Source organism: Amia ocellicauda, chromosome 13, assembly GCF_036373705.1.
Source record: "Amia ocellicauda isolate fAmiCal2 chromosome 13, fAmiCal2.hap1, whole genome shotgun sequence".
Classification (NCBI taxonomy): Eukaryota; Metazoa; Chordata; class Actinopteri; order Amiiformes; family Amiidae; genus Amia; species Amia ocellicauda.
In genome coordinates this window covers 36,995,542-37,065,215 of record NC_089862.1, presented here as the reverse complement: position 1 = coordinate 37,065,215, position 69,674 = coordinate 36,995,542, and the positions used below count along the sequence as shown (strand labels likewise).

The 69,674-nt window shown below is 48.5% G+C and overlaps 5 protein-coding genes across 7 annotated transcripts in view; 2 read left to right on the top strand and 3 right to left on the bottom strand.

The window, feature by feature from the left end:
• Positions 1–7,052, top strand: part of LOC136766919 (excitatory amino acid transporter 3) — a 12,878-nt gene extending 5,826 nt beyond the window's left edge. Inside the window, exons 6-12 of the mRNA XM_066720805.1 lie at positions 161–262; positions 627–811; positions 1,571–1,678; positions 2,347–2,469; positions 2,880–3,074; positions 3,672–3,806; positions 4,069–7,052. Of these exons, the coding sequence (XP_066576902.1) occupies positions 161–262; positions 627–811; positions 1,571–1,678; positions 2,347–2,469; positions 2,880–3,074; positions 3,672–3,806; positions 4,069–4,309 (1,089 nt within the window). The 3' untranslated portion in view covers positions 4,310–7,052. The remainder of the gene's footprint in view (positions 1–160; positions 263–626; positions 812–1,570; positions 1,679–2,346; positions 2,470–2,879; positions 3,075–3,671; positions 3,807–4,068) is intronic.
• A 4,552-nt stretch (positions 7,053–11,604) lies between these two features.
• On the bottom strand, positions 11,605–20,895 carry spata6l (spermatogenesis associated 6-like). Its single transcript, XM_066719664.1, has 13 exons — positions 20,773–20,895; positions 20,087–20,224; positions 19,396–19,444; positions 19,214–19,255; positions 18,829–18,953; positions 18,317–18,412; positions 17,899–18,150; positions 16,926–17,037; positions 16,725–16,768; positions 16,173–16,342; positions 13,880–13,970; positions 12,200–12,304; positions 11,605–11,721 (listed from the first exon to the last, which is right to left on the bottom strand). Exons 1-12 carry the CDS (start codon positions 20,818–20,820, stop codon positions 12,209–12,211), a joined length of 1,263 nt encoding a protein of 420 aa, XP_066575761.1. The 5' UTR covers positions 20,821–20,895; the 3' UTR covers positions 11,605–11,721; positions 12,200–12,208.
• A 1,585-nt stretch (positions 20,896–22,480) lies between these two features.
• trmt10a (tRNA methyltransferase 10A) lies at positions 22,481–27,688 on the bottom strand. Of its 3 annotated transcripts, none has more exons than XM_066720803.1 (9): positions 26,015–26,127; positions 25,787–25,919; positions 24,851–25,021; positions 24,430–24,589; positions 24,112–24,183; positions 23,890–23,964; positions 23,599–23,748; positions 23,278–23,383; positions 22,481–23,190 (listed from the first exon to the last, which is right to left on the bottom strand). In XM_066720803.1, exons 3-9 carry the CDS (start codon positions 24,991–24,993, stop codon positions 22,910–22,912), a joined length of 987 nt encoding a protein of 328 aa, XP_066576900.1. In that variant the 5' UTR covers positions 24,994–25,021; positions 25,787–25,919; positions 26,015–26,127; the 3' UTR covers positions 22,481–22,909. The 3 variants fall into 3 exon arrangements, with proteins under 3 accessions (XP_066576900.1, XP_066576899.1, XP_066576901.1); XM_066720802.1 differs by having other exon boundaries at positions 25,624–25,919; positions 26,015–26,126; XM_066720804.1 differs by lacking the exons at positions 25,787–25,919; positions 26,015–26,127 and adding an exon at positions 27,586–27,688.
• On the top strand, positions 26,544–40,070 carry mttp (microsomal triglyceride transfer protein). The gene is made up of 18 exons (XM_066720801.1): positions 26,544–27,181; positions 29,448–29,656; positions 30,249–30,392; positions 31,458–31,565; positions 31,835–31,951; positions 32,562–32,701; positions 33,029–33,179; positions 33,287–33,444; positions 33,902–34,070; positions 34,341–34,448; positions 34,736–34,948; positions 35,033–35,244; positions 35,360–35,457; positions 35,575–35,696; positions 35,860–36,087; positions 36,659–36,783; positions 37,667–37,837; positions 38,052–40,070. The coding sequence occupies exons 1-18, from the start codon at positions 27,118–27,120 to the stop codon at positions 38,203–38,205; spliced, it is 2,691 nt and encodes an 896-aa protein (XP_066576898.1). The 5' UTR covers positions 26,544–27,117; the 3' UTR covers positions 38,206–40,070.
• Positions 40,071–41,376: 1,306 nt separating this feature from the next.
• Positions 41,377–56,464, bottom strand: c13h4orf54 (chromosome 13 C4orf54 homolog). Its single transcript, XM_066720800.1, has 2 exons — positions 51,330–56,464; positions 41,377–45,802 (listed from the first exon to the last, which is right to left on the bottom strand). The coding sequence occupies exon 1, from the start codon at positions 56,205–56,207 to the stop codon at positions 51,348–51,350; it is 4,860 nt and encodes a 1,619-aa protein (XP_066576897.1). The 5' UTR covers positions 56,208–56,464; the 3' UTR covers positions 41,377–45,802; positions 51,330–51,347.
• Positions 56,465–69,674: the final 13,210 nt, after the last annotated feature.

Below are 69,674 nucleotides of genomic sequence, written 5' to 3'. Positions count from 1 at the left end.
CGTGTGAATAATGTGAAGAGATCATATGTGTGTGTGTGTGTGAGGGAGTGTGTCTGTGTGTGAGTGTTTGTGTGCGGAGGAAGGTGGTCAAATTCAAGTGCTGCACACCCCTGAGCAGCAAGGGAAACATCCTGTGAGTCTGGTTCCTCTTGCGTTTCAGTACAAGACCAGGCGCTCGGAGATAAAGCCGCCCAGCAGACCTGAGGGGAACAGCACCACCGCTGCCACTGTGACCGCCATCATGACAACCGCAGCGCCGGAGGTGAGCAGCTCTCTGGGGCTCTTCAGGGGGCAGTTACTGACAGATCAGTAGACCAGTGCTGTTCAACCTCCGCACCCCTGGGGCCGAGACATTTCTGGTTTTCATTCTGCCAGAGCTCTAAATTGGTTAATTGAATGTAACTGACCTGGTCCGAGCTGTTTCACAGGGTCTAATACAGGGGACAGTGTGAAGGGAGCTGTATTGAATATATTGAATATTGAAATTCTGCATCTCAGTGCACACAGCGCAGCTGGCACAAGTGCAATGCAATGCAATCACGAAGGTTCCTACCTAGAGGCTACTAAAAGTTCTCCAAACCTGTAACTCCTGTCTCTCGAATCTTATTTCTCTCCTCTCTTGTCAGAACGTGACCAAGGACTACAAGATTGTGGGCCTGTACTCGGATGGCATCAACGTGCTGGGCCTCATCGTGTTCTGCCTGGTCTTCGGGCTGGTCATCGGCCAGATGGGCGAGAGGGGACGCATCCTGGTGGAGTTCTTCGACGCGCTGAACGAAGCCACAATGAAGATCGTGCAGGTCATCATGTGGTAAGGGCCACCCAGTGTCAGACAGAACTGCAGTGAGTGTCTCTGGAAAGATGGCACTTTTGTGATCGAGGCCTCGAGGCTCCTAAACCTTCCACGCTCCAGGGCCCCACAATAGAGGATTATTCATATGTTTGGCAAAGGAAATAAGAGTCCTTTCGCACAGCAGTATGAGACATTCCTGCCATGCTTGGTAAAAGTAACATTCAATTATTATTCCTCTCCACCCCCACCTCTGCTGGGAAAACCTGAAACTGCTATACAATAGAAGTGTTATTTATATGACTTAATAATTATATATGTATGTATGTATGTATGTATGTACGTGTCTGTCTGAGGCAGAAGGCTTGTGAGTTGCTCGAGTGGGAATGGAGCCCCGGTCAGAGCTGTTTCAATCTGAAACACTCGAGTGATATCTCGGAACCATCCCAACCCAAGGAATGCCAAGTCTTTATCTCAGGGGGGGAGGATACAAACGCCATTCAAAGACAACCAAAACTGGCATAAAACGTTATCTAGTTGATAACAAGCATTACAGTCTGTACTTCACTTAACCTGGGTTTCCTGTAGATGTGATGAAAGGATGATGAATGTGTGGGATGCGTGGAAAACAGCCATTTTCAATTATACACGCAGAAACCAAAATCCACCCCCCCACACAAACCTACGCACGCTCTAGTATCTCGTTCATTTTGAAGTTCACTTGTGTGCAGTGTTTCCCCCATCGCTGTCGTGGCTGATGGCTCTGTCTGTGTGTTGCAGTTACATGCCCATCGGGATCATGTTCCTCATCGCTGGCAAGATCATCGAAGTGGACGACTGGGACATCTTCCGCAAGCTGGGGCTCTACATGGTGACCGTGCTGAGCGGGTGAGTGGCTGTTCCTGGTCAATGGGCTTGGACAGTGGACGTGTGCCAGTGGTGTCAGAGCAGAAACGCTTCTATCTATGAGTACGATGCTGGCAGTTGTAGTGTTAACCCACAAATTCCTACCTCAGGTACCCCTGCTTGCAGTACCTTGTATTGCCCTGTGTTGTTTCCTTACATTGCAGTGCAGCCCCCCCTCTCTGACCTGTCTGTCTGTAGTTTCCTGTCTGTCATGACATTATAGGAACAGAGAAACTCTGACAGGAAGTCACGAGAGCGCGGTCAGAGGACAGGTAAGCTGTCAATCTCAAAGCACTGACTGGCCCTGTGTGTCCCCACGCACTCCCTGCTCTCCATGGTTCTGGACCATGAGAAGGTTCCAGAAGCAGCTGCACGTATTCTGACCCCTGGAGTCGAAGTGAAGTCACTAGATGTTCACAGATGTTCACAGCAACGCCTTTTTTAATATGCTTGTTACTTGGAATATGTTTTACCAAATACAATGTTCTAATTTTTTTAGTTGTGTGTGTATATATATATATATATATATATATATATATATATATATATATATATATATTACAATAATAGATGTATTCTATTTATTATAAGCAATTACCTGTTGGAAGAATGCCACCAGGTTTACTGCGTGTTCTCCACTGCCTCCCCAGACTGGCCATTCACGCGATCGTCTGCCTGCCGTTGCTGTACTTCATCTTTGTGAGGAAGAACCCGTTCACGTTCGCGCTGGGGATGGCCCAGGCGCTGGTCACCGCTCTGATGATCTCCTCCAGGTACTGGGGCCCCCGGGTGACGCTCCTCTGTGTGGATTTATGTGTTACTGAATGCTGTTGTGTGGAAATGCAGGGCTGCTATGTGTGCTGTTTGCCGTGAACAAACTCACGCTGCTGCAGTGAGTGGACGGTAACAAGCTTCTGTCACTTGTTGCAGTGGGTCCTGCTTCTAATCAAGCTGAGGGACACCAGTCTTTCTTGCCAGTGCTGGGAGTGCTCTGAACTTGGCATGGACTCATGTGGGTCGGTCGCTATGACTTTGGTGTTATTCTGCACTCCACAGTAATTACCTGAAGAAACTTTGAGCTATTTAGAGGTGTTTGGGGGGTGAGCTCCTCTGATATACTTTTTCTTACTGAAATAAGCAGGAACCTGGCCAACCCTCACAGTCCGCCATGTTTCCCCTCCAGCTCAGCCACCCTGCCTGTGACCTTCCGCTGTGCAGAGGAGAACAACCAGATTGACAAGAGGATCACGCGCTTCGTGCTGCCTGTTGGCGCCACCATCAACATGGACGGCACCGCCCTCTACGAGGCGGTGGCGGCCATCTTTATTGCACAGCTGAACAACTATGCCCTGGACATTGGCCAGATCGTGACCATCAGGTGAGTCTGCGTTGAATCCCTCAGTATCCCTTGTAAAGTTTGGCTGCATTGACCGGGGCAAAGCACTGCAATGTACCGGGGCAAAACCACAGTACAGTGCAGCACAGCGAAGGTAAAGTACAGAGGGGTAATACAGCTTGATACCAAACCATGTAGCAATGCACAGAACATGCAGGTTGAGACCAGATCTCCTGAGGTCCTCTCATCACTGCAGACAGTCAACAGGCACCGGTCTGTGGGGGGGAATTCCGGGAACAGCCATAAAGCACACAAACACGCCTTAATCTTGAAATTCGAAAGAAGGAAAACACAAAGTTCCTGTGTTCTGCTGATAGCGATGTCCTCAGGAAGGGCTGGTTGGCTACCTTCTTGTGCAGCACTGGGGGGGCAAGGGAGGGATGGATTACAGGCACAGGTTGAATGCAGGCTCTGGGGGAGGGGGGGTGGTACGGCATGGTGCAGTGAAGCAACTTTGGAAATTCCTCACATTCCTTATTGGCAGCTCTCACCGCCTGCCGTGCCAACAGCTGCGGGGGCAGGCGGGGGGATGTGTGTGGCTGCTGCTCTGACTGACGGCACTGTTTGTGTTGGCTACAGCATTACCGCCACGGCGGCCAGCATCGGAGCGGCGGGGGTCCCGCAGGCCGGCCTGGTCACCATGGTCATCGTCCTAACGGCGGTGGGCCTGCCAGCGAATGATGTCACTCTTATCATCGCCGTGGATTGGCTGCTGTGAGTTCTCAGTGTGTCGCTCTGTTGGTGTTGGTGCATTTGATATATACGCTGATGCCATCGTTACAAGAATGTCGATGTTGGGTGGGGTGGGTGCAGGGTGTCATTGTGTTACCAACCCAGATCAGTTGTCTGTTCTGTAAGTGGCCCCTGGTGCAGCACTTGGGACGTCCCACATCATATTATTGGTGCTTTCATGTGAGAGAAGAACAATCTGACCTGGTCCTTCTTCTCGTTCTGTCTGTGTGTGTGTGTCAATCAGAGATCGCTTCCGCACCATGATCAACGTGCTGGGAGACGCCTTCGGGGCCGGCATCGTGCAGAAGCTCTCCAAGAAGGAGCTGGAGCGCATGGACCTGACGTCTGACGTGGACGTGGTCAACCCCTTCGCCCTGGAGACCACGATGGACGAGGACGAGTGCGAGAAAAAGTCCTACGTCAACGGGGGCTTCACTGTGGATAAGAGCGACTCCATCTCCTACACGCAGACCTCCCAGTTTTAGCCGAGGGGCGGGCAGGCGGCAGGTACTGTATGGAGTCGGACATGACTGTGGCTGTGGTACTGTGATGCGGAGGACTATTAGAAGAATGAATGTAAAAAAAAATATCTAAACAAGCAAACAAATAATCCCAGAGTTCAGCAATAGCTGTGATATTTTCTATTTTAAAAGACTCACATCCCTGATGTTTGAGGCACTGTGCGTTTGTGCCAAAAAGGAAAGGGGAATTCAGGTTATATGAACGCTTGCTCATACAGGCCCCTCTTTTATAAATGTGGCCACATTGCTGTTTAAAGATGCGGCATTTCACGGAGACGCAGGCCTTTCACAGAGGTTAGGAATAGACCCGCTTTGTGATGCTTCGTTTCTGTGTACAAGCAGCTGTGGAAAGTGTAGTGGCCATTCTTTGCTGAAACACAAAAGATTTCACACATTGATGTGCCATGCCATTGTCACACGCTACCATATCTGCCTCCATCCTGGGCTCCTGTCCTGTGCCTGTGGGCATTGAGCATCCTGGTGTCTTTCTGTGTGCCGTGTGCCAAAACCGTGGACTTGCATCAGTCTGACCGCCCAACTGTGTTCTGTGCACCTCCCGTGACTCACCGCATGGATACCACTACCGATCGACCTAAACCGTTCAAGGTCACCGAGCCGAGACCCACTGGAAGAGACTGTGAGGATCTGAGCATGTGAAATGGGTCAGGCACCTTTTAACTGACGCTAAGCTTTCGTGCCAAATGAGATGACGCAGCTACAAAAAGGGATCTTTGTCCATCTGTCATTTTTATATGTAGCATGAACCCATCGGCGAAAGGGAAATTATTACTTAGTGTGAAAGAAAATAGCCTTAAATTAATGTTTTTTGGCACTGATTTAATGATTTTTTCCTGCTTCAGAATGATGCTCCTTAACCAACGCTGTAATCCAGTGTAGTTGCGCTATAAAGCTCGCTTCGCGGTCCGCAGGTGCAGTTCGTTGTGATGTGTTGACCTCGCACTGTGCTTAATAGGGACTGAAACGCCACACCGCAGGCCCGGCCGGGATGTGTGGCAGACATATCTCTGTACTATAACCACATGAGATACTTAAACAGTCTCTTCTCAATTATGGATTCTAATTAAAACTATAAAAAACCTGCCTCAATCAGCACTTAGGGTTTTACAATGCATGTAGATACCCACTGCCCCCCGCCCCCTTTCATTCTAGAGTATAAAATATAAATATATATGCGTAGACGCTCAGGCAGTGGGGACTTGGCGGCACAGGGCTGGTTTCTTAGGCCATTCATTGCACTTAAATGGAATAAATAAGAAACTAAATACATAGATATCAGGAAATAGAAAAGGAGGATTCTGCTGGGGGTACTGACAGAAGCTCTACCCAAACATCACAGCTGCAGATCTCTGGCCGGACCGTTCGATCGAAGGCTGCTGTTGCACGGTTCACTGTATCGCCCTGATGCGACTCCAGCGCACGGACCTGCCGCTCGGCTCGGCTCCAGCGCCGGGCCTGGCGGCTCCGTGGGGGGTGTCTGTTTTAATTGAACTCCATGTTCCGAAACCAGAAATCGCTTGAAGCTATTTTTTCATATATATTTTTGCTCAAAGGGATTTTCATAATAATATCCAAAAAATTAATAAATATCAATCTGATCATTTAAATCTTCATAATGTTTGATACGTAGATGCTAGATCATTCTTTTATAACATTGTTTCATTGTTTGTTATATTTTAACCTTGGGGAACACAAGGCCAGCAGCATTTATTGCCAATTACTGTTTAAAGAGATGGTACTGTTTAGTGTGTTTCACTAGCGCTGGCCTCTCACTGCAGACCAGAGAGAGAGAGAGAGAGAGAGAGAGAGAGAGGCCACTTCAAACCTGCACACGGACACACCGTGATCACTCAGACCAATTAATTCCTTGTGGGAACAAGAAGACCCAGACCTACATGCACAAACACACACCCCCACACACACTCACTCAGAGGTTAAGGATAGTAGGTGCTTTTTGACCTCGGAATGGCAATACTGTAGATATAAGTGATCAGGGGCGATATCCTCCTCGCCTCTGTCCCTCCCTCTTTTAAACTCTGCCGTGCCATTCAGAGTCATTGCACTTTCCTCTGGCAGCACCAGTCCAGTCCTGCTGCCTGCGCTTGGGCTGCCGTGTGACACATGTGCTGAAGCTGCTCACTGGCAAGAACAAAACAAGCAGAGAAACAGCAGAATCTCAGTTGGCTGATTGAACAATTGTGAAAAAAACTAAAACAAAGACTCTGTGGCCCTGCAGGAACTGGCGATTAAATCAAAATGTTAACCATTGACCTCTGACCCACGTGCTAATCGTAAGCTACAAACCTGCATGCACTTCAAAGCGCTTACATTGACGAGTAAAAAACTGAAGCATCTTAACAAAACGACTTGATTGAGTACCGAGTTCTGTTCTGTCGTTCCCTGTTAGCGGAGGGTGAATGTGGGGTTCATTTAAGCCCAGTCTGGGACTGAAACTCTGCTGCGGACGGACGGACGGACCATTGTCAAACTTACTGTGCCAAACGTATGTCACTTTTTTTTTTTTATATATCTTGATATGCTCTGTATACTTCTGATGAAGCACATACTGTACAATATTAATGGGCAGTAATGAATATTATACATGTATACATTGATATGTAATTATGTATGTGTTCAAAAACAATACTGGATGTATTAGACTGATAATAAATGAAACCTAAATCCTGAACCTGGAGCCAATTTAATCTTTTCACGTGTGTCTGTTTTGTGTTTGAGCTCATGCTGTTTGGCTGCACGTGTTGTCTGATCTGTATCGAGTGTGTGCTGCTGATGCTGCTCATGGCTCAGCAGGTCTGGGGTTTCTCAACGAGATTGTGAGTCAGGATTGAGAAACAGTTTGTGATTTTTTCCCACTGATCCGCTCGACATCAGCACACATTCAGCTGACCGTTAACAACGTGAATATTTGGCACAAGTACCAATCTGTGCTGATTGCACTCCCTTTAGGTGTGGCTCCAGACCCTGTCCGAGTCAGAGCATGCATCTCACACAACACAGCTCCTTCAAAACATATTTTGCACCCGTGGCACTTAATGGTTGCTAAGCTGGAGTTTGTCATCTGTCATTACGGTCTGTTAGGGCGTTTGTGGTTCTGGTTTCTTGGGCTCTGAGATGATGTCAGAGGGTCAGTGCAAGATCTCTACTACTGTGCTGCTCCAACCCTGTTAAGGTCACTCGAGGGAGGGGGCAGTGGTCCTCCCTCGAGCAGAACGGCGTGGCGGCGAGGTGTGCAGTCCCGTCCGAGCCCGTGTGAGCGATGCCGAGGGGTGGCCTGGGCTGAAGGCAACAGCACCGGCTCCACTGAAAACAAACACCACACCGAAACAATACCATGATGTGTGTTAAATGAATACATACATTACATTTTTCTTACTATTAATATAATCATCAGAGTAGTTTAACCTGCCTGGAGCAGAAGTCACTGGAAGGTTTAGCGAGTGAAACGTACACATTAACTTCATTTTCCCTTTTGATTTTCAGAGAGAATACTGGGCTGGAAAATGCGTTGACCTTGGAAATAAAAGCCTTTCTTGTGAGTTTAATAATATATAATATTAATCATAATATGATTCTTGTAATTATTCCTATATTCTAGAAGTCAGTTTTCTGAGGTCACGTGACTTGCCGTCTCTCTCGCAGTGGGGGTCTTTAACGCTGTGCACGAAGCGGACGGACTGGAGAGAGAGATGCTGCTGAATCAACGGCCCTGGCCAGCGCTGACAGGCCATCAATTCAGTGTGCGCTCGCTGTCCGAGCCACTTCACAAATCACAGCCCCGAATCGGCGCGCTGCCAGCGAGTACGACACAATGCACACCCTGACACCCCCCCGCAGGCTGCGAGTCGCTCCTTATAGGGGTCAAGGAAACTAAAATCTGTCCCGTTATGTGTCTTCAAAATCCTTCTGCTGATACGTCGGGTTCCTTCAGACTTATTGAAACGTTTGTTACAATTCCCAGATGGGTGATCCGTGAGGCTAAATCAAGCAGTGACGACCCAGCAGATTGCAGTGAACGTTCAATTCAAAGGCACACAAATAAAAATGCTGTAGTCCAGGTCACACACCGTCCACAGAACATGAGCCCCCTCTGTTCGGTGAAGAACTCTCTCCCTCTGAACAGTGTGACCAAACCACTGGGTTCTTGTGCCACAAGATTAGTTCAAGCCTGCAGGTATGAAATGCTGTGAAAGGAACTTCAAAGGGGAGACGCTTATGAGAGATATTACACCCAGACGGTTGTCACAGCTGCTGCGATTTTATATAAACACAGTGAAATGGGCTGTAAGATCTGAGCCTGAGAAGCACGACTCTCAGAAGTCCAGAGCCCTGACCACCTGTTTCTCCTACTTGGAGAGACTGAGGGACCTGAACCTTTTCACCCTGGGACAGAGGAGACTACGTGGGGACTTGATCCAAGTCTTCAAAATCATGAAGGGCATCGACCACATCAAACCAGAGGAGCTTTTCCAGATCAGCAGGGACACACGCACCCGGGGACACAAATGGAAATTGGGCTTCAAGGCATTCAAGACAGAAAACAGGAGACACTTCTTCACACAGAGAGGCGTCACAATCTGAACAAACTCCCCAGCGATGTGGCTGAAGAGACAATGTGGGAACATTCAAAAACAGACTGGATAGGATCCTTGATCACTTAGTTATTAATGGACACCAAACGAGCACGATGGGGCGAATGGGCTCCTCTCGACTGGACACTTTCTTATGTTCTAATGTTCATATCTCTTTAATAATACACATGCCACTGCATGTGATTGACCTCAGGGGATCGGACTAGTTTTACTCATTTGCTTTCACTGGCATGAAGGTGGGGTTGTTTCCTTTGCAATGTGTGATGTTAAGATTCAATAATTCAATAATAATCAGAAGAATAAATAGAGCACAAGATCAATATCATGGCACACTCCATAGCCTAGAGCCCAAATCTTAATTCCAGTCTTGTACTGTATGTATTAGATTTCTAACTGATCTGATCAAGTTACTGATGTTTGAAGGAAAGTCATCTGTGGGTCTGGACTGCTGGACACACAAGATCTTACAGCCCATAGTCAGAAGACTTGAAGGTCACATTTCTTTTACTACACCCTTTTAAACAAAATTAAAAACCGTCTAGAGATGTATTAGAAATGAGTAACGTGCCTTATGAAACCCAGCCGAACGTTATTACTAATTTGATGTGCAGACAAGAGAATGATAGAGAAATGGGAAGAAAATCTGATCAGCTCTTAGATTCACAACGTCCCGGAGGACACAGTCAGCACTTCAAACAGTAACAGGAATGACAACAGCAGTCTTCGTGGTCGACTGCCGCCAGTAATGTTTTATTAAGCTCTCATTTCCCCCCCTCTTTATCTGCCTCTTTTAAGTATAAATCACAACTTCTATAGGACTGGAGAATCGTCAAAGAGGCAATTTTCCAGAAAGATGACTTTGGTCTAATCCAGGCCGCCGCCACATCAGTCTGCTTTAATAGCTCACGAGAGACGCACCACAGAGGCTCTCAAGGTCACGGCGGCCAGATCTCGGCCAGGACGCCGCAACGGCTCAATAGCTCTGATTAGGATTAATCATTTTTAAACAATAGTTTCTCCAGGATCTGCTGGAGATGCAGGGCTGGGATTTACAGCTGGGGAAGTGAGAGGCGTCCCAGAAGGCCTGAGGGCAGCTGTTTCTTTGGTTTTATTCTTAGTTTATTAATGGATTATTCTTTATCTGTGGACACAGTGTCTGCTCAATCACTCCAGATCCCTTCTCTGTCTATAATGTGTAAAGTCTTGAATCAATTAACACTGCTTATATATTCTCAGAGCAGTCAGAAGAGCGAGGAATTTGTGTGCACGACAAACAAAAGACTTATTGACAGACTAAAAACATAAAATGATTTCAAACATCCCACTTTCTTTTCTTGTTGTCCTGAGATACGTGTGATGTGTCTGATACACTGTAAACATCAAAACAGGCTGAAGTAAACTGAGCATTTTCTTTCTGACACACACACAGAGTCTGAGAACAACACATGACTGAATCAAGGTTAACAATAACTGTAATGTACGGAGTTTCATGTGAAAATAAGTTACTTGTTAAGGTTGTTAAAGCAGATTAAGTTCAGTTTTTTGTTCTTCAGTGTTCAGTGAAAGGAATGGAAAATATCTCCAGTAACAAAACACTTTATACTTCATCTTCCCGGACTCAAACTAACCTGAAAAGGGCCGTCAAACTCTTCAGTAATAGCTCTGTGTGAGACAGTGTTTAAGGAGCAATACAACTTAAAAACATATCTAATGATAAACAGATGAACAAATGGACACACAGGCTGTGTCCCAGACCTCTCCCTGGCCCCGGCCTTGCTCTCCCTGTGGGGTGGGAATAGTCTGCCATCTTAAGGGCTGTCCCAAATCCACTGAAAAGTCAGAGAGCAGTGGGGAACGTGGCAAACTATTATAGCCAAGTAAAACGGAGCGTGAAATGTATATTGTACGGAGTTGCCTATCTGATTAAATGAATTGTTTGTTTAATCGATGGTCATGATTTCAATATAGGGGTATAAAGTCCAGTGACAGTGCTTTGCTTTCCGCTCCTCTCTTCACCCAGCTCATGAGACGCCAGTAAAATGTCACACAAAGTGGACACGACCCGCAGGGCGGAGGAATAAGCAGCGCTGGACGCGCGCGGCACCACAGAGGAAGAAGAGGATTCTGTCTGACACAGCGATCTTTGTACTTACTCGGTTCATGGCACAAATCAGCATACCTGAACAGAAGGTACAGAACAGAAAACAGACCTTGACACTTAATTTACCTGGAGTATAAATTAAATATATAATAATTAAATATATGTATATGTATATATTAAAAGACCTGGAAGACGACCACAAGAGATGGGAAGATGAAATCCAGCAGGGATCGATATGGGCTGATGGCAACGATATATTTATCCACACACATATATATAATCTAAGAATGTATAAGGGGTATAGAGTAATCCGCTCCTAAGTTAGCTCTAAACATGCCCAAACACACGGCTCCAGAAACACACAGCTGTGCAGTGGGAGGTCTTGCTAATTAAAGCGTTTATAGAAAAACACCGGTGATGGTCTCTTGAGATTTTGCACCTCTTCTTACCCCTGAAATTGCCCCCCATGCCTGAATCCCAGTGTATACCCATCAAAGCAAACACCCAGAATGCACTAGAACATGATTCCCTTTTATAAAATCAATGTAGATGTTTTTTATTATTATATATATATATATCAGAGTAACAGTACTTTGGTCTGCAGACGTTGCTTGATAGTTGAAGGTTGCTTCAAGGATGTTGCACTCCTGGCAATTAAAATACAAACACACAGACATGTACACAATGCAGTGCAAGGCAGGAATAGTGACGGCACTCGGGCAGCTGGCATTGAAGTGGCCTGCCGGTCTCTTGCTTGATGGCACGTTAATTAATGGCCTATTGAGCCTAGAGGGGCTTTAAATAACAGCCTGTGCTCCTCTGGCTTTATGCGTGTTCCTGTGCTATGCTATTAGCCTTTCCTAAGGCCGTGTGAATCGCATGGGCAAATTCAAGGGCGCTGACTGCCAGGATCTGAGTCCTCAGCCTCGTCCTGTCGGCCCGCACCCCACTGAACAAGACACGAGATAATCAGGTGGTCAAAATGTCTTCTGGTTACAGAACCTGCACTACAAGAGGCCACTGTTCCCATCGCTTGCAGAGCGTCTGAGCGCCCCCTCTGCCGTGATCCCTTCGCTAACACCCTCCATGTTAAACAGCTGGGCCCTGGCGTCTGGGGTGACCTACCTTCCCGCCTCAGTCCCTGAGTCCCGGGGAGCCGCGGAGAACTGGCGACACAGGGGAGACAGACCGGCGCTCCAGCACAGCCTCCATCTCGGACTCGGTCGCTCCCTGTGGGGACATTTCACACGAGCTGAAGACTCCTGGCTTTGAGACGCATTGTAGCATGGCTTTCATGATAATAACGCTTTGTGAAAATGTGCCCTGAGACTACAAACCTAAATAATGAAGGTGTAGTAACAAGCCCAGAGAATCAAGGACTTCACATGGCTGGAGAAAACTAAATGTATTACTTTATTACTTTAGTCTTGTTGGATACCCTTCTTATGTTATTGTATATAAAACCAAAACAGAACCTTTATAGGAGCATTAAGGGCAATCAGGAATGCTTCCAGCCACTAATGAGTTTTATAAGCTGGTTTTATAAGGCCGGCGTGGTTTTATCAGTCCCTCCAGTGCTCTCAGCCATGAAGAGACGCAGTTTACGTGAATCATGACCAGACACTTATCTGTGGAGCATCACCTGACAGATAAGCATCTCTGTTGCCCCTGTGCACCTGCTGTGACAAAGCCAGGGGAGCTGCACTTTGCCCCAAACATTTGACTCTGCGGAGGATGGATTACATAATTAAAAGAATGGGTTTAGCGAACGCAGACCTTCATGTGAACGCTGTGGAAAACAAGGGTCCCGGGAAGAGAGGACGCTCTGTTTCTGCAGCCCAGTGAGTGACATCACACTTGTGCTTCTGACTCGATATAAACAAGTTTAATAAGAGCATGGCTCCCCAATGGGTGTTCCCACTCTGCCCCCCCCTCCATCACACACTTATCAATCACACACGCAGTCTGTGTTATGACTGTATACACGAGGAGCACACCCTCTTAGCCGTTCCTAGGGTTATTGGACTCTGTGTGATCCCCTTTGTGACAGGGATATTTGCCTACACTTTTGCTGATTCGTAACAAAAGGAAATTATAACAGTAAATAGCTTTTACCGACTTAAACAGATATGCGTTAGGTGGCAATCACCCAGGGACCGCAATTAGGACGGTTTAAAGGCCGGCTAATGAAAAAGTACACAGAATTAAAACCCTCCCATAAGAAGGTGATTATAAATATAACCTTTTTGAAAAGATTGGTGTATTACAACACGGTTCCCTTTAAAACATGCGACGTCATAGCTGACCTGACCAGAACACATCCGCAGGGAGACGTGGTAGTGGCTACAGTATCCATTAGCTGGACTTGTCTGTAGCCAGGGAGTTAACAATACCACAAACTGCCTCCCTTGAATTGAATGCGCTCAACTGAAGGATTTCCAACCAGAATAAAGTCTAACGTTGAGCCACAGTCTGCAGTCTTCGAGGGTGTGGGAGAGGGCACAATCAAAACTGAGCAAACACCCCCTGAGTCAGATCAAACCCTATAATCCCCATGCCTCTGCACTTTTAACAACATATGAGACGTGTGTCATGTCTCGGGCTGCTCCGTGGCACCATCACTGCCTTGGCAGGACCTGGGTTACCCTGTCATCAATGGAGTGGGAGTGGGATTCCAAGCAGCACATTATTGTTGTGACTCTCATTAAGCGATGCATTTCCTTGCCCTTACACACAGCCTACACATACAGCACACAGTATGACAAGGGTAACAACATCTCTCTGTGTGAACAACTCTGTACTCACGAAGGAGAGGCGCTGGAGGGCGCTGGCGGTGGTGAGGAGGCTGCGCACTCGCTCGTGGATGGATTCCCAGCTGTCCGGCTCGGACGGCAACCTGCACAAGCGACACAAACACAGTCAGAGCAGATCTGAGGAACGAGGCGGGTCTGGGGCTCCATCTGCGATAGCAAGGCCAAGGAGGCAAGAAGGCAAGAGCAATCACACACAGAAAAGAGGGAGTGACCACCATTATGCCTTGGCCTTCAGCCCTCTACTTCTCAGAATCTGTCATTCGAGAGAGGTTTTGATTTCCTCTCCTCCTCTGTTGCGTGTTTGTGTGATAATTCTCAGTGTGGGGTTCTCGTTAGCCGCACTGCTAGTGTCTGTATCTGTGTTCATCTGTGTTTGTTTCTGTGACGCTGTGAGGCGCTCTGTGGCCCTTATAGTGAGGAGGAGTGGAGTCAGACACACCGGACAGATGAAGGCATTAAGAGGCGATTTATTGCGGGTCTGCTTTGAGTACTTTTCTAATACAAGTGCAAATGTGGGGAATCCAGTTGCGCAGACTGGGGCAGCATGCAGGCTCCGACTTTTTTGCAGACACAGGTGCCGACAATTTAAAGCACATAGGTTACAAAGCCTGGGAGAAGCAGGAGAGGGGGATCGAGACTGGGGCAGATCAGAGACCGAGAGAGTGGGCAAGCATGCCAAGAAGAGTGGTGTGTAGAATTAGCCCTGAAAGTGAATCGAAACTGATGTTTAGAGCAGGAGTCAGTCACACACGCACACACACTGTATATTACAACACTGCTGTAGGTGTAGGCTAATATGCTGCAGAATTGATTGTACTGCATTCTCGTGTTTATCTAATTAATTCTTGTGTTATATTTATACTACTGTATAACTAAAGGGGTTATTTATTACTTGTTTTTAATTAGTTCTGATTATTAGTATTTTTAAGAGTAATAAAAGGGTGCTGTGGGGTTGGAGGTGTAGTTCAGGGGGTCTCTTTATATTTTATGCTATACTTATTGGGTGGGTCTTGTATTGCTTTATGTATTTTTGTTGACTTGGAGTGATTTATTTGAATTGTTGTGGAGTTACAGCGGTAGGGGGCTTTCCTTTGATGGTTTGCTGTGCACTTTGAAACTTTATTTGTTAGTGAGGGTCAAAGACTGCATCTTCCCCATGACCCTGTTTTAACTTGAAGCATCCTTTCTATTTTATATATTGATAAATAAATGATGCCATTTGTTATGAACGGCTCTCTGCTGTTCTTTAATACATTTGTGTGCTAACATTGGTCTCCCTGTTGTGTTTTAATTGTGCAATACCAGACCTTACCATGGTTAAACAAAGGTGGTGGCAGCGAACCCAATTGGTTAGCACACTCTACTAGGGGGTGGGCGTTACAGTTCCATAACAACACAGTTTAGTGCGTTGTAACTTTGCCTAACCACGGTAAGGTCCGGTATTGCACAATTAAAACACAACAGGGAGACCAATGTTAGCACACAAATGTATTAAAGGACACCAGAGAGCTGTTCATAACTAATGGCATCCTAACCCAGTGGCGTTAGAAGAGCAAAGGTCAATTCCATTCAACTCATCTCACTCAGTGTTGATTGAGTATAGTGCCTTTGCAACAAGTTGGCACAGAGCTCAGGTGGAACAAACACTGGGAGACCAGCGGCCCTCAGGTTCCCCAGTCTGTGGATTCTCTGTATTTTCATTGCCAGGATGAACATAGTGCTGAGGGCCCGTGAATAAAAGCTGAGATAATTAGGGTGCACAAATGTACAGATGGTATTATGCTTATTATTATTATTATTATTATTATTATTATTATTATTATTATTATTATTATCACAGCGATGCAGCTCCTGATTTTAAGCACTAGATCCCAGGTCTGGATTCAGCCTGGCATGACTTCAGTTCCTGCACACTGTCTCCGCTCAGACTCGGCGCTGTAACGCAAATGCCGAGGTGTGCGATTGCACGTCTCAGACAGCAGACACGACTTCACCCCACTGCTGCCTCAAGTATCCAGACCGGGGAGGCACGAAAACAGTGGACTGGAAATCCCCCTAAACCAAACTGAACTGACGCTGGGAAAATGATGACGAGACACTTTCCTCTGCTGAATTTCAACTCAAAATCACTGCCACAGTTGTGTTACTCAAGTACTGCGCTCCCTCTTAATCCCCAGACTGGCTATAATGAGGCTCGGTTGTGATGCAGTCCAGCAGGAAGGACTGTATCCTTTCTACAAAAGCAGCGCTGGTTCGCTCGGAGATGCCCCAGTGTGCCGACCAACCTTCTTCTCAGAGGCCAGCCAATCACAGCGCGGCGGTGTGGGCTCCGCAGGGCCGAGGTGGAGGGAGACGTCCGGGGGTGCCTTGGGGGGCCGAGAGGAGAGGAATCCAGGGCATAATCTGGATCATCAGAGTCCACTGAGGAAAACTCCTCCTCCAGGGCATCGGCTGCCTGTGAATTAAAAGTGCTTAATTAACCGAGAACATTGCGATTCTCAGTATCAGGGGCCCGATCCCGGAGGGCCGCAGAGTCTGCAGGGAAACACCATTCGAGGCCATCAATGAGTCGAGTGCATGGCCACACGCACACACACACACACACACACACACACACTATATCTTAATGACTAAATCAGAAGTACCCATTCCAAATACTACGAGCTGTAGTGCGGTCTCTTCCACGCTCTGTGGCACCTTTGTGAAGGACTCTATACTAAATACAAACTGATTGATTGAAAAGTTTAATTGTTTTTTAATTGATAATGTATCAGATGTATCACTTGCTGCCAAAAACGTATATATATCCCCATCACCTCCAAAGGAAGTTCACGTACCCGTCGCCTAGCCGGCCTTCCTGTCAGAGATGCGTAACAGTCCACTGCAAATAAAAGATCAATCAACTAAATCAGGAACTATCGCAGTATAATAACAGCAACTAAACATTATTATTCTTTAATATTGATGACGGCCGTGCATCAAACAGATTTCACAAACCAACAAACAACACAACCCAACATCGTCTCCCCGACACCTACCGCCACAGGGTGCAGAGTGCGGAGACAGGCTTCTCGACCTGGTCTTCTTAGGAGAGGCTGGGGAGAGCGATCCTGGAGAGCCCGGCTTACTTCCAGGGCCCGGGCTGTTCACCTGAGAGACGAGCAAACCGTGCAGTCAAACCCCGGACAAGGGTGTCCGCACAGAAATAATAAATAATAATTCAACTGTGCATTAAAATCAGCACACTGGCATCTCCGGTGACTCAGCCAGCACAGAGTGTGAATTAAAGCACTACAGTTAACACTTTGACTTGTTAAATATAAGGTCTAATTATTACAGTATTTAAATAATACAACAGTTTTTCAAACAGGCAGATTTTGCTCTTCTCAGGCTGAATTGATGATGATTGCTCCATCTGCTGGCCATACCGAGGTAGGGCTCCAGCTCTGACAGGTTTATATTGATATCTGATAGATTGGTATTATAAAATGATGGCGATATTGCAGTGAAACAACACTGAGAGCAGCGCTGTGTCAGGGCCAGGCTCCTGCAGCAACACTTCCGCAGGCTGCCATTGGTCAAAGCTGCTGTGATTTCAGTTCGCATTGTTTATTATTGCATACAGTGCTTCAGCACCAGATAAAGACGCTTCACTGCACCCGACAACAATATCAGGGCTCGGGTTCTAGATCAGCTCCAGTCCTTTCGATTCTCCTAGCCAGTCACAATGCAGGATGATCAGATATGTATTAAACTAAGGCTGACTGATTAAAATCTCACTCACAAAATTATAAAAATAATCTGCATCTTTAAAAAGAAACAACGACAAAAAACAGAGTGTGGTTTGAGACCCACTGGTAGTCTCTCTTAAACACACAATTATCTACAAGCCATCGCACACTAGAAAGAGTGAATGAAGGTGTGTATGTATACACACACACACACACACACACAATTAACTTGGCAATACTCAATCAACAAGAGGCACTGGACTCGAGAGACGGTACTCACATGTCGAACCACAAACTGTGGCCGGCCGTTCAGGCTGCTGCCGCGCTGGAGCTGCTGTGTGAGTCGGGCCGAGGGTCTCTGTGCGGCGGGGGAGACAGACCGTGGCCTAGACAGCGCGCTGCCCATGCGTCCCCCCGTCTCCCTCTCCCTGCGGGCCGGTGGGCTCCTCCCTGCCGAGGCCCGGGCTCGCGGGCCCAGTTTACAGCCTGCCTTTCTGGGCTTCCTGCTGCTCCGTCTTCTCACAGATTCCTTCTAGGATTCAGAACGACAGGAATAGAATGGAAACCAGTTGACATGATAATAATGATAATAATAATAATAATAATAATAATAATAATAATAATAATAATAATAATAATAATATAGTAATAATAATTGGCAGAATACAGAATAATAATACAGGAGCAGAATATCTCACCAAGCAGACATTGTCATGAACCCGACTCAGATCCCATTTAGAGGAGCACTCCTTAATGGTGGTTCTGGTTGAGAATTCCAGTCTCGGCGCGATTCCCTGCAAAGACAGGAAGACCAGGGTCAGATCAGAAGGTGTGTCCCGTTTCCAGATGATGTGATCCTGCCGGGAAGATCAGATCAACGCCACTGCGTTTGTTGAGGAGGATCTGAGGGCCCGACGGTCCAAAGCTGGCAATGGGTTGTTCACGAGGGTGACCAGCAGCCGCAGTTCGGTTTATGAGATAACAAACTTCGCTCATTTTCGGGTGCGTTTGGCTGCCATTGTGTATTGAGTATATAAGCCATAGGTTTGTAACAGTGGCTTTGATACACATGTACCAATGTACCACTCCCACCCACTGCTCAATCCTGTACCAGCCGTGGGGGTCGGGCCCTTCAGCGTGACCCTAGTGGCACCGCGGAGGGCCGCACACGGCCGGAAACAGGAGAGGAGAGGCGACGCGGGGATCTTACAGGGAACATTTGCGCCCGTGTCATCAGGACCTCCCTCTCCACGCCCGGGTATGAGGGCGCCAGCCGGGGCTCCGGGAACAGGAAGGCTCTGGCGTCCTGCTCGTACGATGCCAGTGTCTCTGCCTCTGTGGACATGCAAGGGAGACACGGTGTGGACGAGACTCAGAGAGAATCCACAGGGCTTCAGACAGCCTGGTACTAGTATATTAGCAGTAGTAGTAGTAGTAGTAGTAGTAGTAGTATCAAAAGCAGCAGCAGCAGTAACAGTTGTAGTAGTGGCAGTAGCAGTAGGAGTAGCAGCAGTAGTAGTGGCAGTGGATTCCAGACCACAGACCATGTCCACCTAAGCAGCCCGTCACAATGCCAGACGCACACAGTACCGTACCTGGGGGAATTAACTGGATCAGCTGTATCTTGGCCGTCTCATCTGTGTAAACGGAGAAGACAAGCTCTTGTTATGCGGGAGGAAGATGCCATTAAAAGGACAATGGACAGAACATGTCCACCTTTTACTGTCAAAGTCCAGATTATATTTGGCAAATGTGTCAGAGTTCAGTCCACACTTACTCTCCAACAGCTGGGCAATGTCAGCCGGGTCCAGTGCGTGTTTAAACACCTGTGAGGACAACAGGAAAGCACCATGGACAAACACTTGAGATCAACATGACTTTGTACATTGTAGCACACACACACACACACACACACACACAAGTATAACAATACTATACACACAATAACATACACACTCCTATGAATGTTGTGCGAGGCACAGAGTAAAATATGGAGCCAATGAAAGAGAATAATTGAACCTCTTCCATTGTGTCTTACATCAATAGACCTGTGGAGAAAGTGTGTAGCCTTTTCTTACAGATATAGATCTACTAATGCAAATCAGAGACTACATTAAACCAGGATTGTGTAACTATTATCAGGATTTACTGCTAGGAAGACTTCCCCTCACAACCCAAAATGACGATCACATCTACAACAATTAGCTCGACAGGAACTACCTTTAAGTACCAGCAGAAATGGAAGCTAATGGTACAATACTACGTTTGTGAGTCCAACCCCCTGATTAACTGCCTCTGGACGGACAATAAGTGGACAATTGTGAAACACTGAGATGCTGTTTTGCCCTATTTCTCCATCCTCATGCAGTAGTGCACTGCTTCGGTTACCAGACCACGTCCTCCTGTGTCTGACTGTGCAGTGATTTCTCTCCTATAGACCAGAAAAATGCAGAAGAGTAACCCCCCACCTTCTCGAAGCGCATTTTCTCATGAAACAGAAGAGGAAAGACCGGCGGGAGGCACTGGGATTTCTTGTACTGGCTCAGGATGCACACACTGAGGTAGACATCGTCCTTGTCCGCCAGGAACACGCCGGGACAAGTCACCTGTTGGGTCACGGAGGGTTCCAGATTTGACAAGTACAAAATATAAAAATATATATAAAATGAGATTTTCAATTTTAGTCACAGACAACTACATACATTTCTGCAGTCAGCAGCCAATTACACACTGCCTCAAAATCTGAGACATCTGTGGCATTGTGTTGTTGGACAAAACTTCACATTTTATGGCCTATTTTATTGTCCGGTGCACCTGTGTAATGAACATGCTGTTTAATCAGCTTCTTAATGCCTCACCTGTCAGGTGGATTATCTTGGCAAAGGACATGTAAAGTGAGTGCACATTGGAGACAAAAACGTTTTTGTGTGAATGGAACATGTCTGGGTTTTTAATTTCAGCTCATGAAACATGTAAACAGCGCTTCACACGTTGCGTTTATGCCGGTATTGGTGTTCAGTATAATATTTTTTTTACATTTTAAAAAGTTACCAGTGTTACTGTTTCACAATTCCCCAACCGCAACAATGTGTCGCTGTACACCGGCTCTGTCCGAGGCGAAAAGCGCAAAGATCAGACATGCTCCTCCACTCACCGCTTGGACGTGCAGCTCCACCACCACCTTCAGCGCTTTGGGGGGCATGTCGAGCCGGGGTGAGAGCCGGGGTGACAGCCGCGGTGAGAGCCGCGGTGAGAGCCGGGGTGACAGCCGCGGTGAGAGCCGGGGTGAGAGCAGTGAGAGCCGGGGTGAGAGCCGGGGTGAGAGCGGTGAGATCCGGGGTGAGAGCCGCGGTGAGAGCCGGGGTGACAGCCGGGGTGAGAGCCGGGGTGAGAGCAGTGAGAGCCGGGGTGACAGCCGGGGTGAGAGCGGTGAGATCCGGGGTGAGAGCCGGGGTGACAGCCGCGGTGAGAGCCGGGGTGAGAGCCGGGGTGACAGCCGCGGTGAGAGCCGGGGTGAGAGCAGTGAGAGCCGGGGTGACAGCCGGGGTGAGAGCCGGGGTGACAGCCTGGGTGAGAGCCGCGGTGAGAGCCGGGGTGAGAGCAGTGAGAGCCGGGGTGACAGCCGGGGTGAGAGCCGGGGTGACAGCCTGGGTGAGAGCCGCGGTGAGAGCCGGGCTGAGAGCCGGGGTGACAGCCGGGCTGAGAGCCGCTGTGCTGTGCGTCGGTGCCAGCGCGTCCGGTGCCATGGCCACGGTCTCCACGCGTCCGGGGGTCCACAGGGGGCGCCAGAGCCCCTACACAGCACAGCGGCTGCGGTTAAACAGCCTCCTATCCTGTCGTGGTGTAAGTGGCTTTTGTATTTTATATTAGCATGCCTCATCCATTATGAATAAGTTAATGATTACATTTCCCGAGTGTGATGTGCCGTTTCATTTTAGAGATCTGTCATCACCTTACATGAATATCCCAGCTGCTCAAAGGACGGAAGGGCTTGTCCTTGGCTGACAGATGTGGTGGGGACGTCTTATCAGTGTTGCACTGTGTTCTGAGTCTCACGGTGCGACGCACTGAAACGCTCCCCGATACCTCTTCCTGGTCCGCTCTGACATTTAATGTTACTGGGGTTTTACTCTGCTTTACACAGAGGGCAACAGTAATGAGCCAATCCCGCTGTATGAAGAGTGGACAGCAACCCAGGCAGGGGGCTGAATTCGTCATGACAGCGTTAGGGACACACCGCTGTTTATTCAGCCTGAGGGGACCGGGGCGCGGGTCTCCAGTCTTTTCTTTGGTTCTCCTTGTTGTCGTATTTGCCAAGCATGTTTGTTTTGTTTGTGTGTGTTTTCCCTGCAGTTTGTGCTATGTCCTCTGGGTTTTCAAATGCTGGATTTAATTAATGCATTTCTATTCATGCCCATGCCAATAAAATCATGTATTTTTTGTTAAACAATACCCTTGACTAGAAATAGATCATATCTATATTTTTCCACTTGTTTAATCTCACCTTATCAAGCATGTTTTGTGTTTGTCCCCCCCTGGCTACCCTACAAGAGTATGTGAACGGGGACTCTGCTGGACCAGGGCTGGACAGCGCAGGTCTAAACAGTGGCCGTATATAATTGCCGTCAGCGTCTCCTTGTCTGGACTGAATGAGCGGACAATGGCACACCTGGGCACAGAGCTCGGTTTGTAACATCAACATTGCCCTTCCTAAGCAACACGGTTAAAGTATTACAGAGACACGGCTTCCACACAAGGCTTTATTACATCTAGTCAGCGTTAGTGTGGGTAGGACAGTCCAGGCTATCGGAGGACATTATTGAGGACCCGAGTTTGTAATTGAAGGCTTCACACAGCGAGGGTGGCATCAATTCCACTTTTAATACTGATATGAACACTTTGCAAATTTACAACCAACAGAAATGATGCTCGACTGCAAAGGCAATAACTGAAGACGCACCTCCAAGATAAAAACAATGAGAGGAGTGGAGCCACAGCGCTCCATACAGCGTCCCCAAGAAGAGTGGCTGGCGGCCTTCTCCCAGCATGCACCTGGTCAGCCAGCAGACGGAGAGCAGGACACAGATTTATAGCACGCTGCAGGAGCTGTGGGGGTTTGATTCCATTCTTTAACTCTCTAGCCCTCCTGACTGACACAACAGCCCGATCGAGCCCTGGTCTCTAAACATCAGAGAAAAAAATATAAATAAAACAAAAAAACTCAATTTGAGCTCTTCCTTGTCAAATTAAAAAAGTATCCTCAATTTAAACAGACGTCCATCGCCTGGTGCCTATGCTGCGGTGCCCTCGGTGTGGGACCCCCCAGCGGGGTCGTGTCCCGCTGCCTCGCCCGCCTCTCCGCCCGCTTCTCCGCCCGGTGTCCCCCGCTGGCCTGTGCTGGGCGTGCCCGTCTCCGCCGTTTCCGTCTCGCTGTCAGAGTCCCGCTCCCTCTCCTGCTCCGGGGGGGAGCCCTCCTGCCCCACTGGCACGGCCCCTTTCCTCTGGGGCAGGATGGTGAAGAAAGCCTCTCGCCAGTCCTTCTTCTCCAGGTAGGCCAGCATGATCTCGAACACTGCCGGGGGAAACACGCCTGGTTAGTCCCTCCGCCCGCGGAACACAGCTGGCCACCGCGCGCGTCGGGATCCAGCCCCGCACTCACCGTGATTGACCGCCAGCACCTTGCGGCTGTTCATCCTCACGAAGCTGCTGAGCGGGAGCTGGGCGTGCTGGAGCCCCTGGTCCTGCGCCCGCTGGTAGGTGAGTCCCTGTGACACAGACAGAGCGAGGGTCACATCAGGGTGAGGTCAGTCTCATACGGTCTGTCTGGCTGTGTGTGTGTGTGTCCGTGTACATGTGTGTGTCTGTCTGTCCATGTGTGCTGTGTATGTGTGTGTCTGTCTGTCTGTCTGTCTGTGTGTGTGCAGTGACGCAGAGGGGTGGCAGTGCATCCTGTGGGATGGGTGAGGTGGGGGGGCAGTACCTTGTGGTGGTTGTGGTCCACGAGGCCCCCGATGATGTAGGCCTTGGTCTCGTCCAGCTCCTGCAGCACGTTGGGCGAGTCAGAGGTCAGGTACACCAGCTCCTCCTCCTTCAGGATCTCAGTGAAGTGCTCCGACCGGATGCTGATGTCCTGAGGGGGGGGGGGGGGGAAGAGAGAGAGAGAGAGAGAGGGGGGAGAGATTTGCTCTTTAAAACAGTAATAAACAGTTCTGCAGGCTTCGACACCTCACAGCCCAGGTCACTATTGCGACGTGACAGGTGACACTCTTACCTTCCAGTTCACCCATCCTTTGTCGTTCTCGTCCATGTTCTGCTTCAGCTGCCCCCCGTGACTGGTCAAGTAAAACTGAAGGATGAGCAGAAGGAAAATCCATTTCTGTTACAGATCATTGTCCAAACTAAGCTTTGTGTGCCTGTTTGTACCCAGGAGAGAGTCTGTGTGGGTACACACAGTACACACAGTACACACGTGGACACAGACACACACCCTCACCTGGACAGGGTGCACAGCTCTCCGGTTCTCAGCGTAGCACCTCTGAATCTGCTTGTGGAGCTTCTTCACATCCTGTGCAAAACGGAAAGAGGGGTTACTAAAAGTAGGGACCGCAAACACAGACGTGCTGACTCTACTAAAATAGGAACAGCACGGGCTTCTCCGAGTCTGCTTCTGCACCGCAACCTCAGAGCACATTGACCCAGTGTGCGTTTAAGTCTGTGTTCACTGCGTGTGACGTCTGTGTGTCCGTCGTGCTCGTTCAGTGCGTGCTCAGGGCAGGCTCACAGTTTGCCCTGTGGGTGCTCAGCGTCTCACCCTCAGTGCCATGAGGCTGTCGAAGCTGCAGTCCACCACCAGGCGCAGAGAGCTGGGCTCGGCCTCCCTGCGCAGACGCTTCCTGCCGGCCGCCTCCTCCCCCTCCACACCCTCCTGCCGCTCCTGCCTGCGTTTCTGCTTCCTCTCCTTCCGCCTCTGCCTGTGCCACGGACACGAGAGCGCGGTGCTGTTATTACACTAGTATAGCACACTGAAGGCGTAAATTACTTTATCCTTCTACAGGGCAATGTAGATCTCCTACTGATCTGCAAAGCCCCCACCATGCACTACCAGCATGCCTAATGGTCCTGGGAGACATGGGGACAGAGGCGGGGCCACATGCTCCCCAAAGCCTCCAGTACCCTGAACGTCACAATATTTCCCAACTCCAACATCTACAGAGAAGGCGTTCAATACTCACTTACGCAGATCCCTCTGTTCCTCCCACTGCTTGTGTCTCAGCAGCTTCTTCTGCTGCCGCTTGGACAGGGACTCTGTCTGTCCCTCCTGGACAGCGCTGTGGTGTCCCTGCCCGGGCCCCTGCCCAGCATCCTCAGAAGACATGGCTCTGCTCCCCCCGAGTGCGTATCACCTGCATGATATTAAACAGAGCAGGCTGTTCACTGAGACAAGATTCCCCATCGGGATGTCACCCCTCTGTTACACCGTTCTCCAAAAGTAGTACTTGGTGACCTCAGGTACACAGATGTGCCATACAGGACACGCCAAAGGTCTTCCTTCTCTTTGCTACAAACCGAATTCCCAGCCTTCTTCACTTCTTCACAGGAGACAAGAAAGCAGTTTTCACACAAACAGGATGTAAGGAGTGTTGTCCTGGTATTATACAGGGGTGACTAGAATGAACCTTTTGACAGCTACATGCAGTAGACGGTTAATTAAACACAATGTAAAGTGTATATGGGTTTAATATGTACAAGAACAGTTTGGGTCTGAGTGCAGATGAGCCCATAGCGGGTCTGTGATCTTTTAATGAAGTGGTGACGGTGGTGCCTCCTGCAGGCAGAGATTAGAATCACAAAATGCTAAATAAACAACGAATATATATATAAAAATTGTGTGTGAGAGAGAAAGAGTGTGTGATGTACGGGACAGCCACATAACTGGTATTTATTGTACTATCTCGAAACGATGTTAAACAAGTGCGTTTTATTCCGGATTGTGTTTCACACTCACAGATCTCAATGCAATCAGAGTCGATCATATATCCCTCCAGCCCGGAGCACTGCGGCTCCGTCTGACAGCAGCTCGCTTATCTCCTTTCTGAATGAAGCGATGAACAGAATAAAACTACCAGCAAACTCTACGGTGGTTTTATAAACGAAAAAGCAACACATACCGTCCGCTTCCTAACGTTTTCGCACATGTGTCGCCGGTGCAACGTCATCAGTCGGCGCCACTTACTCAGCGTGTGAGGAACGGCAGCGACGCGCAGCCGCAGACACTGATTGCGTCATGTGTTGCACCTGTATCTGTATATATCGGGGAAATTAAGAATACAATTGAAATTAGCAGAAGTGTTTCCTTCAGCATCTCTCCCAAACGTGTGCAAATGACCTTCACATACCAGAGGACCCCGGAGTCAGGGCAGGGCATGCAGTGCGGGGGTCACTGTTGCTTTACTGGGCAATTACAACAGCACTGCATCTTCCCACCACAGTCCTCGGTGCCTCCACAGCGAGCGCCTGCACTAGTGCTGCTCTGGAACCAAGGTTCTGCCTTACAACGGGAAGCTGCAGTAGTTTATTATGGGTAAACTACACTACTTTACCCATTATTATCACAGCATTAGGACACACGACAGCACAGTTTAAAAAGTGTCGATGGCACAGTTCTGAATTGCAGAACACTAAATACATGTATGCTATATGTAGCCACACAAGTCAATTGCCAGTCGATTCCACCCGCAGCTCTGCGCTGCTCCGCCAATGGCAGCGGAGGGATACTGCAGATCTGCGCATAACTGCGCAACGACAGCGGCTGCGCAGCTGGTCCTGAAGCTCCGCGACACTGTGGCGCGTCCGGACACGTGACGTCACGAATGCCGACACACTGTGGCGGCGCCGCAGAACTGGGTGAAAGTGCGTGAACCCAACCCGGCACATGCGTGTGGCGCTGCTCACAGGATGCTTTGTATGTTGCACTGCTGTTCTTCCAGTGGAAGGAGGAGTGAAAGAAACCAGGCAGGGTTCGCCCCTGACGCCCCAGCAAGGGAGGCTCCTATCGTCCGCACTCGGGACAGCTGGCCGGAGCCGGAGCCCTGTGCTGCACACAACACAGTCCCCGGCCGACTGATCGATATACCTTTACAGCATGACCAAGTACTGCAGCTCATCCTAATAAAGAACGGGCAGGCGTGTGTATGAATGTATGATTGGTTGCTCCGGTACTGGGCACAGCAGTGGGGTAGAGCTGCAGGGCAGCGGGCACTGAGCGCCTGTATGGCGGCATGACGCCCCTCTCAGCCCGGCCCATCAATCATTAACCCGGGGGCATCGCCCGACCTTAGGACCGTGCGTGGAGTTTGGAGTCTGATCTGGAGTTTATCTGCGTCCAGATAAACGTGTCCGGCCTCTCTCTGCCCCGGCGCCCCTGGGAGCTCCTGCCTGAAAACTGCCTGCAGTCACAAAGACAGCTGAACCCGAGACCACCGAGACCACCGACACCACCATGCTCACACTGAGTCTGATTGTCTTCTGCTTGATCTCACCGGCCCTCGGCGCGACCCCCATAGGTGAGCGGCTTTAACGCTGTAACTCGGACTCGGCTCAGTTGTGTTGGTCCATTTCGGATCCTATTGCTCAGGTGGATGTAATGCTGTCCTTATACAATCCTTACAATGTTTTATTTAAGACAATGTTTTGATTAGACTATCATTAGTGTGTAAATGTGCCTGAATGTCATACATGTTTGTTAGATCCAACTCTCTGAAGTCAGAGTAACGAGCTGCAATTACTCTGGTTTCGTTTATTGAACAACAACAAACAATTCTGATTGATTGAGTTCCCGATTGACACTCATCAGCACTAGACACCGAATTAGCCTAATGGATGCGTTGAAATTGACCGTTCACTATACCATGCAATACCCTCTAGAAATGCCCTGTTGGGTCACCAACGAGCTCTTTAAAATACAAACCTCCAGTATGATGTCGCAGGGTAATTGTTGGCCAAATGCTTGGGAATCCGCAGTCTTCACACACTTACATCATAGTCCGTCAAACCAATAAATAACACACAATCAATTAGGAAGCACAAGGATAGTCAGACAATTGTAAAGAAACATTCAAGAAAAACTTCTGCATTTACCCACAATGGTCCTCACACCAAGGGGATGACCGGGAAATGAAGCCAGTGCATTAGGAGGGATTTGGAGGAATAATAATAACAACAATGTAGCACATTATCCGATACCTTGTTTCTACAATTGTGACACAATAAGGAGACTCTGTATTTAAGTTAAAACTCTAAACATGCATTCCTGCTCAAAGATACCAGGTGATATTGGTTATTGGTGCACTGATTTATGGGCTCAAAGTTAAAGAGGCTTTTTTTCTTATTGATTTGAAGTTTTAGATGAAAGGGCTGATTGACTCTGCATGAAGCAACACAAACCCGATTCAGCCCAGTAGGGACACGTCACTGTTGGATGTGATTCAGGTTGCGTGGGCACTCACACACTACACCTTGAGTGTTGTGCAGGACAAGGCAAGTGTGTGGACCCAAACAAAAATACCCATCTGTCAGCAGGGAAAAGGAGCAGCACAGTGGAAAAGTGCTTTGATATGAAAGAGACGAGTTAACAATTACCCTGTGCAAATATTTTGGCATACTCCGTGAGCAGGGCGGTGCGTTTGTGTGTTCCTGGCTAAGTCAGGTAACTGGGTAACAACGAGGCTTTACCTGCCTCTGTTCAGCTGTGGCTGTGCTGCCTGGCACTCGCCTAAACCTCAAGACATTCCCGAAGATCCTGGTGGTGGCCCCGGCTCCCACAGGGCCACAGAGACTTTCGGCTTTTACTCCAGCCCAGCTCCCAGTCGGCTGCCTGGATCAAACAAGTCATTAAGTGCAAGAATGTAATGCTCTTTGCCCAGCTGCAAATGATCATCTCGCTAGTGCACCTTGAATTAAAATAGTATTTGAAGCCATTGGCTGTTTAGGATCTTAAACCCAATGTCAACGGCCTATGTGAGTAACTGATAACATAACCAAGTTAATTAAGTAGTTGAGAAGACACTGTGGCCCTCCAGGGACGGTGTGAGAGCCCTGATATGATTACTATGGTGTTAACCTTTTTTGGGGGGACTAAAGCTTCTGTACATCAAGCGATAGGTTTCTGCTCCTGGTGCCTAGACTGCACAGTGTCTGTATTTACTAGATATGAGATGTGTTCACTCAATTCATTTTCAACCATGTTATTCAGTGATCGGAGTGAAATGCTCCCTGTTTTTCAATATCACATGATCTCAGCAGGGGACTAAGCTGCCCAAGGTATGCTGTGTTACCACTGCTAAAGAGGGGGACAACCAGATGACAGAAACTGCTCTTTAATTGGCTTAAATGGTGGCAGGATGAGACATTCAACTAAGCATTTCAGTCATAAATAAATGACACTACCAATGTTTAGAGTTAGACTGGGCTCTGCTGTGTTCCTTGTTTTCTGTGTGTTTGTTTGGTGGCCTGGCTTGATGCTGTCCTGGTTCAGCTGGTTATTGTTTCAACCCAGCTCTCGGTTACTTAGTGGAAATCTTAATTTAATAGTTTACGAAACGTTAGACTGCCAGTGCCTGATTTCACTTGACAGCTCAAACTTTTCAAAATAATGTAAAAGTTACGATTAAACAAATTTATGAGCTCCATTAATGGTTCTGTTGAGTGATGGAGAGATGGGTTTCAACAGAAATCAGCAAAACATTGAGCCTCCAGGACCTGGGCAGAGGGTTGGTGCTCTGTACGATCTGGACTCGAGCTCAATTGAATATGTGCTTAATTCTACTACAGGAGCCGGGAAAGGTGAGAGATCTGTGAAAGCTGGGCTACGACTGGACAATGGGAAGCTGCACCGGTTCAGCTACTCCACCGAAGTGCTGCTGGACCAAGCCAGGGGGTCGGTGGAGGGCGGCGCGGGCTACAGGATGTCCTCCACCGTTGACATCAGCTTAGTCTGGAGAAGCCCAAGCAGCAAAGACGACCAGCTGGTCAAAGTAGCGGTATGTGTGGCTTAGTAAAGTGTGGCCCCTGGATTTAGTGCCCCTGCTGTGTGGGGGGGAGAGCAGAGCCGATACAATGGGCAGCACTGCGGGGCAGAGAGACCTGGGGTGGCTGTAGGCTGTGTTTTCAAGAACTGGATTCAAGAATCTGATGTCCCACCATTACTCCTCACACAGATGAACCTCTCTGGGTTTTAGTGTGGAAGTACAGTTCTCTTAATTGGTTTGTCTGTGAGAAATCAAGCATCCTGAATTCAGTAAACCTCCCCCACCCCCACCCGCAGAAAGTTGTTAATGTAGAAATGCACTTGATGTTCTTCATTTTTGGGTGTTTTGCACCTTTATTATGCCTTTTGAGTCAAGACAGTCCCGTCCCAGAGACTGAACTGCATGGGAACTTCAATGGGAGAGAGGGATTCTTTTATTAGGGGGGGGAACCAGTTATTGTGCTGGTCAAGCTAGTGTCCCATGCAGCAGGAGCTTCCTCTGAGGCACAGCTGTGTAAATGCCTCCATATACATTGAAAAGGTGCTCAAATGCAGGATGTTACTGTGGCTTTGGTCCCTTGATGTTGGCGTCTTTCTCCCTGTAGGTGAGGGATGTGCGAATGGAGAATGTGACGCCGCGGCCGGACAACAGAAACATCTTCCTGGGCTCCACGGCGGAGAGCGTGCTGGGCAAGGGCAACCTGGCCGCCCTGCAGAGGCCCCTCATACTGCACTGGAGCGCTGGAAAGGTAGGGCAGGAAGAGGCCCAAACGCACAGCGCTGTCCCCTGTCCCCTGTTAATTAAACATCATTTAGATTGTGTATTTTTATGTTTTGTTGGTGCAGAGTAACACTTTCACTTTGCTACATTTTATTAACCGTGGTAGAAGTATCAATAGTTGTTGTCACAGAAGTCCTTGCAGTTGCATTACTGTTACAATATTTCTTTCTGAAGGTCTTACTGAACTACAGTTATGAGATTGAATTCCTCCCTCATTCATCTGTGCAGTGTATCCACGTGTACATTTGAGAGACTGAAGTGCTGAAAATAAGAGTCTGTCAACCCCCCCGCTGTTGTAGTATGTTGTACCCTGACCCCAGCAGGCAAAGACGTGTCAGTTACTGCGCTGATCCAGTGATCAGACTTCTAACGTGGCAGCGGGTTGACCGGCCGGGCTCGGGACGCAGTGCCTGGGTCTATGAATGGAAGAAGCGCAGGATGTGGGGGGAATTCCAGCATGCTGGCTCGGGGGGCAAAGGTTACACTATTGAGAAATATCGTGTGCCTGGCTTTCCTTGAGGTTCAGCTGTTATCAGATCCTCCCCCCCTCTAGATTGCGGAGGCCGGAGCGAAGGGCGAGTGACAACAGGCTGGGGAGTGTGTTGTGTCATTTCTGTGGCAATGCACGGAAGATACTGAGTTTGCTTTATAGTATCACTAGGTCACATTGATTAGCTTTCCGCTCCTCTGTAATAAAACCTGAGCTTTTGGAAAGATGGAGGTTCTAATCATTGTGAAGCGAGGAGCCTCATTCCAGTGCGTCCTTAGTGTTGACCCGAGGAAGTCAGACCCAAAGGGTGTCAAAGGGGAGAAACCCAAAGTGTTTATTTTAATATGCCAGTGCTCTGTCATCTCCCATCCACGCGTTTTACACTGAGAGAGGTTGAGGTGCCAGAGCCGTGTCCGAGCCGTGCCTCCAGCGTGTAATAATCTCGGTACAGAAAAGTGAGATCGTGGGTTTGATGGTTTCATCGCAACCAGCACATGAATTCGCCAACCTGTAAAAATGCAGCTTGTCTTCTCTTTGCACCAGGTGAAGACCCTGTACTCCTACCAGAATGAACACACCATCATCAAGAACCTGAAGAGGGGTCTAGCCAGCCTGATCCAGCTGCAGCTCACCTCTGGGAAGGTGGAGGAGGTCAGTCACCTGGTGTCCGAGTGTCCCTAGTGTAAGAGCAGTTCTGCAGGGGCCCCCAGCCCAGGGTGTGAGGTGATTGATGAGGTTCTGCCCAGTGACTTCACATTTTTCACACCACATACTCATTAATTAAATACGTAGCTAAATTGCGTTGCCATTGTCCTGAGCTCACCCTGATGAACACGGCTGGTTCTCTTTGTGCGATTAGCCCACTGTGTCTGTGTGAGTTTGTTCATGTGCTGGTCTGCCTGCCGTTCCTCTGAAAACAGGTGGACGTGTCCGGAAAGTGTGCGGTGGAGTACCAGGCGGCCCAGAACAGGGTGACCCGAATCAAGAACCTGGACAGCTGCAAGACCGCAGAGACCGGCTTCACGTCCCACAGTGAGGTCAGTGCGCGTGGGCGGCTGCAGAAAACATGACCAGTGTGACCCCCTGCGGCTGAGACACGTCCGACTGCGAGAGATTTCACACGCTGCGTCCCGCACAGTGAAGCCGTGGGGCTGATCCTAGTAACACTGGTGATCTGCAGTCGCTTGTGAAGCTATAGGCAGCCCGAGACCCTGAGTGTGAGTGTGTGTGAGTGTGAGAGAGTGTGAGTGCTTGTCTGTGTCCTTAATGCCTAACAGGCCTGATATCTTCTAGTTTACCCGGCCCCTGTGTGGGAAATAAGTCATGCTGGCTGGCTGTGGGGGTGAAGGCAGGGTCTGGATTAGGGTTAAACTCTCGGTTTACAAGCTGCAGTAAGTTGTGGCTTTCAGACTGCTGAGTTAAGGGCCCCGGGGCCACAGACTGCTAGTATGCAAGGGCATGTGTGTCTGTGACCCACTGTGTGCTCTGTGGTCAGTAAGTGGTGCAGTCTTTGCTGGGGTGGGGTGTGTTTTTACCCCGGCATGGGACTGGTCCGGTGCTGCAGGTGACGTCACCAGGATCTCAGTCATGCCCTAGTCAAGTCTCTCAGCTTCCTGTCCTTCTCTTCTGCCCTCCCTCTGTGCCCAGGTGTTGGGGGTCAGCAGTAAGTCATCGTCGACAACCGAGTTCATCCTGCAGGACGGCTTCATCAAGTCTGCGGTGTCGGAGGAGGCGGTGACCCTGCTGGTGAACACGCGGCGCGCCACCGCGGCCACGGTACTGTCCAGGCAAGTGCACGGCAGCTGCGGGAGACACACGCGCACACACACATACACACGTGTCGCCTGCCTCCAGACCGCTTTGACCCGGGCACTGCAGTTCCCAGCAGAGAAACGGGCCCTAAAGCAGTGCGATCCACAGAGATCCAGATGTTTCAAGGCCAACCATAGAGAGTATATCAGAAAAATTTGTGGGCAATAGTGTGATTGTACATGCGTTTAAGTGTGCCATTTACCGTCCCTCCGTCTCTATACACACGTGACCGAGCGCTTTGAGAAGCTAGAAAGTAACAGCTCCTGTTCTCAGGTGACTTAAGGTGCAGTCTCTTTCTGCAGACAGAAGCTGGAGCTGGTGAAGATGGAGGCCGGGCCCCAGGAGGTGGCGGGGAAGGACCCCGGCAGTGTGGTCAAGAAACTGGACCCCAAGCTGGAGCCCCTCGGCCTGGCGGCGGACCGAGTCAAGTCTGAGTGCAAGGGCTGCCCCTCGGTGAGTGCCGCCTCCCCGCCGCAGTGCCCCCGGGGTTGCCTGGCAGCTTACGGGTCGCTCCAGTGGTGTGAGCTGCGCCTGACTGCCCTCGTCTTGTCTCCCCTCAGCTGTGGCAGCACTGGCAGAAGGTCCGGAAGCACTTCGAGCCCGAGAGTCTGTCCCACGCCGTGGCCTCACGCTCCTTCCTGGCGCTGATCCAGACGGTGCGCCGCTCACAGAAGGAGGAGATCCTGAAGGTCCTGCAGAACAGCAGCCGCTCCGCACTGTGAGTGCCCTCCCTCCTCCTCACGCTGGTCCCTGCAGGGTGCCTCTGGACAGGGCAGCACCACCCTGTGGGTGGGAGGACTGGCTGCAGCAGCAAACCACACAGAAACACACAGACAGAGACACATAGACACACAGATACACAGAGAGAGAGATGGGTAAAGATGCACACAGAGAGGTACAGACAGAGACACAAACACACAGAGAGAGGGGTAAAGACACACACACACACACACACACACACACACACACACACACACACACACACACACATACACAGGCTGAGGGTTAGGCTCAGACGGCTGCCTAATGGAGTCCAGTGAGATAAAGTAATCGGCACAGACAGTCTCTAAACGTCACCAATGATGTGCAGCTCGCGATGCCACAGTCTCTGATCAAATCTCCTCCAGTGTGAGGCTGCCATGCTCTGACCCCTGACCTCTCCCGACCCCTCCCAGGCCACAGGTGGTGGACGCTGTCACCTCAGCCCAGACCTCGGCCTCCCTGGAGGCCATCCTGCAGTTCCTGGACTTCTCGGACCCTAAGGGTCTGGTGCTGCAGGAGCGCTTCCTGTACGCCTGTGGGTTCTCCTCGCACCCCAACGAGAGGATGCTCAAGGCCCTGCTGGTGAGGCCGTGCACGCGGTTGTGTGTGCTGTGTGTTTACTGTTGTTTGTTGTGTGCTTGTTGTGTTCATGGTGGTGCATGCTGTTGTGTGTTGTGTTTGTGTGTGTCCGTGTGTGTTTCTTAATTTATGAGTTAAATGGTATATTGCTATTGCACACACAGACCTCTCTGCACCCTGTATTGCACCGCAGTGTTCAGTATGCACAGCACACGCACTCTCAGTGACCGCTGGCACATTGACTTCCTCTTGCATTCTTGTTTTTCCGCCCAGGGAGTCTGGAATGGAAAGATTGGCAGCAGCGACATCAGGGAGTCTGTGGTGATTATCATGGGAGCCCTGGTGCGAAAGCTCTGCCAGAAAGGAGGCTGTGAGCTCCCGGTAAGTCTGACCAGCCCTGAGGGGGAGTCCTGTGAGTCATTTACCACTGGGGTCTGCAGCCCGGGCCCTGGGGGAAATCTTATGTGAAGGGCAAGCTGGACAGACATGGTCACAAATTAGAAAACATTCAGTCCAGTTAAATGTTTCAGAGCTGGGCTGCAATAAAAAGTGTCTCTGCCCTGGGCTCTTCTGTGCCCTGGGCTCTTCTATACTCTGTGATCTTCTGTGCTCTGTGCCTGGAGTGCCGTGTGTAAGAAGCCCATTGTCGCTGTGTCTGTGTGGTGCAGACCGTGCTGCAGGTCAAGAAGCTCATCCTGGAGGGGCCGGAGGGCTCGAAGGAGGAGGCCAAGGTCCAGATGTACCTACTGGCCATGAAGAACGCACTGCTCCCTGAGGCCATCCCTCTGCTCACCAAGTTCTCCGAGTCCGGGACCGGGCCCGTCAGCACCATCGCCATCACCACCCTGCAGAGATATGACCATGCGCTCATCACCGAGGAGGTAGGCCGCCCACCGCCCTCCCCTGACCAAAACGGAGCTCACTGTCATTTACTCATCACGGCCGTTGTCTTCCTCGTGTTGCAGGTGAAGAAGGCCCTGAACCGGATCTACCACCAGAACCGCCGGGTGTACGAGAAGTCGGTGAGGGCAGCGGCGGCAGACGTGCTGTTCAGCAGCAGCCCGAGTGCCATGGTGGTCCAGAACCTGCTGCTGTCCATCGGCTCCCTGCCACACGAGATGAACAAGTACATGCTCTCCAAGGTCCAGGACATCCTGCACTTCGACATGTCGGCCAGGTGAGTCTGGGTCCCTGCTATGGAGCTGTGATTCCCAGTACTGGGTCTGCTGGGTTGTCAGTTGGGTGGTTGTGCTGTGTGTGTCATTAAGGTGGTTGTGTGTTGTGTGTTTCAGTAAGGTGGTGCGCAGTGCGTTGAGGAACATGGTCGCCCACAACTACGACCGCTTCTCCAAGATCGGCTCGTCCTCCTCGTTCTCCGGCTACATGGCTCGTAGGTGACCCGTTGGTGAGATTCGAGAGCTCTGTGTGTGTTGCTGTCTCTCAGGTGTCCTGACCTGGTCTCTTCTCTTTCCTTCCTTCGTTGGTGTTGGTTGGCCGCGTGCTGCAGGCGCGTCAGACACCACCTCCACCTACAGCCTGGACATCCTGTACTCAGGCTCCGGCATCCTCAGGAGGAGCAACATGAACATCTATGCCTTCAGCGGAGACACCCAGCTCCACGCCAGCCAGGTAGTCAGCTGCCCTGGGCCAGGTCTGGACTCCTGTTGTGTGGGGAGCGTGGCCAGGGTTTGAGTTCATCTGGGCTTCCTTTAGCTCATACCATTGTGTTAAATGAAGGGGGGAGGTGAGGGTGTGAGAAGGCCTGTCACTGAGGTCTGTGTCTGTGTGTCAGGTGGTGATCGAGGCGCAGGGCCTGGAGTCTCTGATCGCCGCCACGGCCGACGCGGGCGAGGAGGAGCTGGAGTCGTTCTCGGGGATGTCGGCGCTGCTGTTCGACGTGCAGCTGCGGCCCGTCACCTTCTTCAAGGGCTACAGCGACCTCATGGCCAAGATGTTCACCGCCACCGGGGAGCCCATCAACGTGGTGAAGGGCCTCATCCTGCTTATCGACCACTCGCAGGTAGGGCGGGCTGGATTTCACCGCAGGCCGACAGACCGGGAGTTCCCTGGCTGATTTACGGACTTGTACACTGACTGGCTGATGAAATATATTACACCGCACTCCGGGCCGGCAGTGAAGGGAGCGCTGGCTGGCCGGCACCATGGCGCCTGGTTCCTAGAAATGCCCCCCAGCCAAGATTGATAAAGGATCCTTTCAATTTGAATTTGATCTTTCCAAAGTCTCGCCACTGCCCTGATGACTCTGTGTCTGGAGTGCGGTGCTGCTTTAAATTCCTCTCTCTCTCTCTCTCTCTCTCTCTCTCGCTCTCTCTCTCTCTCTCTCCCTCTCTCTCTTTCTCTCTCTCTGGCTGCTTCTCTCTCATCCATATGCAGTCTGTTTTATTGGCATGACACGAATATTGGCAAAGCATATCATAATGTAAAGTAGAATATAATTAACACAGCAGCTAAATTAAAAGTAAAAGAAACCCTCTCACTCTCTCTCTCGCGCTCCCCCTCTTGCCTTCTTTCCCCACCCCCCCACCCCTCTCTGTCCCCCGTCCCCCGTCCCCTATGTCTCTCTCTCCCAGGTGATCCAGTTACAGTCTGGGCTGAAGGCCAGTGTGGAGTTCCAGGGAGGTCTGGCCATTGACATCTCGGGCGGTATGGAGTTCAGCCTGTGGTACCGGGAGTCCAAGACCAGTGTCAACAACAGGTACGAGCGCTGCAGGATTTCTGAGGCACAGACGCCTGGCGCTGATGCATTCATACCTGTCTGGAGTGGCCCGCACACCTATAAAATCACTGGAAAGACCTGGTCCCTGATGGGCCGCAGTAACTTGTGGGTTTTGGACATTGATAGACAAACACAGATAGTCCCAGAGACAGACTTCCACACAGACCCCCAGATGGTCTGTGTAGATGGACAGGTAGATGCATCGATAGAAAAGACTGATGGACAGATAGACAAACAGATGGAGTGTGCTCGGGATCGGGGGGTTGATGTTACAGGCGTCTGTGGAGATGGGCCGGGCTGTCAGAGTGAGAATGGCACGGGCAGGTGTCCGGCTACCACAATGTGTTGTGCACCTCCCAATAATAGCCCGGCCTGCTATCTATAGCACCAGAACAGATGCTACTGGTCTGGACGCCAAGTGGCAGTGCAACCCATAGACCAGAGAACCAGGCAGCCCCTCTCCCCTTGCTGGGCTGGGCTGTGTGTTGTGTTGTGCTGGGCCATTTCCCTAAGTGTGCATCATGAACCCAAGAAAACAACACCTTGATATTTTGACAATGGGCTTCGGGCATAGGGTGAGATGTCAGACCCACATCTCATTGTGCATTCGCTGATTAATAACCCTGCAGCTGTGGGACTCCCAATGCCATTTGAGCCACGGTTCCCAGCCCCAGTCCAGGACCCCCTGTCCTGCTCTCAGCCCTGGTCCAGGAGCTCGAGGACCACCAGATCCCCTAGAGGTTTCCTGAATGATCCTGGGATCCTGTTTCACCAGCACTGCTGGGTGATGTGGTTCCAAACACCTCCAAACGCATGGTTCATTACTCGTGTTTACAGTTTGTGTGTGTGTGTGCGTGCACAGGGCCGCTCTGGTGTTGACGGGCAACGTGACGGTGGACATGGACTTCGTCACAGCAGGAACGGAGGTCAGCTTCGAGACCGAGTCCAAGCTGGACTTCATCACCACAGTGAAGTTCTCCGAGTACCCCTTTCTGGTGTGCATGCAGATGGACAAGGACTCCTTCCCCTTCAGGTGGGCCTCCGCTGCCGAGACACGCCTTTCTTATGGGTCGTGTGTGTGTGTGTGTGTGTTGTGCTGGCTGTATACACTAATACAGAGTTTGCGCCCTCTCTGTATGGTTTGTTTTTAATTGGAGCAGTTCAGGTTACAGTACCTGATCGATGGACTCTCCTCTGACCGGTCTGGATTGTATCATCGGCTCATCTCTGTCGTCGTTGTTTTCCAGGGAGTACTTGGTGAAATCTGAAAGCCTGCACTCGGGAAAAACCTTAGTCTCTCGCAAAGGGAGGAAGAGTGTCGTTCCTGGCTCTGAATTCCCCCTCCACCAGGAAAACTCGGACATGTGCAAGAAAGTGTTCACGGAGGACGCCGGCTGGTAGACAAACACACGGAGGGGACGGGTTGGGGGGAGGGAGGGAGGGAGGGAAGACATGACGTGTCCAGACCGCTAAGGAATATATTTGTGAGTTGAGCTACAGGCTGGGCAACAACAAACAAGTATGTTTTATTCTAAATAACGTCCGAGCTGGTGAATTTGCAGGAAAATGTTTAGGAATACATTAATCGCACCTCGTGCATGGGGGAAAGACAAAACGATGGTGAAACCAGTATTCAGAGACGGGGTAAACTGTTTACATAGTTATTTGAAACTTTTTTTTTGTAAAAGGAGTAGACAAGTTATAGATATAGGAAATGCATGAGGCCCCCAGAGATGACACAGCTGGAAAAAATACAGGAGTGCAAACCAGGAGCGCAAATTATTAATTACAGAGTCTAACACACGTGTGTGGTTTAGTCATGCGTGGATATGGTGCACTAAGTTGTGATCATTAAAACAGTATTGTCTTGTGTATTGTTTTCCACAGTGTCACCTCTGGGGATCCTTAGAATTTCCTCCTTTCTTCCCCTTGTGTCGGCGTTCACAGTTCACAGCAGGCAGCAGGTTGTGGTTTGCAGTCTTGCGTCGCTGGGGGTCTGTAACGCAGATGTGGCTTTGACTGTGGTTGACTGTGGAGAGGGACACTCACACAACCAAAGCCGAGTCATTTTGCATTTGCAGTCTTCCTTTGTGGGCTGAGTGTCAGACAGTATCTCAGGTCAGAGATGGAGAGATCAGTGGATTACTGACAGAGAATCAAATGCCAGATGGATTTGTGCCTTTCCAAAACACAGTTGTGTCTGTGCTGGGTCTGAATGTCCCCTTCACTGCAGGGGTGACGCTAGCCTGTGAATCTGGTCCAGAGTACCAGCCGGTCCTGACCGCGCTGGGTCCACCAGTTAACATACTCGGATTCAGACCTACTGACTGATTTATTACACCGCTGTTAGTCTGTCTGTTAGCCGGAAGTCAGTTTATATTGCAGACCAACCAGAATATTTTTTTCTTTTCTGTTTAATGTATGACCATATCAGAGACCGTATCTTTGGTTCAATGAAAAGGTTATTTTATCCCCCCCAGAGACAAGCGAAAATTATCCCCTTATTGCCCCCTCCGGCCCTGGATATCGAATCTGTGTTGTTTTTTTATTTCTCATAAGATGTGTATTTCTTTTTCTCACGTGTTCAGTTTGATTTACTTCAAAACCAGGGACACCAGACTATGGGCCTATGACTCGTACTTTTATTTATTTCTGAAACACTTGAACCATAAGTACAGTAGATGGTGGCAATGGCATCGTTTTAAACTAGTTTATATATAGATGTGTGTGTACTGCTGATGTTGATAGTTGATTTAGCAGTTGCACAATCCTTTAATTATGCCTTAATCTGATTTGAATAGAAGATATTCTGCTTGTGCGAGACCGCAGAGATGCCTTCGAACCAATCGCGTCGTACAGCCACGTTCCCCCACCGTCGCGCATGTAACCCCATCGCCCTGTCCCGTGTTGTGTGGTTGTTAATGTCTGAACTATTCAGAATTCGCAGTGTGTTGAGCTTCTGCCTCACTGCCTTCCTCACTGCATGTGAACTACATGGCTGTTAGGGTTTCGTTCCAGCCACCCACCGTCGTCCGTCTGCAGAATCTGCATTAACCGGCCGTCACTTTCCCGTGGTGGGGCGGCAGTGAGGGTCTTGTGAATGAAGGTCCTCCCACCGTTGTAATAAAGTGAACTCCGGGAGACTTTGTTTTGGGCTGAGTTGCCCGCTGACCAAAGTGTTATACAAACACACATACGAAAGGGTTTTATTTTTAAGTGCACTGAAGTTGTCAAAATTGAAAGAAATAAAATATAATACAAATAAAGATGTGCAGGTCTTTTCTTACGGGTTTTGTTTAGCTTTGAAACATCTTTACATTTGCAATGATACAGAGGGGTGTGAAGGGATGCATCAATGGAAGAAAACGCCAGGGATTTGACCGCCTGTGTATATAAACTAAACTATATAAACTGGGTACAGGATTGTGATGCATTTAAGCACAGAGTGGGAGATCATAAACCCAACACAGCCTCTAGACACTCTGGCCCTGAGATGCCAGCTGTACTGTGGCCCTAGCTCTGTCTCTCCGAGCTTCACGGACGGACTCTCGGGTTGCAGGCTTTGGAAGGGAATCACGGAGCAATATCATTCAAGATGTATTTTTGAGCTGTTTATCGCCCCGTGTCCAGAACTGGAGGCCGTTAAAAGCCCAGCATGATCACCATCCTATCGCGGGGGGCTGGCACGCTCACTGGAGAGATTAATGGTGCCCCGGTGATCCTGTCCTCCACTTCTTGTGTGACACTGGGCTTTAGTCCCCTTGCCATTTTGAACTCACATTTTCATGTATATCCACCTTTCATCCTATTAGCAGTTCCCAATTAAGTCTCCCAGTTTTGTTGTGGATGTTGCTTTATTTAATAAGGACAAGAAAGTACCAAAACTGTTTTCTGTTAAATAATCACCTCAATATTTAACATTTTAAAAAGTATATTACAATTCTGCTCCTGTGTAATATTTTGCCTGAAAGTCATCGTGTCTGATTTAGCCCATAACATCCACAAGGCAGTTCAGTCGGCATTTGTTCCCCCCCGGCTCGTATGGAGGCAGTAAATCAACACGGGTGTCGCATGAGTGACACGAGTCACACTTGTTGTCTGAAGGCATCTGAAAGCGACAACTGGGCACTAATAAGAGATTCTCCAGGAGGCCAGCTGGGGGTGAAGCGGCTTCAAGCATCCCGGCTCCATGGTACCGCAGCAACAAACCCCACGCGTCCACGCCGAGCCCCAGCCCAGGAAGAGGGGCAAGAGTGTGTGCCAACACATGGGCCCCTCCGACCCACACACAGCAGCTGGTGGTAATGGAAGTGCACTGCACAGCAGCTGGCCCGGTCCCCTCAGTAACTACATCGAAACTGAAATGTCAAACAGGCACACGCGTGCCTGTCAATGTGTATTACAGCATATTCAACACAACTGATGTGGAATATGCAAACTGTGTGTTTGTGTATATTGGCTTCAGTGGCATTTCTAACTAAATGTAAGACACCCTCCAATGCCTGGTTTAGAAATACATGCAACTCATTTCAGAGTATTTTGTAAAGAGGAACAAACTGGGGGGGAACTGTATTGGAAAAGTACGTAATTTATTGGACAACTTTCAAAACATACATGTGCTTGCAAAATCCACTTATGCCTGACAACAAAAGCTACAGTCCATTTTTCCCCTAAATTAAACTCGTCTCATTGTTTCTCTTCTGTGCAAACACTCTGCTAGTGCAATTCTCTCCTTCAGTCCCTCAGAGAACTCGCCGTTCCTCGACTCTCTCTGTCCTCCGTGTCATCCATCTGCAGTCCAACGCTGCGGCACGACAACGTCGCCATCGTTTCGGGTGCGAGGGGTCGTCCTCCTCTCCGCCTGCTCCCCTGCTCATCCCTCTGTCCAACATGACTCTCACCCTCTCCACTTCTCTCCACTTCCCTCTCAACAGTCCTACCCAAACCATCACGAACCTCAGCACAGCATTGTAAACACTTGACAGCGTGGATCAGGTTTAGTTTTTCATAAAGCAAGCATTGACATTCGTGTGTTAATGTATTAATGTATTAATGGGCCGAAATCGACAGCTACAGGACTCTGCTGTCGGGTTTGGGTAAAGTGTCATTTAAGTTCCAAAAAAAGAATAATACTAAAAGAAAGTCACTCCTTAATGCGAATGAGAACTTGAACCACAATTCATTATTTTAATCATCAGCGCAGAAACCTGGGCAAGAATGAGGCGTCAACACGTTTGCTTTGGCGGTGAATAATGTTCCAAAACTTTTGTAAACCTGCAACCTTCTTTCTGTGCATCAGTTAGTCTGGAAAAGTAACTCGACTCTCGCATATGTAATCGGTACAAATTGGCGAGAAGCTATTGAACACAAATCTCTCTTCGTATCCACCGGCTTGAGAACAAAGACTCCGCAGTGTAGATCTCACCACAGCCCTCGGTGTGTCGGGGAGCACCTCGGCCACAGTTTATCATTTGCATCGTATTTTAATCTCAGGATTGTTTGAAGCAAAACACACAACGGAAAATATTATAACAACTACAGAAGTTTATAAATATAATTCACCACTACTAACCAAAACAGGTGGCGTGTTTAAACTGCACGCTCTCTGAGCTTTGTAATGTTACCGTGCTTTTGGTAACTTAAAGTCCCCTCGTGATTTATCAGAAAGCTCTGAAGAAAACCCAGTTACTCCATTTCCCTTAGTTGCTGCATCAATCAAAACAAACCCTTTAATCCGTTTAATTGTAGTTACACAAATGTGTTCATTCACGATTATAATATTAATAAATTCACACACACACAGCTCATCCTGGATTAAATAAATAAATAAAATCATCTTGATAAACGTGGCCGTTCGTTGTAACTTCGGTGTCGATCTAAAGATTTTTCAAGTGTAACGGACAGAGAAAAACCTGAGGTTGCAGTGCAAATCACACCAATGGTGCTCTGGAATTTGCTCAGGAAGCAGCTTCTACCAAGACAGACGCTGTTGCATGGACAGTTCGACTCACAGAGACTGTTCAACAATATTGACCTGTGTGCAGATAACAGACTGACCAGCAGTTCCACATACCTGCGCTTGGTTTTCAATTGAACAAACCTGATAGTAAGGATGATACAAATAAAAAGACAGCAACCTATGCATACTCAAACAAGATCGATATAGGGCTTATAGGTTCTTACAAAATCTGCAAAAAGCACCACTGGTTTTAAGAGCAAGCGTGTCACATATTGGTAGCTTAGAAGGGTGAAGGGGACGGGTTTTACTTGTTATTTATTTGGTTAAAATGTTAAGCCTCAGTATTTCCCTTCTTTGGATCTCGTTCAGAAGCCTCCTTACTGTTCGTGACGAGACGTACAGCACAGCAGCTCAGAGACGAAGCGCGCTCGTTCACGACACGCTGACGTGAGAAAAGGGCTCCGAGAGGCGGGGAATGAAATCTGCACCAGACGGAGCCAATGTGAAACACTGACCTCGATTCATTTAACTTTGATCTGGGAATGCTTTAAGAAAGTGTAAATTAAATCATTGTTGACTTGTGAATGTTTATGTGTCTACAGCTTATATTGACTGATCTATCTATCTGTCTATCTCAGAAACACTGGAAAGATGTTTGGTGTTTAGTTCAGTGAAATATATTTGCTCTTTTAAACAGTGTAAAAAGGCATGCATTTCATAGTGTAGTCAGTTCATATAAAAATAATCTAGCCTTTGTTTTAGTTAATTGAAGAAAAACAAAACCAAACAAAAAACATTCTGTTCTATTATTTAGTTTTAATGTCGGCACATGAATGAGCTTGTTATTACTGGAAATAAGAGAGCTCCCCCCCCCCCAGGCACAAGAGTCTGCATATCAGCTGAATGACACAAGGGGAGCGTCTGTCCGCGCCATTGTCATCATCACCGTCATCGTCGGCCCTGCTCCTGCCATTCAAGCGCAGCTCAGCCTGCCCCCCCGCTCTCCTGGGAGAGGGTCGTGTTCACGGGGATGGGGCCGAGGTCCCGCAGTCCTGCGCACTCCCCCCGTCGCAGTGGGGGGCTCTGCTCTGAGCCGTGGCCCATAGAGGAGACCGTCCCCTAGACGGCCACAGGCCCGGCTGCTCCCCAGCGCCTGGCGCTACTTGGACGGCTACTTCACAAGTAGACCCCAGGCCAGGCCCTGGCACGTCAGACACCAGAGCCACCAGGGGCCGCAGCTCTGGAGACCAACATGGCGGCCATGTTGCTTCTCCACACTTTGAAAAAATCATGCATTATTGTTCACTTGTCGATTGTTTTCCCCAAGTGTCACAGGAATTGTGGCACAAGTACAGCGTTCTGTACTGGGAAAAAACCAACAACCCCCGGCCCTGCGCAGGACTCTGTGACCGCACCCCCGACCCCGCGGCGCCGACTGTCTTTCCAAGAAGAGCGAAAGGGGCGAGAGACTGACACTGAGGTTGAATAACAAGAACAGAGCAGATCACCATAATAGTCATGACAACACCGATTCAGACAGAGAGAAGACTCTAAGTCAAAAGGCCACTCGCCGCCCCCCCTCCACACAGAGCCTACACTTGCGCTGTGTCAGTCATCGCCGGGGCTGAAAGCAGGGCATAAAATAGCAGATGACTTGCAGCATGGGAAGTGGGGTGGCAATGAAAGCTGACCTGTGCCATCTTGCTATCTCTGCTCGTTTGGCCAGGGCAGCGCTGTAACTCAAGAGCGGCGGACATCTCGTCCAGCCGGGGCGCTCTGTACCGGCTCTGCGCTTTGAAGCGGCGCTGCTGCCCGGGGGAGGGAGCGGGGCAGTGCTGACTGGGGGGTAGTTTAATCTGTCTGCCACCGTCTTTAAAGGTGACTCCCATAAAAACGGCAAGGCACCCCGGGACTCTGCTAGAGAGAATGAAGCATATTAAGTGCCGAGTCGAATGTCTCTCTGCAGAGTGCAGTGTTAACAGTGCCAGTCAGGTTCATTAACTCAGTGTAATGTGCCCTTGAGCAAAGTGTGCTTGAGAAATAATACAGGGAGGCCAAAGAAAGAAAGAAAAAAATCTAAAATTAAGAAATAAATAGTTTTAATACTTTGATTTCTCGTGTAAAACTGAACAAAATCCACCAAATTAAGTCCACTTTGCTTCACATACGTTTACAGTGATTGTCAGAGTTGTGAGGTATTCATGTTAAAGATACAAGATCCTGAAAGTGCAAAGGGAAGACAGGATTGCTGAGGGTGTCTAAATGACAGATACGTCTGTAAACTGTAAACTGACTCAGAAAAGCACCATCAATGCAACTGGAAGAAACGAGGACAGTGGAAACTGACATTGGAGTATAAAGTATGCAAAGCTGTACTTTGACTTTGTTTACTGTATGTGCATTTTAATTTACTCAAGGATATTCCTTCCCAGCAAACAAGCGTTAAATGAACTGAGGGCAAATGTACAGCGGAAAACTTTCAAACTGTTTTGCGCGCGTGAAGAGGGACTCTGTCTGTTCGGTTGCTGCCAATTCTAACGGTACAACGAGACCCGGGAGGGACTCCTATACAGTCAGTCTGTGCTTCAGCAAATGGTGGGTTTGGTTAACGGTAGCACACCCATCATGCGGAGAGATCTTACACTAAGGGAAGAGCATTTTAGGTTAGTTTTACATAAAAAACTGCCATTAAAAGATGCAAAATCGTCACAATAAAACCAATTTTAATTTGTTTTGTTTCATTGTCTCAATAAGTGCCTGAAATTTCAACTAGAATTAGATGCGAAGATGTATAAAGCAGGATGATATAGTTAACAGAGAAGAAGCAGCTGTGGGGGGGCACAGTGTCAAAGATATATGCATGCTGCAGAGATTAACAAAACATCAGTTAAAAAATTGTGGGGGTGGGGGGGTGTTCAGTAAAGCTGGTGAAACACAGGTTTCTGATGGAATAAGCGCAGTAAAAAAGAGAAAAAAAGAAAAAGCCTGACAGAGTCACGCAATCTTCGGAATTGCGAGAAGATTCTTCATAACTTGCTCCTGTGAGAAACAAACAGAGAAGAGAAGCAGCGGTCAAGACGAGCGCAGGCAGCCCCCGGCCCCCGGCCCAGCAGTGTGGTTCTGTGGGACCCTCCGAGACAACACAGGGCCAGACCCAATCAAAACCCCCACGGGGCCACAGACTTTAAGCTACAAATGCACACCCTGGTGCATTTCTATCTATCAGTAGTACAAAGTGGCTTCTGTTCTCTTTGTTCTCTCCCTGAGGACAGTCCACCTTTTGCGATTGCGTTTGAGTCCTTTAGTATTCCCGTCCTCACTCTTCAGGGATGGTATTTTTAATTCTCTGCCTAGAAACATGAAGGAAATCAGAGAGACGGGACTCTGCACTGACGACTGAATAACCTGGAGAAGATGAGCTCACGTTAGCGGGTATAAACACACTCTCTGCCCCGGCTGTTCCCGCTGCATTTCGTCACTATTATTACAGGCATCAGTACGTGACTTACAGACATTATGGCACTTTCTGACGCAGGCTCTGCACAGTGTCCGGGGGTCCACTGTACATTTCACATTGTTTGGATTGTACGACTCTCATGTAATGACCAAAGCCAGCTGAAACAGCCCTGTAGGACCATTTAGTTCATACCAGTTCATACCAGATGTCAAAAGTAGGGGATGGGCATTGACTCTCCTTTAGTTTAATTTTGAACCGTAGGGAGAGGAATACATGCTTACGATTCAAAGGAAGACCGAAGCTCACATGCAAACACTGAAGCAAAGCAAAGCAGAGATGGAAATGTGATTTCATGAATGTCAAAACACTAACTTACTATCATAAACATCAGAAAAGTGAGACTCAATTGGCAGAGGCTGCAGTTTGGTGTTTTACAAAGATTTTAAAAAGTTAACATTCAGGAAAAGGCAGAGTTCAGTGTGAAATACACAACACAGTCTGGTCTTCTGCTTCATGAACCCCACAAACACAGAGCTGCTCGATTTCACTCTGTTTCCTAATGCAATTGGATGAACCGTTGGCTGACACTTTGGAAAATAAATACCCAAAATAAAATTAAAATCTGTGATGCCCACTGTAGAGCAGAACGGTACCATTTTAAGAAGTTGTACAGTTACTGCACACAGCTTAACTAAACATTATCTAATTGGAAGATAAAACAAGCTCATATGTTTAAATGACAACAACCCCTGACACGCCCCCGTGCTGTACAGCTGGTTTATGTAAGAACTGGAGTTGTTTTCCCTCCACCACATTTAAAAAGCCACCCTATAAAAAGGCGGTGGGCAGCGGCGTAGCACGGTGCCACACGGTGCGTCTGAGTACTGAGAGCAGCTGTGCTCCTCCTGCATCAGCACAACAAACACCCTGCGTCCCATGACCTTTTAATATCGCCCCCCCACGCTCGCACTTTCATTTACACAGACAGACACGGGCTCTGTTTACTGAAGCTCAGCACCGGGGGCCCTGTTTTATACAGCAGGAAAGAGACCACACCTTACACTTGTCATTATCTATTATTATTATTAGATGAAGAAGACTAAGTCTCAGAATATTTAAGGCTTTGCAAAAAACAAGACACTCTCATGTCTTTAGACGTAGCAAATCAGGATATGCGCGATATTGTCTCCTACTCTGTCTTTCCAAAGCAGTGTTGCCCGTTTGTATCAGGGTTAAGAGACAGTCCAGGCACGATGTCCCGCTGTGGACACTGCCTGCACCTTGACAACAGTGCGATTAATTTCTGGTGACAGAAGATGGCGGGACCCTGAGAGAACCAGCTCCACTTCGGAGATGTGATGAATCAAATGCAACCTGCTGGCTTTCATTACACATTACATGTGTCCCAGCCTGTGGTTTTTAAAGATAATGGACAAGATGTTGGTCTGATAGCTCACTGAACCCATTGATACATGTATGTCGTACAGAAAAAGTCCCACAGGCTGCTGAGCTTACAGATCCACTGCTCTGCTGGTTCTGCAGCTCCAGTTCATTAGCTCTTGCAGATCCAATAGTTTGGCATCTGAATCAGTGCCTCCAATTAGATGTTCCCCAGTGACTCGTCAGGGTGTGAAAATGCCCCAGAATGAACCTGCACTCACACACACTCACACTTTACTGACCGGGGTGTTTAGCAGCGCGTAAAGGGACGTTTCTTGAACATCTATGTCTATTTTGGATTGAGGTTAATGTCCAGATCCAGCCTTAGGGAGAAGCTATATAAAGAAACACATCCAAAAAGTATGTGTGGTAAATGTTCTGCCACCTGCAGAAATGGACAAAAATATGCTTCAATACATTTGAAAATATTCAAATATACCAATGTATGATGGTATATTTCAGCAAATATTGACCTAGATAAATACATGTAAATGTGTGTCTTACATATAGGTATATATTTCACAGGTTTCTTTCCATTTTCAAAACATATCTCACTGTATCTTCCTAATTCCTCTGCGTAAGGAAAACCAAACACCAACCTCAAACCCTCTGTCGAGGGCAATCGCGATGGTGGCAATGAAGGGTCAGATCGAAACGCAGCAGTCGAGTTTTGACATTTTAATGTACGACTGGCAGCTGCTTCAGGTTTTGATTTGGTCCAGTTCTTAGTCTCTTAATCTCAAGATAAGTACCTCGCAGTGTCTAACTTCAGCTACAGCTACCAAAAAGCAACCAGATATTCCTCCTGGTATCTGCAGGGTCTGCACCATCGACCATCCGCACCTTGCCTTCCAGAAGGTTACAATTCATGGCTCGTGTAACACAATCTAAAGCTAAAACTGTCCCATAAGCATTCGAAAGTACAAGTGTCCCACACAACTGTGTATGGCAAGTCACATTCCCATGTCTGAAATATAATTATTTACATGTCTGTTTCCACGTGCACACCAGTGAGTCAGGTCCTGCACAACGGGGTGCAATGCTGGTTTATCTGTTTCTAGAACTACATGTTTGGTTCCCATCAATTAAAACCTAATTACGCTGAATTTGCTCAATTTAGCACTCAAGTAACCGAGAGCTGAAGTGGATCAAAACCCAGAAAAGGCTCCTGTCCTCCAGCCCCTCACTTCCCCTGGCCTAAGAGCAAAAGACCATAAGATATCAGTTGCCACATGTGACGCAAAGCATGGCATGCTTGTCTGGAGGGATCTCTAGTGCATAAGCAGCCGTCAGCCATCTATCTGCTCAAGACTAAGACTTTACCAAACGTGTAAAGCTTCTTGGGGGATTTGGATGGGATTTTGGATGTTTCTACTGCTTTTCAGCTCCTAGTTGTAGATAATTCACCTACATGTTCTTGAGATGAGCTGGATCTCAGCTGGGAGGAGAACCAGGGCCCAGGGTCACTTCAGGACCAGGGTAGAGGATCAGTGCTTTCCCAGATTAATTTCCTCAGGTCTCAGACATTTACACGGATGAAGTTTGAGCAGTTCTGGGCGCGGGAGGTGGCCCTACCACTGTGCATGATGTGAGCAGCTCTGGTTCTCCAATGGAGTAGCTCTGCAAGCTACACAGCTTCATTAATAATAATAATAATAATAATAATAATAATAATAATAATAATAATAATAATAATAATAAATGTCCACATATTAATCCTGCATGACTAACTCAACATGTGGTGTTCTTCTGTGTGCCAGGGGCTTTTTGCTTTGGCCAGTGGACAGACGCCAAAGCCCTGGGTTTGTAATTGGAGAGAGAGATAGGGGATTACATTTTCCTGTTATCCGAACCCAGTTTAGCAAACAAATTGTTGCGTTCAGATACCAAACAAAGTGAAGAGCAAGGCATTAGCAGCCCGAGCTACTCTGATCGGGTATAATCTCAGAGCATGGAAACTCCACTTGACCACTCCAAAACTGACCTCAGCACCCAGGTCCTCTCAATGGGTGTGTGTCCTTGTGTACAATGTCTCGTCTCCTCTGTTGTATCTAAACCTTATGGGATATTCCAGTAACGACTATACTAATACTTATATCCATACACAGGTACGAGAGAAGGCCTATATTACAATTTTAGGATGGTTAGTGTGTGAAAGTGCACCTATAATGCACAGCTGATAAGGTGGAGAATTCATCTTAAACCACTGAACTTATTGCTTCTATCATCTCCTATTTTTGTATTTCTTGTCATCTAACCGTTCCCCAGATATTCACATTTTCCAGGTTCATGTTTCTCCTGCAAACAAGGACAACACTAGAATTGCATGACCTCAGGTGTTTCTAAAGCACAAGTGGACAACATTGTAACCACTGGCATAGATTTAGCTGGGGACGGTTAGGGACATGTCCCCACCAATGTCAAGGGACCGTTGAATTGTCCCCTAATTTTGGTAGATCTGAAACGACTTTTGTCAAGTCATCTTATTCGCTCCACAAAGAGTGAACTCTCTCAAAATCATCTTGTTGATCCTACCACCTAAAACGCAAACGCTAATCTGATTCACTCTGGAGTGAAAGTTAATTATCCGGGTTTCATTTCCTTTTAAGTAATTCTTCAACGGTGTATATTGTGCAAAAATTTTCACATTTACTTAAAATATTATAAATATGATCACGTTGATTTTTAGTTTGTATTTGTTGGTTCATGCATTGTGACATTTCTCCTGCTTCCTCCCTTTGTAACTCACTCCTTGTTTGATATTTAGTTTGTATCGTGTGGGGATAAATGTTTGTGTCAGTTAAACTACAGACTTAAAAGCAAGACTTAACTGCCTTTGGTGAATAAACCTATAACTGTATTATTGCACTTTTGTAATTTTGTAATTGCACTCTTACATTTTGAAAGTCACCCTGGATAAGGACGTCTGCCAAGAAATAAATAATCATAATAATCAATAACTGTTCTTGAAACATGTGTCCTGTACAATACAGTATCGTGTGCGTGTGTGTGTGTGTGGGCATGTGTGTAGGGCATTGGCAGCGCAGTCAGGCTGGGACGGGTTATAATTCAGGTTATTAGCAGGGATGTCAAACCAGCTTCCAGGAGGGCCACTTTATCAAGTGTTTTGACTGTGGACCAGCCAACATGTCAATCAAATTGTCCTCGAATCATGTCCAGCATTCATTTCAAGCCACCAGCAATGACCGTTTAACAGCTGTGTCCTAAAAGATTTCTTCCAGGGGGAGGACATTCCCACAGACCCCCCTTCCAACCCCCCTAAAAAATGGTCCCCACCAGTGTTCAAAACAAACCGACACAAATGATGAGCCTGTGGAATTCCACAGGGATTCTGCCACGGTGTCATTTTCACAGGACGCACTGAAACCCTGCCATGGCTGCAGCATCACACACATGACAATGCCCGGGCACACTGTCCTGCAGGGTGTTAACAATGCTTTGCCAACACCTCTGCACCTGTGGACACACACACACACACACACACACACACCTGCTCCTGCTGTAGGAGGAAAAAGCACAAGCACGTTCAGATTGGAGCCACTGCAAACAACAACAACAACAACAACAACAGCGGCAGCAAAGCATGTAAAGAAAGCAGCTGGGTATCAATATGAAAAGCAAAGATCGGCAATAAACATCTATACTTACATGTACAGTTGCTCGGGTTTACCTGTGCTCCACTACAAAACTCATGGTAGTGCCATCAAAGGACGGTGGGGCGATAATTCTTGGACCTTGCTGTGATGTGATGCTGATGACAGGTTTCCCGTCGGAGAACCCCTTGGCGCCCCTGGCGGTGACATGCTGGGACACCGGGGTGGGCTTGCCCGTGGGGATATAGTACGGGCTCTCCATGTAGGCCACCTCCCCGTGCTGCCCCATGTGCAACGTCTCCTTGCTGCTCGACTTCTCCGCCTCGTCGGCCTCCGAGTGAGAGGACAGCTGGCTCTGCAGGGTCCTGGCGGGCAGCACGGTGGTGGTGGGCAGAAACCCGGGGTATATCATGTACGTGGGGCCGTACGCACCGGGACTGAGTGCCAAGGGGGACATGGGCACCGGGGTCATCGGCTGCTGCGGCATCGGGATGTCCACGTACTGTCCCGTCTCCGGGTCGAACAGCCTCTTGGTGGCCGGCTGGACAGGGGTGTCCACCAGGTAGTAGTGTCCCGTCGTGGGGTCCAGCAGCATCTTCCTCTGGGTCTGCTGGAAGTGATCCACTGGGGGTGCATGGGGGGGCATAGATGGGGAGAAGCAGATGAGCTGGGGCTGGGCACCAGACATGGCCAGTGGCAGGGAGTGATGGTAGATGGTGGCAGTAGGGGTGTCTGGGGACCGTGTCTCCATGACCACAGAGGACCTCCTGGGTGACTGGCTGCTGTGCTCGTGTCTCTTTGGGTCGGCGGGCCGGGGCTGGCCGCGCGGGGGGCTGGCTGCAGGGGCTCTCCCCCCCGTGGTGGTGAACGTGTACACTGCCGTCTGCTCTCGGCCGCTGGTGGGGGCTGGCTTGGGCTCGCCGGGCTGGGGCTTGACCGGGATGGTGAGGTAATTCTCAGAGTCGGCGCTGAAGGTGCTGGAGGGCTGCGCGGGCCGAACTCTGTCTGCCTCGACGCCGTCCACCGTGGCCCTCTCCTCGGCCGCTGCAGGCCTGGCTGCAGAGATCTTGAGCGACAGAGGGGCTTTGGGAGATTTGGGAACAAAGCTCTTCGTGTTGAAGGGCACTTGTGATACGGTAAATGGCGGCGGCACCTTGCTGCTGATGCTGGCCGCTGTGGGGGGGGCTTTCTGGCTGTTGCTGAAGGTGAACACATTTTTTGAGGCTCCACTGGGAGGCAGAGGCAGAGGCCTGTCTTCTCGGCCGAAGGGAATGTGGAACGTTTTCAGGCACTCCTTCGCTTCCTTCTTCGGCGAGGCCTCGAACAGCAGGCCCCCAGGTGACGGGCGAGGGGGTGACCGGTCTGCGTTGGGGTAGGAGTTTCTCCTGACCAGGCACTCAGCATTGCCTGCTGCTGCGGCTGAGCTGGCAACACTGCTGCCCTCCTCCTCGCCCTCCATCCCCGTCCTCCCAGAGCCCTGCTCTTCGCTGGTAATGAGGGATAACACGTGGCTGTCCGTAATGGGACGAGGCTCCGTTTTGCGCTTCCACTCGTTCCTGTCGAAGACGTACAGCTGTTCCATTGTCTTCACGGCCGCTTTCAGCTTCTCCAGTGCTGCCTGGTTCACCATCTGGGACTCGGGTTTCTTGTCCATAGTTTCGCTTATCTTTTCCTGTTTCCGTTTGGCTGCTCTGGTTTCAATTTTGACCGCAGGAGGCACTTCGGAGGTGTCGCTCTTGGGCTGTTTTGCAGCGCTAACTAAGGGAACTCTGCCGGTGGTGCGGTGAACCAGCACGGCTCCGTTTCTGGCTCCCTCTGCAGGCGGCGGGGGAGAGCACCGCTCAGCCTCCGAGCAGTCCTCCGCCAGTCTGTGCTTGGAGCCCTCGGCTAGATCTCCAGCTGGCTTCTCAGCGCTGTTTGTGTTCACCGACTGGCACTTGATCACTATGGGCGAGAGGGATGCAGGGTTTCTGGAAACCCCCTGCAGGGAGGGCTTGTGCTCCGCGTTGAGGTCGCCGGCGCTGTGCGCTTTGTTCTCGTTGCCATCCAGAGACACGAAGTGATAGGAGCTCTTGACGAGTTTGCGCACGTCCCTGACCTGGTGGATCGGCGTTTGCAACTTGCACTTGTTATCCCTGATGTCCCTGACCATGAAGTGGGGCACTTTTTCCGACGGCTCTCCCTTTAACGAGGCAGCGAGCGCCTGGCATCTGGAGTCATCAGCTGTCTTTATCAGGTTGGCCACCTTGCATCCTATATTGGGAGTTAGAAGCTTAGCAATATTGAACGGGTTGTGTTTGTGGTCTTTAACGGTCCGCAGGCTTATTTTAATCTCAGGTGATTTGGAGGTGACCACGCTCCTGTTGGCATCGGGCACGTACAGAGTGTTGTCGGAGCCCAGCTTGCCTCCTCCCCCCAGATCCGCTGCAGGTCGAGTTGAATATTTCTTATTTGCCTGCGGTTTCCCCTCTTCCAGCTCTTTCGAAAGAAGCTGGATACTGGGCACAAACAAATGTGACATTTTGGTTGACTTGCCGCCGTCCACCGTGCCCTGCTGCTGCTTGTCCGTTTCGCTGGCGGATGACTTCCCCGCCGCAGTTTTATCATTTCTATACTCCTTTTGAAACTCAAGCTCGCCTTCCCTCCAAGATCTAAATGCGCTATTTTGGCTGCGGAGCAGGGTGCTTTTTGTCGCATCAGATACTCCTTTTTTAGTATCGACTGCAGCTTCACCACAAGCTTCAAAATTAGTTTCTGATGCAAGAGTTAAAGCGTCTTCCTTCTGACCGTTCTCCTTGAGATCGCACGGTTTGCTGTCTGTTACGTCCTCGATTTCTCCCACAGAAACAACAGTGAAATCAGAACCAGCCTCGGAGAACCTGGAGGTCTGTCTCTGCAGCGCCCTGGAGTCGCCGCCCGCTGCCCTCTCTCTCTGGGTTTCAGGCTCCTTGTGAGACAGGCAGGGGGACAGCCCTGGGCAGCTCTCCGAGATCTCCCCCCTCTCCATTTTGCGCTCCTGCTCAAACTGCATTTTCTTAGAAATGACATTTTTGAGAAGGCTGGAGGCGAATATGGCTTTCTTGTGAGTGCCGTCCATGGCTTCCCCTGTGTTGCACGAATGCTTGCTGGCCTCACATCCCAGCTCGCTTGGCAAGGTGTCTGTAACCTCATCCGCGGAACGCGATCCCGCGACATTTTCGGCACATTTGGCGCGCCTCTCGCTCTCAGGGACCCCCGCTTTAACATTGCAGCGAAAATTTAAGGTTTCTGTGAGCGTTATAACCCCGCTCTGACCTGGCTCAAACTCTCCCTTGAGCTCAATTTTCTGACTGGAGGTGGCTGCGGTTTGGGGCTGTGCAGCATTGCCGTTCAATGCAAAGATTTTAGTCTGGGGCGCTTTCAAATGACCTAGAGCCAACCCCCTAATTCCTTTGGCATCTGCATTCTTGTTAATTTCAAAAGTCGACGTTGAACTTTTGTGGGCGACCATGTTTTGCTCCCTGGATTGTGTCATGTTTCCATATTTAAGGTCAACAAACGTTGACCACCGGTTAATCCCAAGGCCATGCTCTGAGGCCGAGGAGTCGCTAGAAGTACTGAAATTGATTGCATCAAAGTATGGGCAGGCTAAGCTCCTGAACGCCCTGGCTGTTAAGTTTCGCACCTCCTTATCGGCGTCGTCCAGCTCACTGACAGCGCTGGACGCCCCGCTGGAGTACTCGTGTATGTCCTTCCCCTTGAGCTTGCCCCCGAAATGCATGCGCCCGGGGGCTGCGATGAAGCACCTCGCACTGTCCCGGCCCGGCTCTGCCTTTGCGCCCGTGTTTTTGAAAACATAGCAGCTCATGTCGAGCCCGGGCTTGGCATCGTATCCACTGTTGCCCCTGTTCCGCGCGTTGCTAGGCTCATTTATAGCCCTGGAAGTGGTTTTGATTGACAGGTGAATCTGTCCCGCAGAATTGCCGCTGCCGCTCCGGGTCTTTGACAGGCTTTCATCTGAGCTGGCGCATTTGTCCGTGTCACAGGGATCGGGTTCAAGCTTAGTGCTGACCGCGGCTCCGCCACCAGAGCGCCGCGCTGTATTATTAGCCTGAGCCCGCTGGCTCTCCACTGGCGCACAGGGTCTGTCCTCCAGTGTCTGCCTGCCTTCCACCGTTTCATCACTGTCAAAAGAGGCATAATCTACGAACGAGTAGACCAGGTTATCGTCTTCGAAATCCCAACAGGATCCCACCCCAAAATCATAGTCCACATCGTGGTCTAGCTCCGACAGCTGTATTTCGTGGGTGGTGATGTAGTGGGACTCGTCCTCGGCGCTCGGCGCTGCGTAATGGTCGCTGGGCTCCAGGCTCCTCTCGCTGCTCTCCGACTCGCTTTTCCTGTTCAGAAATAAATCCGTGTATGCCAGTTCGTCGATTTCAAACGACGTGCTCTTGGCCTTGAAAGGTCTTGCTACGATTTCGTTTTTGGATCCCGTCACGGTGCCCCGTTTGTCAGCCGGCGACTCTGGACCGTCTCTGAGCCCCTGCTGGTCCTCGGGAACCTCGGAGGACGTGGGGGTGTCGGAGGAACAGGAGAGATCGCCCGCGACCCCCTCTCCCACCCCGGCCTCCCCGCCATAGTCCCGTGTCTGGGCTGTCCTGTCCGGGGCCGGGAGGGTAGCGGTGGTGTCCTGAAGTTCACGGTCGCCGGCCTTTTGGTCTCCAGGAGGCTCATTTTGGCATTTAAATATGGCCAGCTGACTCCCCTCTCCGGTAAAGGTAACTTTGACAGTTTTCGTGCCCTCCGACTTCATGTCGAGCAAGTCGTCCAGATCCATGTATTTCGATTCGTCCTGTCGCTTCCCCGGGCTGTAAATATCCTTGTCTGCCAGCAGTTTTCTGTACGGGCCGGTATCGCCTCGGTAAGACAGGGTTTTCTGTAGTGCCTCCATTGTACCCCTTTTGTGCCCCCTCCTCGCGTTGCTCCACGGTCCTTGCTGTTAGCGGCGTTATTCTGCCCCGGGACGGTCAATCAGAAAGCCAGAGAGAGAGACAGAGACACCAGTCCCCAGGAATCCCTACTCCACTCCCCGGTGTCTAATGCACCACCCAGAGTGTCCTAATGGAGCTGCTGGTGTCTCTGCGCCGCAGTTGTTTGTGTGTCATGTCAGATGCCAATGGTAACAGTATGCCATATTCCCTGCCTCATGCATGTGAACCAAAGCATATGGAAATTCTTCCTTTCACAAGAGAGCAGCGCACGTCAGCGATCAAGCACGTTTTACGGAAGGCTCACCCCTTACAGGCTGGGTTCAATTCAGGGGGTCACTTTCGAAAATGACCGTTGTTCGTGACACTGAATGGATTTTTGTGAAAGAAAAAGAAGATCGACAGTATAGCCCTGTGACATACAACACCGACTTCCTAATAAATGCGTAAAACATTCTTTTTGGTGATCCACTATCCACTTTGGTCTCCACTGTCTAAGTTTAACGCTCTTTTTTGGTTTCTTGATTTTTATTAATCGGAGTGCATGGGAGCTGTGAGACGCATATAGTCATGGTGACGAAATGTCTTGTGGGCTATTTTAGACGAACAGCGTGTTGTGAAAGGCTTCTTTATGACATAGTTCATTACGGCGCGGAAACAAGAGGGGGTTGTAAGAAATGTTACAATAATAACAACTCTCTCTCTCCAGCTGTCCTCCACTCTCTCTCTCCCTCCCTCCCTCACACAGACACGTACATTAAAAACAACATTGTACTGTTTAACTTATATATACAATATAACAAATCAAATCAGCCCTGAACACTTTTTTGTTGTTGTTGCTGATGGAAGTTTGTTAAGAAAACGCATTGGTACAAATCACAGAATGGTGTCGCTGCTTTGACTTTGACACAGCAAGTGTGTCATGTTTCTAATAGAACACTGTGTACTGTGTTCAACGTTCATTATCTATTTTGGGGTGACTGTGTAACTGGCCTGTTGAATACGTTACACATAGGCGTGTGACAAGTTACAGTATATCACCAGCTTTACAGCCACCGAGAGTGCAGAGTGTCATTGGGGGGAAACATCTGGAGAGGCACATCTGTACGGGGCGCAGTGAGGGAGGTGTGGCAGCCGGTGAATGAGTGGCCGGTGCGGGCAGGGCTGCTGAATGGACACTCGCTGGGTCACAACGGCTGGAAACTATACATAGACTGTGCGTCATGTATGTCGCTTGAATAAAGTCCTATTTAAAACCACGGCATTTGTTAATAGGCGGGCGCGCTCATCACACAGATATGCTAGTAGATTCCGCGCAGTTTACAAAAGACATGCGCTGCTGTCAACTAACACAAAGCGGACAAAACCACGACGAGCGAAACACCACACAGGCGTGCGGGTCTAAAGCGTCAAGTGAACGCGTGTTGATATCTTGTTTAATCCAGCTTTTATGAACGAGTGCTTTTAAAAAGCTCCTATTACACGTCCACGCATTTTTGATCTGTGTTTGCAATGTCCGTTACATCCCGACGAGCAGAGAAACCGGGTTTCTGGATTGTCTTCAGCACCGCAGACTGGAGGACAGCTCCCAGAAAGAAAGACACAAAATAGCGAAAAAGCTGTTGAAGGTTCAGATTATTATAATGAATGTAAAGATTTGTGCAGAAACTGAGACAAATTACTTTAGGATTTAATGACAGTGACTGTGATGTGTGTTGGGGTTTTGGTCCTACAGAGCCACTCCTGGTTTTCCTGACGATTGCAGGGAGGGGTGTGTGTGTGTGTAGCGCCCCCTAGTGGGTATACATCACTATGCCACCCCTCTTATTAATATATATCCCTTCTAGACAAGATGAAAACCTACTAAACAGTCAACATTGTGCTATTGCTTTCGATAATTACTTTTTTTTATATCTATATCACAGTTGATGGGAAATCAATTTAATTTAAGGACTACACTGATCTGACACAGAATATGCTAGATGTTTAATATTAAAGATGATTAGTTCCTGCTCAGGAAAACGGCCAGTGTTCAATGAACTCTACAGTGTTCAATTTAAAACAAAAGTATATGAGATATTGCAGCAAAACAATTGAGGTTCCAACAATACATAAGTACACATGATCATAACTGGAGTGAGGTTGTTAGTGGAGTTCCACAGGGATCAGTACTAGGGCCTTTGCTTTTTATAATCTATATTAATGATCTGGACTCTGGGACAGTTAGCAAACTTGTCAAATTTGCCGATGATACTAAAATAGGTGGCTCAGCAGATACCATCTCGGCAGCACAGGCTATTCAGAGGGACTTAGATAATATTCAGTTGTGGGCCGACACCTGGCAGATGAAATTCAATGTGGACAAGTGCAAGGTATTACATGCAGGTAACAAAAATGTCCACTATAATTACACTATGGGAGGAATAGAACTAGATGAAGTAACGCATGAGAAAGACCTAGGAGTCTATGTGGACTCCTCACTTTCTCCATCCAAACAGTGTGAGGAAGCAATAAAAAAGGCAAACACAATGCTAGGGTATATTGTCAAAAGTGTAGAATTGAGAACAAGGGCAGTGATGTTCAGACTGTACAATGCACTAGTTAGAGCTCATCTGGATACTGTGGACAGTTCTGGGCTCCACACTTCAAGAAAGATATCGCTGCTCTAGAGGCAGTTCAGAGGAGAGCAACCAGACTTATTCCAGGTCTGAAGGGAAAGTCCTACTGAGAGACTGAGGACCTGAACCTTTTCACCCTGGAACAGAGGAGACTACGTGGGGACTTGATCCAAGTCTTCAAAATCATGAAAGGCATCGACCACATCAAACCAGAGGAGCTTTTCCAGATCAGCAGGGACACTCGCACCCGGGGACACAAATGGAAATTGGGCTTCAAGGCATTCAAGACAGAAAACAGGAGACACTTCTTCACACAGAGAGGCGTCACAATCTGGAATAAACTCCCAGCGATGTGGCTGAAGAGACAATTTTAAAACAGACTGGATAGGATCCTTGGATCACTTAGATACTAATGGACGCTAAATGAGCACGATGGGCCTCCTCTCAATTGTAAACTTGCTTATGTTCTTATAAGGAAGCATAATTATATAAAATGTGAAATTACAAGAGTGCTGAACAGCTCAGGAGAATGAGGTGCTGTATTAGAGGTACAGTCTGAATATGTGTATCTTGAGTAAACACCAGAAGGAGGTCAGGGACTCTGCTGTCCTGAATTCAGTGGGATGGTCATTCCAACACTTAGGGATGAAAAGGTGTCGCTCTGGAGGAAGGGGAGTGGAGAGGAGGCAAAGTTAGTCTTCTTTCACTGGAAGACCAGAGAGGTGCAGAGAGAGAACAGCAGGGGGCCCAGGACAGAGCCTTGGGGCACACCTGTGAGGAGAGGTCTAGGTGTGGACGAAAGATTCACACCACGTCACTTGGTAGGTGTGGCCGTTGAGGCAGGAGGAGAACCAGGCAAAAGCAGAGCCAGAGATTCCAAGGTCAACAAGGGAGTGACTGACAGTGTCAAAGGATGCAGAGAGAGAAAGGAGCATCAGGATGGAGGAGAGGGAGGCCGCCTGGGCAGAGTTGAGGGAGTCAGTGACCGCTAGGAGAGCTGTGTCAGTAGAGTGAGCAGAACTTTGAGAGATCCTTGGAACACTCTTGATTCTGATGTGTGTGTAATGCTAGCTGTGCAATATTTTAAACAGATGAACTGTGTTGTTAAATGAGGCTCAGTTTGATTAATTTGCAAAGATAAATGGCTACTGCATTAGAACATAAGAACATAAGACAGTGTCCAGTCGAGAGGAGCCCATTCGCCCCATTGTGCTCGTTTGGTGTCCATTAATAACTAAGTGATCAAGGATCCTATCCAGTCTGTTTTTGAATGTTCCCACATTGTCTCTTCAGCCACATCGCTGGGGAGTTTGTTCAGATTGTGACGCCTCTTTAATTGATTTCATTGATTTCAGCTGAAGTAACACTTGCACACCTATTTGGAAAATGCAATTTACATTCAGGAGAGAGCACTGCTTTACCGCCAGAGCTGAGTTTTGACCTGTCAGGCGGTTATGGATTCAATACTCTGATGATATACACAGCTTGCAGGGCACTGTTTATTAGCTTGTTGCTTTGGTGCTCGAAAGAAAGCTATTGGTATCTGTGTGGTGCACTCAGCAGAGTTCTCCTTCTCAGTGCAGCAAAGCCGCAGTACCAACACTAAAACTTTTAACATTGTCTAACTTTACACATTGGGCAAGTGGCAGGAATTGATTGTCTTGTTAATTCAGATGAAGAAAATTCAAAGGATACAACTAGTTTTAAAGATCATATATTATTTCTGAGGGAAGAGCGTCAATCAGTCTTCACACACCTACAGGTGTAACCCGAGATCATATTTTCCGCACGGCCTCCACTATCACTTGCTCCCTTCAAGTTCTCCAACAAATCACACGCACCCAATTATTATATTTGTAGTTTTCACTTGAAACATGAAATGGGTGACCTTTCCTGCGCGGAAGCCGGGCAGCTGGGCACTGCGGGTTTCCCTTACACTCTCTCATCCTGACATGAAAGCAATGCTGCGCTTCACAGCTGTACCGCAGGTTACAGGGTTTGCTTGTAATTAGTGTAGTATGTGAGATGAGATCCTGGAGGGAATTTCATCCTCAAAATTGAAGCCAAATAAGCACTTTCCAATTCAGCACGATGAAAGCTTGGATCATATCCTACTCAAAGTAAGCTCGCATTCGGTCTCACGCGTCTAAATATAGGCCAGCGCTGTGGCCATCATTGTGTTTGTTGTTTGCCCCGATGACCTTTTTACAGTTGCTCAGGAGCAAGTATCAGCTTTTACTGCATGTAGTTTCTTAGAAGAAAGCCAATACCTGACGGAAAAAAGAGGGATGAATTGATTTTGAGCGGAGAACACGATGCTGAACTCTGAATAATGTTCTGCTTTGTGCATCATGGTTTGCATTATTTACACACTTTACATGTACAAGCTTATAAGGAATCCCCTGATATAGTGGAACTGCAGTTTGTTCTTCTTTTTGCACACTGCGTAAATATCAGTCTTCTGCATGATGTTCAAATCCGAACCATCAGATACTGCTGTGTGTGTGTGTGTGCTCAGATTTATGCTTGGTGTTATGTTCCATTTACCTGTATGTTTGGACTGGACAATTTTAATAGGCATGGGTTCCGTCTGACGATGTCTGTGTGTCTTGCTGGTGCTGTAATTCAGTGTGGGAATTGTGTGTCAAAGCATTCATTTCAAAATCACTCAATGGTTGACTGCAGACTGGGCAAATTGGAAGGATTGGTGTTTGTTTGACAGGCCCTGTTTATGCAAATAATAGCCTAATATAATGATGGCCTGTTGTTTTAATGTTATCAATTAAAATTACACATTAAATTAAATTGAAGTTAAATTAAGCTATTCAAAACTATTACCAATAAATGCTGAAGTGCAAAACATGAGCCCTTGCTGACATGGGGTCTGTGAAGAGTGTGAAGCTGTCGATACGCTGGACTCAATGGGATGTGCGGCTGCAATACGCTGGGCTCTGTAGGGGCGACGGGGCGCAGGTATGCCGATACGTGCATCCGTAAAACTCAGATATAAATAGATCATTGAAATTATAATTCCCAGATACGCATTATTAAAGCGTCTGAGCAAAACTAGCAGCTTCCCTCTCTCTCAGCCGTGCAAGGAGAGCCGCTCGTCCTGCCGAGAGATCACAGAAGCCCCGCACACCGGAAGTTTAAAATATATTAATGATTAACCAACGAAATGTAACACAGCGACGCTGAATAAGATCCCTCAGAACTTAGCGCTTCTTCCTAGAGCACCGAGTATCGCTCTAACCCAACACCTCGTGCCATCACAGCCCCGTCCACATGTTGACTGAGCTGCGCCAGTCTCTCCATCCGGGATGTTAATCTGAGCGGTGGGGCGAGAGCTTCCCACGTGTGCTCTTCAGGGTTCAGCCCAGGCGTTGGCCTCTCCGGTCCCTCGGGTTGAGGCTGGCCAAGCAGAGCCACACTCTGGGGAGACGGTGGAACCATCGTTTGGCCGAGAATAAAGACTTGTCTCTGTCAGTCGTACCTGCATCAGGACAGCGCAGCGGAGACCCTATTGCAGAGAATAAATATATATATAATACAGGCTATAGACACCGCGCTCCATCTGACACAGGCCCGCTAACAGACACGAGCTTTCTTCTCTCACTTTGGTCACGAGCCCATCGGGAGAGTCTCATGATTCATAGCATGTTTCGAAGAATCTCTGTGTGAGAGGCTGGTCCTGATCAGACGGGAGGCGGTGGAAGGACCGGCGCTCGTCTGACAGGCCTGTGTGTCGCAGTGACAGGCTGCTATGATGGCCGCCCAGGTGCTGTCTGCAGCGCGGCTGGGCCGGTAATCCGTATCTCAGTTTCAGGCCTCATCCTGTGCTGAGTATCCAATCTGTTGCGAGTAACCCGATCAGAAAGACAAACAGAGAAACTTTCTCCTGAAGAGGATCTCTCTCTCTCTCTCTCTCTCTCTCATCTCTGTTGCTTCGGCACATATGGACTATTAATGTCCCTGTTGTCCTTTTACATGTTCCTGACCTATAACAATCTTCCTGTGCTCTGGCTCAATATCTCACTGGCCACTGCACTGCACCAGTGACTGGAGGAATAAATCAAGTCCAGGGCAGTTACTCCAGTGAGAATGTCTTGATGAAGAGGCCGCAGTCTGTCAGTGCTCCAGCTCCCGGCACAGCCCTGCTTTAGTCAGCCCTGTGTGACTCCAATACCCAATATAGAGTGACTTTCAGTGCAGGGGATTACAGTGGTCACAAAATACACAATTCTCAAGAGATGTACACAAAACAAGAGACCGTGTCACTCATCGGACTTCCATACAATGAATGAGTATCGGAGTAACTGCCCTGGATGGGGGGGCAGCCACACAGCCCATAGTCTGATATAGGATCAGCGCATCGGGGGGGTAGTGTTAGAGCTGCTTTCTAAGGTGGGGGGGGACTTTGCTGGGAATGAGGAATGCTTTATCGATGTCTATTTTTTTTACTTAAATATTATTACGATTATTTACTATGATATATATTACATTTATGTATTGAAATGTACCTAATCATGATTTTCTTTTTATTTATTCATTTAATTATTTTAATGATGTTTAATCTATGTATTTATTTTGTATTCTATTTTTTTGTTTTACTTTATTTTCTATAAATCTATATTTTCCTGTTTATATGTATCAATTCTATCACATGCTTTTGCAATACTTGTATACAAATGTCATGTCATTCAAGCTTACATTGAATTGAACTGAATTGAGAGAGAGAGAGAGATCCTCTTCAGGAGAAAGTTTCTCTGTTTGTCTTTCTGATCGGGTTACTCGCAACAGATTGGATACTCAGCACAGGATGAGGCCTGAAACTGAGATACGGATTACCGGCCCAGCCGCGCTGCAGACAGCACCTGGGCGGCCATCATAGCAGCCTGTCACTGCGACACACAGGCCTGTCAGACGAGCGCCGGTCCTTCCACCGCCTCCCGTCTGATCAGGACCAGCCTCTCACACAGAGATTCTTCGAAACATGCTATGAATCATGAGACTCTCCCGATGGGCTCGTGACCAAAGTGAGAGAAGAAAGCTCGTGTCTGTTAGCGGGCCTGTGTCAGATGGAGCGCGGTGTCTATAGCCTGTATTATATATATATTTATTCTCTGCAATAGGGTCTCCGCTGCGCTGTCCTGATGCAGGTACGACTGACAGAGACAAGTCTTTATTCTCGGCCAAACGATGGTTCCACCGTCTCCCCAGAGTGTGGCTCTGCTTGGCCAGCCTCAACCCGAGGGACCGGAGAGGCCAACGCCTGGGCTGAACCCTGAAGAGCACACGTGGGAAGCTCTCGCCCCACCGCTCAGATTAACATCCCGGATGGAGAGACTGGCGCAGCTCAGTCAACATGTGGACGGGGCTGTGATGGCACGAGGTGTTGGGTTAGAGCGATACTCGGTGCTCTAGGAAGAAGCGCTAAGTTCTGAGGGATCTTATTCAGCGTCGCTGTGTTACATTTCGTTGGTTAATCATTAATATATTTTAAACTTCCGGTGTGCGGGGCTTCTGTGATCTCTCGGCAGGACGAGCGGCTCTCCTTGCACGGCTGAGAGAGAGGGAAGCTGCTAGTTTTGCTCAGACGCTTTAATAATGCGTATCTGGGAATTATAATTTCAATGATCTATTTATATCTGAGTTTTACGGATGCACGTATCGGCATACCTGCGCCCCGTCGCCCCTACAGAGCCCAGCGTATTGCAGCCGCACATCCCATTGAGTCCAGCGTATCGACAGCTTCAAACTCTTCACAGACCCCATGTCAGCAAGGGCTCATGTTTTGCACTTCAGCATTTATTGGTAATAGTTTTTAATAGCCTGCATTTTAATGTAATGTGTAATTTTTATTTGTAACATCATTGATACAAAAACATGGAACACACTAAAATAATGAGCACAGATACATACACACTCATGAAGAACATTGACTATCCAGACTGTCATGTGAATATCCAAGGTTGTCATGTACATATCCCAGAGTATGGTGTGAATTCTGAGGTGTTCTACTAATGCATATTTTTGGTAATTAAATAATTACTAACAGCTCTGAATCCATATAAATATTGACTGTTAATCCTAAAGTATTGCCATTTAAACTACATTGCCCATGCATTGTTGCTCTTATTGTTTGTGCTGGTCTATCATCCTCATTATTGGTTATTTAGTGAAATTAGTTTTCATGTTTTATTGCAAGTCTGATGAAAATAAAAAAGCTCTCTAATGAAACTCAGGGACTGTGTTTGAACTGCGTGTGACAGCAGTCTGCTCTAAACCAGACGGAGGTGGTAATCCCAGGCTCTCAGTATGGTCTCTGCCTATCGGGTGGCCACAGCCACACAGGAGATGGTCAGAGTGGCGAGTCGAGCATGAGGGCATGTGGGGCAAGGAGCTCTCGTCTGTGGGCACACAGTGCGTGTGTTTAGGATTTGTATTCATAATTTATGATGCCGACAATATTAAAACAATAAGTTGACTTATCAATCAGGAGGCAGAGCGTTTTTTTAACTCATGCATCCAGTATGAAATATCAAAGAGGGGAGCATCTCACATGAAGGCACTCTGAGGTTTACTTACTGTTACATCTATTACTGTTGCCCATGCTGATAGGCATGAATCCAGCATCATTATTTAACTGCCTTCAGAAATTACAGCATATACTCAAACAATAAGACATTTTTTTAAAGTGTGATATAAAAATCGATCTTCCAGGCAGTGAGAGCGCTGCTGAGCGGAGGTGTCAGCTTGGGAGTCAGACAGCCCTGTCTGAAGGCCATGGCTGAGCGTCGTAATCTGGTCCAATGACCAATGAGTCAACAACAGAGGAACACAAGGATGGTATGAGCTAACCTTGAGCTGCAAGATCATGCATGAGTTATTCAGCATGAGCTGAATAATATTCTGATTCTGGTAATGAACATATGGAGTGTGAATACAAATATCATGCACACATGCAGTCTTTATCTGGTGCACACAGTACAAATGCAAAATATTGTTTATTTCACTGACTTGCACTGAAACACAACGGCATTATTCCTGGTCAAGGAGTCCCAGTGAAGTCACAGAGTGCAAGAGGTCCTCAGGGTGCAGAGATCTGACACACACACTCACACAGCTCAGCGATCGGCGCATTGCTTGTTACCTCGCCAGTTCAATTAGAACAGAGGGGTACATAGGAGGCACATCGAGCCTCTTTGTTATGCCACGGCTTAATTTAGATAAAAAGTCTGAACGCAGTTCGTTAAGAGAACACGGTTTTGAAATTGCCGGCATTGCAGGGAAAGGGTACAGCGCGGTGTTGAGTGCAGGGCATCATCGGTGTGCAGCGCTGTGCCACGGCAGCTGCCAGCTCTGATTACAGGGCAGCTTCCATTCCAGGACTGTGAGGCATTCTGGGACACAGTGAGGGGTCAACATGCACAGTGCAAAACAATGGGTTAGGACTGTACCTGTAAGATGCACTTGCTTTGCATTCTTGAGTATTTTTGTCTTTGTTGTTTATTAAAAAATAAATAAACCTCAGCTCTGTGCACAGAAAGCTGAGAATATAGTTTCATAGTTTACGAGTGAGTGGTTTGCTGTGATGAGGTTTGGCTTTACTGGTTCGGCTGTGGGAACATCATTTTCATTATTTCCAGATTATGCACAAGCACTGGGCACCATTAAGCAGAGACATGTTGTGGATTGTGGTCTTTCACACCAATGACAATTCAGTTATTGATCGATCGGAACATGCATCACATTTCTAACGTGCAGGAGATTGACAATGCCTGTTAGGGGGTAAGGGAAGACTAGGGCAGTTTTGCACCTGTATGACTGACATAATTGAGCTGATCAGCACAAATGAAGAAAGCTGCCCCATTACCTTTGACAGCGCAGTATTTTGGTGAGAAATACTATCCCCTCGTCTTTCCTGGGGCTACACTCCCACTGCACAGAATAACAAGACCAATTATATTCTAAATTTAACTGACAATATTTGGTGCACATCTGTGTTTTAACTCATGTCCAGATGCTTCAGTGATGTTAGTATTCGACAGTGACATGTGATGCACAATACTTCGATTTCACTTTCCAGTACTGGGGTTGAAAAGGTGACTTTGTCCTCCACCTGCAGGATGGTCAGTGAACTGCATTGCATAGCTGGACCCGTGGATCTGGCACTGAGACTTGGGAAATTCTCGAGCTGCTGTCAGGTCATCCAACTCTAATACGATCTGAAGCCGTGCGTAGTTTCTGTGCTCTACTGTCCAATGCTGCCTGAGATATGTACATCCTGTGAATACTGTGAGTCGCCCTGGCTCAGGTCTGCTAATAAATAAACAAACAAACACACAAACAAATTCATTAAATTAATTCATTTATTAACACTTTTAAGTCTCAGGGAAACTGGGCTTAATCTCTTGGTGTGTGCTGTGGTTCCAAGCTGTTGCTGTGCAGTACAATACATCATGTCTGTCTATTTCCACTCTCTGCCATGTAGCACTAGTGCTACAGTAGCATGAACAGCCCTCTTCTCCGGGGAGGGTGTGTAGGGGGTGGTTGTGTGGGAGGGACAGTCTTCGTGTCCTGGGGATGAGTGCGATTCTGAGCCTCAAGGCCAGCATCAGCCATGGCTGTGTGTTCAATACTTCAGGGTTTTATACAACTGGAGGCAGGCAGGCTGGTCCCCTGCTGGTCAGAGCCGGCCAGAGCTCAGAGCTTCACCCCATGTCTCCCTCCGGACCCCCACTCCCAAAATGCCAGACTGCCCGCACCCAGCACCCACCCTTTTGCTTCGCCTCAGCAAAAATAATGTTTCTTTAAGCTTTCTCTCTTGCTGTCTCTCTCTCTCTCTCTCTCTCTCTCTCTCTCTCTCTCTCTGTCTGTGGAAGGTTTCCGAGGCCGGGGTTTCAATTACCCCCACAAACAGGGGGGGGATAAATTTAGGCAACTATTTTAAAGCCACGGCCTGTCTGTGCAAGTATGGAGAGATCGGTTACTTTCAGTGGCTACATTAAAACAGCAGGTGTTAAATTGTGGCCTCCATTAATCAAACCTGCCTGGGTACCCAGCACAGACTCGCAGGCCTAGAGGAGGCCAGTGTAACTGCAGCACCCCCCCCACACACACCCACAGACATGGATATACACAGACAAGCACACACACAGACTCAACACTTGCATGCTCTGTGGGTTATCTGTGAGTTTTTAGTTTCCCGAGTTGCCTCAGCAGCCCGTCCTGTTTCCCTGCTCCCTCTCAGTGTTCTCATCAGCAGCCGCGCTGTGGCGTCTCGCTGTGGCGTCTCGCAGAAGCTATCGATTGCAGACAACAACCCTGGGGTAATTGTGTATCTAGATAGGCCTGAATTTAACAAGCAGGAGCAACCTGATTTATTACTTTACTCCACTTCCAATTACTTCCAAATAAACTTTACAGCAACATACCAGCAAGGAACACAAACTAACCAGGATAACAACATCACCAGGTGTCTAAATGTTTTTGTAACTCGATGTTTACGTGCTCACATTTTGCCTACATGGTAGCCAGTGAAGACATACATGCTACATTAATGTAGCTTCAACCTCACAAACACTGATCCCTAGTACGGCAGGCCAGTGTGGATATAGAAAGGAAATACAACATGCAAACTGCCTGACATCTGTGCAAATCTACAAGAGAGCTTCTGAAACGTATCCTCCTTGTTGTCCTCTCGAGCACGAAACACAATCAGCAGAGACGAGCATCCAGCCTGAGCGGGGAACGGCTGGGCACGACAGAAAGGGCAGGGAGTATCGAAGTCACTGCATATTTTAGCAAATTAAAGGAGTGAGTCTTAACATCCCATTCATTTATCTACGTATATTTATGTAGTTCTGCCATTCTTGTTGCACTGGCCGTTGTATCTTTTGGACGGACTGTTCTGACGAATAACTGAAATGTTCAATAGTGTTAGGACTGGCAGGAAGCTAACACTGCCCGGGATTGGGAGAATGCACAAGCCTGAGAGAGCAGAGATAACAGGGGGATGCAGCATGCCATGGCAAGAACAGTGAGAAGCTGTACGACAGGACAGCTTACAGTGAGGGAAAAAAGTATTTGATCCCCTGCTGATTTTGTACGTTTGCCCACTGCCAAAGAAATGATCAGTCTATAATTTTAATGGTAGGTGTATTTTAACAGTGAGAGACAGAATAACAACAAAAAAATCCAGAAAAACGCATTTCCAAAAAGTTATAAATTGATTTGCATGTTAATAAGGGAAATAAGTATTTGATCCCCTTCGACTTAGTACTTGGTGGCAAAACCCTTGTTGGCAAACAGAGAGGTCAGACGTTTCTTGTAGTTGGCCACCAGGTCCCTTTGATGCGGTGCAGTTGTCCTGTCCCCTTAGCAGAAAAACACCCCCAAAGCATAATGTTTCCACCTCCATGTTTGACGGTGGGGATGGTGTTCTTGGGGTCATTCCTCCTCCTCCAAACACGGTGAGTTGAGTTGATGCCATAGAGCTCGATTTTGGTCTCATCTGACCACAACACTTTCACCCAGTTCTCCTCTGAATCATTCAGATGTTGGCAAACTTCAGACGGGCCTCTACATGTGCTTTCTTGAGCAGGGGGACCTTGCGGGCGCCGCAGGATTTCAGTCCTTCATGGCGTAGAGTGTTACCAATTGTTTTCTTGGTGACTATGGTCCCAGCTGCCTTGAGATCATTAACAAGATCCTCCCGTGTAGTTCTGGGCTGATTCCTCACCGTTCTCATGATCATTGAAACTCCACGAGGTGAGATCTTGCATGGAGCCCAAGACCGAGGGAGACTGA

Bases quoted from the DNA above. Each gene is read 5' to 3' on its own strand.
- c13h4orf54 (XM_066720800.1), bottom strand. From the start codon at position 56,207: ATGGAGGCACTACAGAAAACCCTGTCTTACCGAGGCGATACCGGCCCG.
- mttp (XM_066720801.1), top strand. From the start codon at position 27,118: ATGCTCACACTGAGTCTGATTGTCTTCTGCTTGATCTCACCGGCCCTC. The intron at 35,245-35,359 runs GTGAGTCTGGGT...TGTGTGTTTCAG, and splicing joins CACTTCGACATGTCGGCCAG to TAAGGTGGTGCGCAGTGCGT. The intron at 36,088-36,658 runs GTAGGGCGGGCT...TCTCTCTCCCAG, and splicing joins TGCTTATCGACCACTCGCAG to GTGATCCAGTTACAGTCTGG.
- spata6l (XM_066719664.1), bottom strand. From the start codon at position 20,820: ATGCCCCCCAAAGCGCTGAAGGTGGTGGTGGAGCTGCACGTCCAAGCG. The intron at 18,954-19,213 runs GTACGGTACTGT...GCATGTCCACAG, and splicing joins GATCCAGTTAATTCCCCCAG to AGGCAGAGACACTGGCATCG. The intron at 12,305-13,879 runs GTGAGTACAGAG...ATGTCCCCACAG, and splicing joins CCCTCCAGCGCCTCTCCTTC to GGAGCGACCGAGTCCGAGAT.
- trmt10a (XM_066720804.1), bottom strand. From the start codon at position 24,993: ATGTCTTCTGAGGATGCTGGGCAGGGGCCCGGGCAGGGACACCACAGC. The intron at 24,184-24,429 runs GTGAGACGCTGA...CGTTTTGCACAG, and splicing joins ACAGCCTCATGGCACTGAGG to GATGTGAAGAAGCTCCACAA. The intron at 23,749-23,889 runs GTAAGAGTGTCA...CCCCCCCCTCAG, and splicing joins AAGGATGGGTGAACTGGAAG to GACATCAGCATCCGGTCGGA.